Source organism: Lagopus leucura, unplaced genomic scaffold (genome assembly GCF_019238085.1).
Source record: "Lagopus leucura isolate 7727_CA_CO unplaced genomic scaffold, USGS_WTPT01 Super-Scaffold_100157, whole genome shotgun sequence".
NCBI classification, from domain to species: Eukaryota; Metazoa; Chordata; class Aves; order Galliformes; family Phasianidae; genus Lagopus; species Lagopus leucura.
The window spans coordinates 19,800,356-19,872,444 of NW_024962334.1; the positions used below are offsets into that span (position 1 = coordinate 19,800,356).

At 40.3% G+C, this 72,089-nt stretch overlaps 3 protein-coding genes across 4 annotated transcripts; all 3 read left to right on the forward strand.

Annotated features, from left to right (window-relative positions):
- Window positions 1-7,480: 7,480 nt before the first annotated feature.
- Window positions 7,481-9,704, forward strand: NPVF (neuropeptide VF precursor). The gene is made up of 2 exons (XM_042888522.1): window positions 7,481-7,621; window positions 9,321-9,704. Exons 1-2 carry the CDS (start codon window positions 7,481-7,483, stop codon window positions 9,702-9,704), a joined length of 525 nt encoding a protein of 174 aa, XP_042744456.1.
- A 15,736-nt stretch (window positions 9,705-25,440) lies between these two features.
- Window positions 25,441-44,009, forward strand: CUNH7orf31 (chromosome unknown C7orf31 homolog). The gene is made up of 9 exons (XM_042888675.1): window positions 25,441-25,574; window positions 28,993-29,157; window positions 30,984-31,055; window positions 35,308-35,337; window positions 37,687-37,871; window positions 39,477-39,567; window positions 40,724-40,824; window positions 41,043-41,134; window positions 43,335-44,009. The coding sequence occupies exons 1-9, from the start codon at window positions 25,441-25,443 to the stop codon at window positions 44,007-44,009; spliced, it is 1,545 nt and encodes a 514-aa protein (XP_042744609.1).
- A 4,894-nt stretch (window positions 44,010-48,903) lies between these two features.
- LOC122189465 (cytochrome c) lies at window positions 48,904-51,466 on the forward strand. Of its 2 annotated transcripts, none has more exons than XM_042888676.1 (3): window positions 48,904-49,056; window positions 49,905-50,081; window positions 50,245-51,466. In XM_042888676.1, the coding sequence occupies exons 2-3, from the start codon at window positions 49,913-49,915 to the stop codon at window positions 50,391-50,393; spliced, it is 318 nt and encodes a 105-aa protein (XP_042744610.1). In that variant the 5' UTR covers window positions 48,904-49,056; window positions 49,905-49,912; the 3' UTR covers window positions 50,394-51,466. The 2 variants fall into 2 exon arrangements, with proteins under 2 accessions (XP_042744610.1, XP_042744611.1); XM_042888677.1 differs by having other exon boundaries at window positions 48,904-49,031.
- Window positions 51,467-72,089: the final 20,623 nt, after the last annotated feature.

Genomic DNA, 72,089 nt, shown 5'->3' on the forward strand with positions numbered 1-72,089 from the left:
GAAATTAATGTGCAGCAGGGGGGAAGAAAAAGAAATACATGAGTGTGGGAGTCTTACAGCTGTTTGTCCTACCACCATGTGAGATTGGAAGTCATTATGCCTTCCTGTGTCTGGACAAACAGTTGCTAAATTAAACAGTCTTTACACAGACAAAGAGAGGCAGATGATGCAGCTTCGCCCCTTTTAGGAGTACACTGATCCTAAAGAATGACTTCAATTTTTTCTGCAAAAAAAAAAAATAAAAAAAACAAAAAAAAAACATGCAAGAATGTAGAGAACTATATGATAGAATTAGGTGAGTGTTATCAGTATCTCTAGTGATGCACTGCTGCAAATAGAAAAATGAACAGCTCATGACTGTAAAAAATTACAGTGCCGTAAATCCACTCAGGGATTGAAGTGATGTTGTAAACTATAATAGCAAAACTCAAGTGGCCTTATACAGTCACCACAATCCAGCAATGGAATTATAGCCATATAACTCAAAATTTACTCAGTTCTTACACTTTATAAAGCGAGAATCTGTTTTTTTGGATAGATGCCCTGCACAGACTCTCCAAGTTTACAGTTCAGTTCCTGTTCTTTCTGCTTCTGCCTCTTGCTCTGATTCATCCACAGGCATCATAGGCAGTTCTCCCCTCTCCAAGCATTTCCCCTACCATGCAGCACCTGCCATTATCGCTCCTTTGCTACCTCAGCTAAAACTTCCTGATTTTCAGAGAATCATAAAATCATTCGAGTTGGAAGGGACTCTTAAAGGCCATTTAGCCCAACTCCCCTGCAATGAACAGAGACATCTACAGGTAGATCAGACTGTCTCTAAGAAAGATTTGGAGAACTGAGTGGTGATAAGCTGACTTGGAATTTGATAAGGATTTTGAGGAAGAGTGCTTCCTCTAAGAATGTATTTATCTGAGATCCAAGCCAATATATCAAGAATTAAAATGTGACCTCAAGCCATTCTCAGCCTATGACAGGAATATTGGGCACTACTAGTGACTCCAACCAGGATCAATAAATGTTTTTTACTCATAAATTTGGGCACTTTGTGAAATGGTTTGGAAATGCTACAGAACTGACAGTACATGAGCTCCAGCGCCCAACGGAACCTCATTACTTGCAGTCTTCCTATTAGAAACTTAGTGAACCCTTGTTCATACAGAGACCAATGTATCAGACCTTCACAAAGATCTGTCCTCCGTATCTCAGATGAACAGGTATGCCTGGACCATTTGAAAGAAGAATCGAGAGGGAAAGTACTGGAGGAGAGTGGCATTCCCCATCATTTTTTCACAGTGTAAAGAGATGTTGCCAACCTCATGGCTAATGCTCAGCTCATGGTTAACTGATGACACAATCACCTCCTTCACCATTACTTGCAAAGTTCAGTACTTCCCACTGAAATCCTATTTCCTGTTCCAGGATACTGTCTAACATCACTGTCAAAGAAAAAGCAAGGATAAAAAGAACAGATTTTTCTCTTCCACTTCCCTTTGACAAGTGACGTGAAGAAAGAGAGAGAAGCTTGGCCTCAAAAAACAGCCAGACCTTCTTCCTTCTCCAGCTTTGTCAGTAAAATGCATGCAGACTCTTTCTAACTACCGGAAACAAGGTGTTTTCCTTTATTTATTTATTTTTCTTCTTCTTCTAAATTGCCTACATTTTTTTTCTAAATTGAAAATCAGACCCTGCAATCCACACTCAGCTAACAAACTGTGCAATCTTCATGCTCTTCAGTGTTTTTATAGCAGACGCAGGGGAGCCATTAGATGAGCACCATATTTCTAAAAAAAAAAAGTCATTCTGAAAAAGGGAAGAACGGGGAAAAAGACATCAGTATCTACAACAAATATAAGTTCTGAACTGAAAAACAAAAGGGGAAACTTGGAATAATGAATCTGTTAGAAGTCCTTCGTTTAACAGTTAACTTGCATTAAAGTGATGCTAGTGATGTTTTTAAAGATGTGAAAGAGTTTTGAAGACAAAAAATATAATATTGGTTTTTTGCTTTTTTCTTGTGTACTTTCCATCACTGCCTGTTGACCGTAGATTTAATCAGATTTTTCTTTCTTCTCTTATAAGACTTTATGAAGTCTTTTTTGATTTGCAGCCAACCAAAGCACTTTTAATAATGTATGGTAAAGAGGTTTAATTTTTAATTACGAGAATGGGCTAGAGCTGCTACACACTGTATTAGATTGGTAAGTACAGTATTAAACTCTACAGAGCTGTTAGTAAAAAAGAAGAATGCATTTATATCCCAAATGCTATTGAAAACATGTTTATTTCATTACAAACACGAATGTATAATTGAAGAACCTGTCTAACTTTAAATTATTGATCACACCTTTTTTAACAGGAAGATTAAGTCGTTTTCAGACTGTTACCATAATAACTTAAGCCTCTTACTGTTTTCTGTCTCCCATGCTGTTCTGCTGCTCCAAAAGCTCAAGGGAAAAAAGAAACAACATTAAAATGTGAAGTTATATAGATACATCTGGATTTAGCTGATGAAGGCAGCAATATCTTTGGACACTGTAGACTGATTCATAAGGGCTAGCTTTACAATAAGATTATTTAGACCTTGATGTTTGCATGCATTTGTCTTTTGTCTACTTCTGCCCAGCTAATAGGAAAGCTCAAGAGCTACTTGAACATCTGGTTTAAAAGCAAAGGTGTGATTCAGGGGAAGTAGTTTCACCAAGTGGTGGGTTTTTTTCCTTGCCAATCCATCCCACAGAAAGAAGAGTGCCTTCATAGAAGAGTAAATTTCCCAATTTCCTTTCAAAATCACCAAAGCTGATATGATGTCTCATTAATAAAGATAGAAACTCTCACCATGCCCACAGTAATTGAACAGATTTTGAGGCTTTATACCTGTGGTATTTCACCAGAGCCTTTCCTGATTTAGTACTGGTTTCCTAATGAAATGAGGCAGATCTGTTTCTCTGCACAGAAATGTGTGTCTGTCAGTGACCCGTTACAACTTTCAAATCTGCAAGGAAAGTTCAGTTGAATTTGGCATGGTTGAAGTGTCACCGAAATTCTATGTCTTGATAACAACAAGGCAAGAGAGGACAGACATGTTGCTCATGCAAGGATCCTGCAGTAAGGCTAGTCCATAACGTACTTCATAGAATCCACACTGGCATTTACTCTTTGATCATGGGAAAACCAAGCTTCACTGGTTCTACTGATCACTTAAGTATTTATTCTCAGTATGACAGGGAAAGTAGGCCTACACACATTTACAGTGTCGGGGTACTGACTGCAGTGAAGGTATGAATATGCTCAGATCCATATATATTATAGGCAAATGCATCTTGAATTGCATTATCGAAACTGGAGCACAACATAGCAACGGCAGCTCAGTATTGCATTCCATAGGAGAGGTTGAAAAACAAATGGAATTGCTTGCCAGTTGAAAAAAAACTATACATTTTTAAATCTTCTTACTTCAAAATGAGCCATAGAATAGGTCATATAATACATAAAGGCAAAATGAATATATTAGGAATGATTTATCATTATGGAAATGTGCAGATGCTTATTGGTGGCATGAGTCATATAACATGCAATTTTCACAAAATATGTTGTTAATAATATATAAGGGTTTATCGCTATATTATTATAAGAAACAGAAAGAACAATATTAAAACTTGTTGGAATTGGAATCAAATAATTTACTGTACCTTGAGTTGTTTATGAAATTGAGCTACTCAGCCATTACTACTAGTTACATTTTAAGGTCAAATTTTTAAAGTAGATATACATCATGTTATTGTAGTTACTCATCACAAACCAGATTGATCTCACTGTTGTACAGTAAGTTAAAATAAATGCTCTTCCCTATGCCTACCTACACTAAATGGAGAGAAGAAGCAAGCACTTCCTTGTCTTTGTTTCTAACATACATCTGCAAGAAAACTCTTAAAATTGGCTCTGTGAAGCTTACTTCACATGCAGTTGGGTGGGCTCATTCCTATTTAACTGTCTGGGGAATTTTAGAGCATGAGTTCAGTTATGGTCAAGTCCTCTGTATAGCTTGGCTGATGAGTGATGTAAGACAGCGAGACAAAACAAGTCTGGGACAAGAGTCTAGGAACACTAAAGTTGTTTTTAACAGTACTTAAAGACCCCCATACACCTTAATCTGAACTTTGTCAGGATCATGCTGGAGCAGTTCATGTATGGGTAGCCCTCTTCCCCAGCACTGTGCCACCAATGAGTATGTCTTCCCTCCCACAATAAATCATTTTAATAAGTCACCGCAGGATGCTCCCTACATTCCGAGTTGCCTTGGCCAGCTTTTATCACTACTGATGGTCAAAACACAACAGAATTTGCAGTCACATTCTTGTACTTCAGCTCTTGGGTCTGAGGAGTCCTACCACAATTTTCTGTTTTTCGATCTTGCCAATTCCATTTCATTAGAGATCACAACTTTCTACATAGCTAATTGAAAAGCCACTGATCAGGAGAAGTTCATAATCCAGCAGTAACTTAAAGGAAAATCAAAACACGTTCCATAGATATTAGCACAGGAATTGCATTCATTATTGTTTTTATTGTTAGCATAAAGAAAAGGAATTTGGAAAATCCATCTGTTCTCACAGATGGAAGCCGCATGACATGAGGCTCCAGAAGGTCAGAAACTCACACTCAGTCCTCAGTGAAAAGAGGCAACTGCTGCCGCAACCTGCCTCAGCACCAAGAGGACACAGGTTTCTTTTAAGGTCCTCCTTTTAACCCCTTTGTTTTCCAAAGAATTTGGCCTGGCTTCTAGTACTCCCAAATCCCCACTCCACCCCAAGAATATTTATTATTTTCCAAACAAAAGAGTTCACCTATTCTGAGGGAAGGTGATGCCTTTTTACTTCCTGTAAGAGGTTGTGTATGTAAATAAATACCAACAACTATGCTTCATCAATCTTTACTGCTCAAGTATCTTTTCCCTTGCCCATCCACCACATCCCACTCTAAAACCACATCTTGTACAACAGGCTCAGAGGTTGCAAAGCAAAGCATTGCCTCGGTACAGAACTGTGCTTATTTTCCCATAACATTTCATTTTTTCCAACAGTTTTCTGAAGGAAGACTCAGATCTTTGAACCCAGCCTTTTCTGCTGTCAGGCAGGACCAGAAAGCAAACACACAGCAAAGGAACAAAGAGAAAATGAATGCAAATAATGTCTATAGCAACAAGGGAAAGCTGCATACAAAAGGCAGTGACTAATTAAAATGTATTCTTTTCTCACAAGGACTCCTAATTAGCTCTCTAATACCATTCTCATATAATTTATCACTTTGATGCTCTCCTGTCACATAAAAAATGTGCAGAATCTTCCTCACTATCTCCACCTGAGAGAAACTACAACTTTTCCACTTCCAGCACTGAATAGGATTTCTCTGTCTGAGAAAGGGAACACATCCCTACACACTGTATCTGACAGATTCACCTTAGATACTGGTAGCAAGACACGTGGACAGGTCCCCACACATGGCTCACCTCACCCAGCTGTGCTCCCAAGCCTCCTACCTGTTTGACCCTACAGTCTCAGCCCTGCTGGAGGAATGGATGACACAGCAAATGAATGCCTTAGTGTCTGAAAATCTAGTGGTCCTTATCTCAGGGACAGAATTACACGTGATTCCTAAGCTTGAATCCATAATTCAGAGAACTCAAGGGAAGGCATTCAGCACCCCTCTGATGCAGTTACACCATTTATCTGGAACAAGAGCAGGGAGCAGCAGCAGGTGGGCTGGCACTGAAGCTAGGCTAGAAGAGCAGTATTTCTCAGGAATTACCAGGTAAGATGAGACACACAGCCTGTTTAGTCTACTGCTCCTTCAGGGTGACATGCCAAATGCTTCACTAGAACGTAATTACAAAACGTAATTACAAAACTTATGTTTAGTGTTTCCTCTTATGTAGTTACAGGAACTGGGAAATAGTTTCAAGGTAAAAGGGAAATGGTTTCAAACTAGAACAGGGGAAAATTAGATTGGACATAAGAAGAAGTTTTTTTACAGTGGGGTTGGTGAGGTACTGGAACAAGTTGCCCAGAGAAGCAGAGGAAGCTCCATCCCTGGAGACATGCAAGGTCAGGTTGCACGGAGCTCTTAGCAATCTGATCCAGCCATAGGTGTCCCCGTTCATTGCAGGGGTGTTGAAATAGATGATCTTTAAGGGCCTCTTCCAATTCAAATGACTCTATGAGTCTGTCAGAGCAGTTTCCTGCATGTGACTTGTGGTACTCATAAGTCCTGAGGGAGATTTTTTAACTCAAATACAAAGCAGTTTAAAGCCTCCAGGATCTTCATTTCAGAGAAACTAAAGCAGAAATGACTCCACGTGTGCCACACAGCTTTAAACCCATACAAGCAGCCATCTTAATTCTAAAATGAGTTTATTTGCAAATGCATCAGACCTGCAGTGCAGTAAATAATATCAACTTGTCTAGAGTCCAATCTACCAGTCTGAATATCTACCACGAGCAGATTTCTCCTTATGCAGCTGATTTTAAGTATTAACATAAGAGATTTAGGCAATCTTTTTCATAATTTAAATATAACAAGTGGCAGAACACCACACTATGCTTTCATATTGTGAAATGCCATATGCCACAATACGTGGCAACTTGGCTCACTGGCCTACCTAGCAATCAAGTCAGTGTGTGCCTAAAGGTCATGTTTAATATGCAACCTGAATCACCTTCCAGGACAGAGCAAGCACAGGCAGTCCAGTGCTGCCATCACATGCAACAAAGTGGCAGAAGCCTTTTTAAAAATTGCTGTTGGAAATTTGGCCTTAAGAACATAAAAACTAACACAACTTTTGAAATGTCTAAAAATGTAAGTGATGAGCAGGATTTAAAAAACATGTTCCTGTTTCAGTCTGAGTGCAAATTAACATTTACATTTAGAGTATAGACACTGTGTACGTCAATAGATCTCACTGATGAAAAATACCTCTTACGATCCTATCAGTAACCTCAACACACAGCACTTGATTTCAATGGGTCAAATGTCTTCAGTTGCATGCATCCAAAAAAAATCATTGTGTGATCCAAAAGGACTACTAAAGAATTTACATACATGGAAGAAGCTTCCTTAGTGCATCTGAGGACATTGATACAAAAGAAAAAGTACGGTGGTTTCATATACCAATAGTTGCAATGCATTGTGGCTGTTGTATTGTGGCTTTCAAATTTAGTTAATTAAGATACATTTCATTAGAAGAAAATATTTGTAAAGTCAGCTAACAAGAAGCTATGTTGATTAGAAAGGTTCACAAAAGAAATTCCCAACATTCTTCAAACACATTCAAATTACTTCCCTAATTAATATTAAGAACCGAGGCTTTTGAGATTGATGTCATAGGAAACAACATCTTTTTGTTTTCTGATCATATAAAATGATGACAGCTTACTTTTCTGTAGAGATTCTGAGCTTTCTAACTAAGCTTCATTAGAGAGAAATGGAAGTCATTTCAACCCCGAAGTTTATTCTACTTACTTTGGGTACAGTGGTGTTTCTAACACCACATGCTATGTGCCTAGATGAGCTAATGAAATCCAGCCTGGAGAGCAGAGAAGACGCTGATGATAAATATTATGAGGTAAGATTTGTATTACTAAGGTAGCATTTGGGGGAACTGTGGGTCAAATCCTGAGCACTGAATTTATTGATAAAGGCTCTCTAACTTCATTTCACAGAGTATGGAACTACACAGTGCGGTATAAAAAAGTCTTGCGGAGAGAATTTTTAGGAAATTTGGTTGCTCTCATACACAAACCGTGTAAATCAATGCATGTATCAATTTTCTTGCAATCCAGCCTTGCGATAGGAGAGACTTCTTCTGACGTGTTTCTTACTTACACAGTGGGGCCTTAGTTAACATTCCTGTCACGTATTTCATGCACATAATATAACAAATGCATTATTAATCCAAAATTAATAAAGGCATGCTTGTAATATTCAAAGAATAATGATAAACAGAGACCATTATAAATCTAGTGTAGTTAATAGACTTAAAATTCTATTCTGGAAATTGGCTATAAAAATATCTTCACAGGGTTGCACATTTATTATATCTCAGTACATGCCAGATCAAATTTGCACAGTTCATCTATGCACATTTTTTCTTGTCTATCCTGCAAATACTCCCTGGGAAATAAGAGCCAACCTTTCTTTTTGTCTCATCATCATTAGTGTAATAAAGATACTTCAAGCCAAAATACACCTTTAATTACTTTAGTGAAATCTCCTGGTCTTTAGATCTCTCTTTGATATACTTCAGGTGCACAAGTGCAATCAGAGACATCATTTGTTTAACATTTTAATCATAGAATATGAACTAGAATGGTTCATTCTCCTTCTCTCCAATAGCTGGGGAAGCCACAAAACATAGATAGGAAATTGAAATTAGGATTAGTAGAATTCATGTCTTCAGCTGAAGTAAAAAATCATATTTTCTCTGCTAAGGAAGAGAAAACTATTTTTGTGACAAAAAAAAATAAATTAATTAGTAGGAATGATTTTCAATGCACCCAGGGAAGAAACACTAATAAATAGCCAACGGTCACATTGGTATAGTGATTTTTCAGGTAGCAGCTGCATTTGACATCACAAAATGTGTAACATACTGAGGTCAGCTCTTTACCATAGCCACAAAAATTACATTTTGTGTTTCTTGGCTCTGACAGCCCCCAAGCAATCATTGTGTCTTCTGTATTAATGGAGGATCAAAGTAACTTAAAGCTCAGCACAGCTTCTATGCTGCAATGCCAGAAGAGCATTTACAAGGAACTGACTCAAATACTTTCCATTTGTTTTGTTAGCTCATGAGGATGTTGGGTCAAAAGCATCCACCTAATGCCTAGCAAGAAACAAGGTACACTTTCAGATGTTTTGGTCCATCCTCCTATTGGTATCAAGTCATAACTACAGTCAGCATCTTCCCCACAGACAACTTCAAGCAGTGATATTAGCAAATGTGGACCCAATAACTATTCCTGTCCACACAAAGCTGAGGGCAGAGTTACCAACACTAACAAACAGAAATGTTTTCAATTGACTCCATTTGAATAGTTGTGGAAGATGATACGAAGATGTGTTTTGAGGCCAGTGGGCTAAAAAGGTGCACAACAGCTTCAAATGAATCAATCCACACTAGAATGGAGTTCAGCAAATACAGCTAAAAGCATTGGATAATAGAAAAGAATGTGTTATCCAGCAGCTTTCTAAGGAGATATGAAAATAAGTACTTTGTCTGATTGGTAGCTGGAATGACTTTTTTTTCTTTTTTTTTCCTTTAGATTAAAGACAGTATCTTGGAGGAAAAGCAGAGGAGTCTGAATTTTGAAGAAATGAAAGACTGGGGATCAAAAAATTTCATTAAAGTAAACACACCTACAGTAAACAAAGTGCCAAATTCAGTTGCTAATTTACCTCTCAGGTTTGGAAGAAGCAATCCAGAAGAAAGAAGCATTAGGCCGAGTGCTTATTTGCCTCTGAGATTTGGAAGAGCTTTTGGAGAGAGCCTATCTAGGCGTGCTCCAAATTCATCATACAGGCTTGGGAGATCTCCACTTGCTAGAAGTTCTATTCATTCCCTTCTAAATCTGCCACAGAGATTTGGGAAGTCAGTGCCCATTGGTCTATCTCAAGGCGTCCAGGAATCTGAACCAGGTAACACTTAGCAAATGTTCAAGCCATGTATTAAAATGTATATTAAATCATAGCATAGCTATGATCAAACATGGCCAGCCTTCCTCAGGCATATTCCCTAAGCATTTCTGTATGAGGCCAAATTGCCGTAAGAAAGATTTGCAGTTTATGAAATCAAAAGGCCTCTGCAAGATCCAGTGGAGAATCTCTTCATGAAATCTTTGCTGATGAGACGATGTCAAGTAATCAAAGCCAAAAAAGCTTTTATGAAAAGGTTAAATCTAGCAACATTATCTTAGATCAGTTTTCATTCTGGAAAGTTTAAAGCTTTGGTGCAAAACAAACATTCAAATATCCCATTTCAGCTCTATAAAGTTATCTAAAAATTACTTTGTTTTCTAACTGTATGCAAATTAGAGTAGCAGAAATGTCAAAATTCAGAACTTACTTAATTGCAGCATGTTGAAATGGTCAGAAAAAAATAGTTCTTTTCATCATCCAAACCTATTTTTTCCAGACTGTCCTACTGAGGCAATGATTGAGATTTTGATTTTTTATTCCAGTACCAAATGAGAAATCGTTTTGATGTCGCAAAATTTTTTTTAGGATAGAAAAAATATTTTCTGTCCATTTGTAAGAATAATTTAAAATAGTTCTTAAATAACATTTCCTCAATAGCAGTTCTTTTCATATCTGCTGTTTTAAATCTGAACCATCTACTTACTTTCAAACCAACTACCCCAACTTAATTCTGACATAGGCATAAATTGGAAGTTCAAACAGAATAGATTATTGATATTTCAGAAGACAATGTTCTTTCATATTTAATTGGATTTCTTTTATTCCTTTCTCACTGTCTCACCTGACTATAACAGATTTGGTTTTATTTTTCTGATTTTTTAGGGATGTGAATTCTCTCAATCACATTCAAGTTATCAAGTTGTGAAGATGGAAATGGAAAGACTCAGAAAAGATGCAGTGTGTATTCACTACTAAAGATCTTGAGAAGGGAGTGTATATGAGAACTGAAATACAAACCTGTACTATATTAATATTATGTTATAATGTGTGTATTCTGTACAAACCATTGACGTATAAGGCAATGATAACTGTAGAGAGTGTTGTACCAGTTTACTTCAGTGGTGGTGTAGTACAAATTCTATTTACTTCTGTGTGATTTCTGTGTGACTGATACCCTATTGGCTGTAAAACTAATTTAAAAACAATAGCTGTAGAATTGAAAGCATTTTGAGCAAATTTAAAAGAAACAGTGCAAATAAAGAAGCATGATACAAATAAAAAGAAGCCTACTGTGTGACTAACAAACAGAAGTAGAACCAAAATCACTGGTATCTTTGTGTCATATGTAGCTGAAGAAAATCAAGTAAAATGCAGAGAAAGCACTTTTCCTCTAGTTTATGAGTCATGTTAGATATAAATCTGAAAGGCCACTGGTCAGAAAAAAAATCTTGGACACCCATGAGGAATAGTATCTAACCAAAGTCATGCTGTAGTGCAATTATCTTCCCTTATATGTGAGATAATGTCTTCCCTAACATCCTACAAGATTTGCCCTGTGGGAGTCCTAGTTCCTCTGTTAATGTGAACATTACTGCTACTGGATACATGAGCAGAAGGGGCTGTTCCATTGTATGCTCATACTTATATTTCATATTTCTTATTAAAAACATTCCCTTCTAAGTGAAATGTTGTAAGTTCAGGCTTCCTCCAAAATGTCAGTAAATTTCCAGTAAGTTTTTTTAAAAAAGGTGAATTTCTACCTGCTTACTGGAATCCTGCTGTGATGGACTATACCCAAATCTATGGGATTATTCTTTCCAGTCCCCAGAGGTCTCGCTATCCTGATGGCAGATGCAGCCAGTGGTGGCACTGGGCATTTCTAAAAACACACAACACATACATACACGCTATACAGCCACAGCTAACTGCCAACAGACAAGAACAACACATTTGAAGGAACAACATAAGCACCAACAGGACACACACAAGCATAAAATGGACTGATCCTCTTCTCACTCATAGGCCAATCAGATGCAGAGCTTGCTAGCAGATTTTCCTCCCAGACACATGTGAACAGGTCCCTCTAACAGCTGTTTGTGACTTGTGGTCCCTCTAAGCAGCTGACACACAGCCCTGCTCCCTCCAGCCTCCTGACCTATGAACAGCTCCCACATCTCTTATCCTGCTCAGCAGCTAATCCAGCCTTAAGTTCAAATCAAGGTTGTGTGAGCACACACACACACATGGACAAATGGGTCGTTCCATTAACTGGTGCCTTGACAATCATTCTCTTCTCAGACCCATGGATCCAAATGAGACCCAATTTCCATCTCGAGTTGCTGGCACCCAGAATGCTCGACTTACTTCTTCAAGCTAGCTTAGCTTGAAATTTTTCAATGGGTTATACACAAGCACACAAAACAGAGAGCACACTCACATAGGAAAGCACAGAGTTATTAATTAACAAGAAGACAGAGCAAGATAACAGGCACAAGGCATGACCAGACAAACATAGCAACAGCAGATTATCTGGATGCAATGGACTTCTTTTAATCCCAGTCTTCTTCATTTTCCCATAGTTGTTACTCTCTCAACTATGTTGATCCCTTCTTTTGACTGTCTTAGGCCTTCCTCTAAACATCCCCAAATAAGTTTAGCACTTTCCCACATCCCTTTATAATATCCCATATTAAGTTTTATGTTATCCCACAAGCCCTCTCAAATATCCCATCTGAAGTTTGCTCTTTCCCATGGTTACTATGAGATCCGTGACAGTCAGTTACAAAGCTCTGGCTGAGCCTCATTGAGGCGCTAGGTTCTTTATGGCCCTATCAATCAGTGATCTAAGAGTTCTGCTCTTTGTTACTGTCTAGTTATCTCCGATTCCTCAGGGGTTGGGTATCTGACTGTAGAATTTATTACTTCTCCTGTATCTTGGTATTTTATGCTGAATAACAGTAACTTGATATCTCTACATTACACATATCTTTACAGTAACCTCAAAAAATGAAGAAATCACAATCAAATTGATTTTTTTTTTTTTGTGAGATAAATTCGTAGTTGGGAAAGAGTCTGAGATGCCATTCCTCTACGAAGTTAATGAGGCTGCCTGAAAGACAGTGCTAATTAATCAACCTGTGTCTGGTGAATCTACATGTGTCACTCTGAAAGTAACATCTCCTATTTATTTCTATGCAAATTACAATGGATGTAAAGAGGACAATAATACTACTTGATAGAACAAATTCTCAGCTACAAAAGACTATTTTTTAACATAGGCATCACCATTAGCTATGCATTTTTGCAAGCAGTGAATAAGAGTCTGCATGCCGTGCTCAGAAAAGTTTGCAAAAGCACAGGTGACCCACTATTTCACAGCTACTATGACAAATAACATCACTGCTAGGAAAATGTTGCCCACACAGCCCATCTTCATTGGCCCACAGAAGGTGCCAAGTCCAAATTATATGGCAGGTGTGGTAAGACAATCCAGCCAAGACTGGCAACATGCTCCACAGCCTTCAAACTGGGAAGGGGACTGGTGTTATGATGCTGCAAGAGAAAGGCTGTCATCTTTTCTAGCCTGACTCTGACAGCACAAATCTTCCACTCAGTCAGAGCTGAGATGTAATGGTCAGAGTTAACAGTTTCCCTGGAATCCAGAAATCCAGAAGGAACATCCTCTTCCTATCCCAAAAAACAGTGCAAATCTCTTTACCCACTGAAGGCTGATTTTTCTTTGATGGAGAATGTCGCTGCTCCATGGACTGCTGTTCTGACTCTTGTGGCTTGTAGTGGTGACACATCTCATCACCAGTAACAGTATGATCCAGGAAACCGTCATGTTCAGCCTTGTATTGGTTCAATAGGACCTGACAAACTCTCATAGGGCTCTTTCTATTCCCATGAGCATGCATGGGACCCACCTGGTGCAAACTTTGTGATATTCCAACCTTACCACTATCATTTTTAATGCTTTGAAGCCAATATTCAGCTCCATACACAGTTTCCTGATCATGATTTGACAATTTGCATGGATGAGATGACCAAGAGTCTCTTCTTTCTATGGTGTGACAGCTGTGCAGGGCCGACAGAACATGGCTTGTCTTTCACATTGCTGTCACCACTACTGAAATGCACCACCCACCACCTCACTGTGCTCACACCCACTATTTGGTCTCCATGAATGTTCAGCATGCATCAGTGTATGTCAGTGGGTGCCATTTTTTCCACACAGAGGAATTCAGTTCCACTCCTTTGCTTCATACGCACTTCCATGTCAGACATCATTCTGTCAGACTGCCCCTCTGCTGCCAACTGTCTCATGGCTACACAACGTTACGGAATACTGGTGGGAAGGATCAACCTCTACTGCCATACCACAATCTGCCTCTGAAACTGTGGGCCAATATAATGAAATAGGAGGCATTACTTTCAGAGCAGCCATCATAATTCAATCTGAATTAGTAAAACTAAAGTCCTGAGAATGCCTAATCTGTCTGTTCACTCACACTGAAACACCAAAGAGAAACGGACATCAAAAAATATTGTGATGGGACTCAATATTTTGAAAGCACAGTCTAAAACCTATCTATCTCTGAGTTTCAGAAAACGCTTTACCTAATAAGTGCTGGTAACACAGCTCTTGAGCGCTGCTGCTAAGACGATGGTGAAGGATATTGGTCAACACATTGTTTGTATGGGGGAAAGTCCAAATCCCAGCCTATGAAGTAGTTTTGTCGTTGCCTGTCACCAGAACAGGATATTGTTCTTTCTGTAATCAGGAATACTGTGGAATTTTTAGTGATTTATGGTCAAATGAACAGCAGAAGGAAATTCCCTGAACTTCGAATTGTGTTCTGGTCCTGCAAACCCCACTGCAGATCATGTGAACCAAGAGAAAATAAGATTTGTGAGAATCTCTGAGCAGCAATAAGAGCTGCTTTTTTAAGACACATATCACCAAGCTTCACAATTGGGAAGGGGTATACATCAACTGGCATTAATGATGGCTGCTGGGGGAGGAAAGCAGAAGCCCAAACAATGGCCCAGCACCAAGTACAATTAGGTTACCCTCTTATTGCAAGCTCCACAGCACGGACACAGGAGATGGCTGTTGATTTATTTTCCCTCAGCAGAGGAAGAGCTAGGTGAAAAGTACATAAAGGAGGAATTATGCTACGCTGTGCAAATTTTCTGTTTGGTTTGGGAGCACGTGAGCCAAGAAAACAATCATTGGATAGTGCAAAAAGAAGAGAAGGGGCACAACGGGCAACATAGACTGCTACAGCTATTACTCACTGGATTATTTATTATCTGTATATAGATATTATTCATGAATTGAGCAAAAGCAAGGAAAGGACTAAAGTAAATCAAGTGACAGACTATCAAGGCTCACCAGCACAAATTCTAGTAGGATTCAGGAGCTCCCAGCCTTCCCTGCCAAACACGTAATATTTATGTCTATTATTAAAGCCCCGTGCAAAAACAAAACCAGGCTTATTTTAGATTCTGACTTCAGCTCATAGAGAGGACAGCTGACAATCTACTGATTAATTTAAAAGTCCGAGGGCTCATCATGTGGTTGATCACAATACATCATTCAGACAGATTTAGTGGAATGTAAAGAGACACTGTTGTTTTACCCTTAGAAGGAGCTGAAGGCTTGGGCATCTGGCATTTGAAAATTCCCATTTGTCTGTCAGTTTTCCTTCACGGGAGCAGGAAATCAGCCTCTCACACTTCTAAAGACCCAAGGAGTCAGCCAAAGCTGGTCAGTGGAACGGAGACCATTTCTGTCCTTATATTAAGCATCTGGCATGCAGGCACATGGTCAGTTGGCACTGCTCTGACTGCAGGCTCTTGGCAAAAAGATCAGTGCTTCTGCTCTCCAACCTATGACTGTAATACTCCGCCATGTCTCCAGTGCCTGTATTAGCCATCATGAAATGGTAAGGATGGAAAAACCCTAAAAAATCCCCAGTGTTTTGTTTTCAACTGCCTCAGCTTGCACTGCCCTATAATCACTAGTGACAATCTAAAGGAAAGAGGAAGATTGAGTTTAACACAGGCAATTTTTCAATTTTATGTTTGCTTCTGATGCTTTTGCAATTGCAAAAGATGGTAAGTGTGATGGTCTTGGTCCAAGTGCTTCCAAAGCGACAAGCCACTAGAAGTTTCCAATAAGACATTTTAAAAATTGCCCCCTTTTGAAGAGTAACTATTAGCAGGAGTTGAAAATGTTTTCATTAGTGACACCCACTGAATTATGTCTAGCAAAGAAGCCTGGACATCCATAGATATCCAGTACACACTTGTGCAGCTCACCTGAGGACATAAGAAGCAAAGGGGCCTCAGAATATATATGAAAAAAAAATCTTCACCATCAGTAAGGGGGAAAAGAGGCTTGCAGGAGGGTTATGTGTGCTTTATCTCAAATGGACAGTGTACAATATATTTTTTCTTCTTTTCATGGAATCACACAAAATCAGGGGGGTTGGAAGGTACCTTTGGAGATCATCTAGTCCAACCCCTAGCTAAAGCAGGCTCCTTACAGCAGATTACACAGGAAAGTATCTAGGTGTGCTTTGAATATCTCAAGAGGAGACCTCACACGCTCTCTGGGCAGTCTGTTCCAGTGCTCTGTTGCTCTCACGGTAAAGAAGTTCTTCCACATGTTTTTATGGAACTTCCACATGTTCCAATTCGTGCCCATTGGCCTTTGTCCCATCACTACACGCCACTGAAAAGAACGTGGCCCTATCACTTGATGCCTGCTCTTTAGATATTTATAAGCATTGATAAGATTCCCCTCTCAGTCTTCTCTTCCCCAGGCTGAACGGTTCCAGGTCTCTCAGCCTTTCCTCATACAGGAGATGCTCCAGGACCCTAATCACCTTTGTGGCCCTCTGCTGTAATTTTCTCTGGAAGATTCCTGTCTCTCTTGAACTGAGGAGCCCAGAACTGTATTCCAGATGCATCTAACAAGGATAGAGTAGAGGGGGAGAGCCTATGCATGTGGATTCTATGAAGCCAGAAGTTTAGTCCTATGGTCAAAGAATTACAGGAAAATCTATGAAGACTAATAATTCTCAGAGGGCAAAAGAAATTATCAATAGAGGAAATAATAATAAGATATAAAATCATAACTTACACATAGAAGAAGAACAGAAAATTAGTTTTTATTTCTGGTAACACAAGAACAGATGGAATGAAAAAAATGTTGAATGAGAGGCTTTAGCTTAACCTAACAGAAGATCTTTAACAGACAATATGCAAATGATGGATTTCATCACCATGGAACGCTGTGCACTCCCAATATGTGCCACAGGTTTCTACTGGAGACAGGGTGCTTGGTTCAGAGGAACCTTTGCCTTTGCCACTAAGGCCGTTCTGGTTTTGAACACAAGCTAAGAGCATCTCTGAATGAGCTGCTGCCTGAGTTGGAAACTCAAACTAGTCATGTATCCAGTTTTGATGTCATACCCTTTGGCGGACTCTGAGCTTAAACACTGTACTTTCAGTGCATGCTGCTGTTGGGCAGGGGTCTGGGTAAACTCGTAAGAAGTTTTACCTTGTTTAGGTGATAAAACCCTCCCTTACAGAAAGTGATGGAGAAGTACTGAAAGATGGAGATACTAATTGCTTCAGAAGGCTGATCCTACTTGTGTAAAAACATAGAAGGAGTTGTTCTGCAAAATAGTAGAAGGAGGACCTACAGTTCAGACAAACCTGGAGGGCCAATCTTACGTAAATTGCTAGAGATAATCAATAACCAAACGAGATACATCTCAATCCTTTCCATTACAGCTTCACATTCTACCTATTGTAAAACACGCTTTCACTTTTTCCTCAAATATATTTGACATCTCAGATATAATGAATGAAGAAATGGTTAAATATTAGAAACAGAATCTAAACCACACACTCTGTAACATAGCTTAGATGCACAGGCATGAACAGCAAAATACATATATTGTAGGGTATATTAACTTATCACATCTGACTTTGCAAATATCACAGCTGTACATGTACTAAGTAATAGATGATCAGTAGTTCAAAAGCAGAGGCATATCCTAATTCAAAACTCTGCTTGGGTTTTGACCTTTAGTCTCTAAATCCATCCTGCCTCACATCAAAGAGAATATACTAAATTACTTCGCATCACTGAGAATCAAAGTGTGCAGTAGGTCATCTTACATCTCTGAGGGGCTTTTATACCACTTTTTTTCAGTTGAAAACAAATAGATTTACAATTTGGGTAGGTGCTGAACAGAGGCAGCATTTTCCGATGACCCTCATGTACTGTTCACTCCCAGCAGGAATTAGCTGGGCTGTTTGCATGGATTTGTGAGGGAGAACAGAGAGGAACTTTGTAAAATCAGCTGCTTCTCTTTGCTGCTCAACTCTGTGAGTACATAAAGAACATCTGTATCTTGAAGTAATAAAAGTGTTGAGAATTAATTACATTATGGGACCAATATGGAGAAGTTTATTTGTAAAAAAATGGGGATAAACTCTCTCTGAACCCTGCTGTTGAAGAGAGAGGCTCAAGTTTAAAATAAAAGTATATGCTGGGTCCCAAGATCGTCTTTGAGTGTTTAACCCACTTGCATCTATGGACCAGCACCAAGCTCCAAGTTTCCTTTCAAGAGGCATCTCAAACAAAATGGTACGTTTGGATTCTGCAGCTGATGTTTTTGGCAGCCAGGAAGGAGAAGGCAGCAGTTTAATCTAGATGCCTACAAGGAAATTAAATGCCAGGGAATGCACACTGGAGTACCTATTGTGCTGTTATACTGGGATCACATATGGCTTGAAACAGAGCAACATGAATGCAGCTGGTTCTGAATAGCTCTTGAAGTAGAAATGTCAGTTGTATGTGAAAAGAGCAGGTAGGGGGAAAGAGCAGATTGTTGTCAGAACACACTTCCCACACCAGCTCAGCCACTGCTCCTTGCTTGCCCGAGTTCCATCCAGGAAGACATTTCCTTACGTGCCTGCACATATTTATACTGCACATGAGTTTAGAACCTCCAAGGGTTGTCTGGAGGACTGCAGAGTCCACCCCCATCTCAGATTTACAACTATTGGTAAATGCTTTCTGGGTCTTATTTCCCTCTCATGCCAAGTGCAGGTGGTGCACGTTGAAATGGACACAACAGCAGCACAGTCCGTGCTGGTGCAATAGCCCTCAAAGGGAATTTTTCTAATTTCTCCAGATGTCAGAGTGATTGGGGTATGGTAACTTGGACTGGCTGTGGAAAAGCAGGTACGGGGAAGTCTGAAGTAAATATAGAAAATAGTGGCTTTTGTTGTGGTTATTGTTTCCTAATAAATATGTTATTGTAACAGCAAAATACTCTCATCTTACTAGTGCTAACTTGACATACTTGACATTGACAACTTGACAACTTGAATAATCTATTCTGTTCTTGTAAAGGAACTTCACTGGAATCAGTTCATTTATTGATTGATTTAACAAAGAAACTTTGAGTGGAGTTTTTATAACTGAAGAGTCACAGAAGTGAAGGAGCTGCTGTATGCAATGATGCAATGTGTATCATGCAGACAAAAGTGAGGCATAGATCCTTGAACTGAAATGACCTTAGTGACTAAAAAGAAATTATTCTTACCTGCTCCTCCTAAAATGCAAGTCACATCTTTGCATTCTGTGTTATCATATAAAACTAAGAAAATTGTATGTAATGAATTTGACAGTTTAGATAGTCTAATGCTCAGCTAAATTACATAAGTAAATATTTCATGCTTTTGTAAAGTAAAAGCCAGACATTAGGATTAATGAAGTGCAAAGCAAGCGTTTGAAAATCACATCGTGGCAAATCTGCAGCACCGCCGTGTGGCCACCTGAGGGCAGAAAGAACACTGAAAACGCATTGCATTACAGACTGCTGGTGGTCGCCGTGAGAGCCTGACAGAGCAGCCAGGAGCTGGACGGAGCTCTGAGCACACTGATGCAGCTGTAGGTGTCCCTGTTCATTCCAGGGGAGTTAGACTAGATGGCCTTTAAGAGTCCCTTCCAATTGAGACGATTCTACAATCCTATCATATTCCGTGTATTCCATGTGCAAAGGTACTGGTACTGTCTGCAAATCTTCATCCTTTCTGTATTAGTTACTGAAAAGTTTGAAACTGCTCTGATCTGAGAACACGAATATGCAAAACACAAACAGCGATTTTATCTGTGTGTCAGAACTAGTAAGTGACTTTATGCCTTGGGAGCTGAATATTCTGCTTAACAAGGTAGACTACCACCAGTTTATAAACAGCCCTGTTACAAAGCTCCTTCCTCGCTTTGCTCCAGGAAGAGGGATCGCTTTTGTTCACACTTTCCCCAGAGCTGCCCCCAACATGGGGACACCTTTGCCAGTTTGCAGGGTAACGGGAGCAAGCAGTCAATTGGCTACTGGTGAAAGAAGCAAAAAATGTGGGCAATACCTCAAAAAGAGCCTCATACTGATAAAAACAGAAGGAACTGAAAGGAACTTAATATAGAACATACTTGTTATGCATAACTGTCTAGCTTAGTAAAGTTCTCAGCCTTGTAGCTGTCATTTTTAGAATTGGGTTGAGCTCTACTTCTTTTTGGTCTCCTGAATAACCTGAGAAGAATTATAAGCAATCATATATTTCTTAATGTCACCTCATTTCAACTTTTCCTTTCTGATTTCCACAGTGTTTCAGAAATAGATCTGATTGTGACAAATTTATTCTCCACATTCTTGAGGACACAAGATGGGTTGGCAGGAACCTCAAGTAGTTTAACAAGAAGGACGAAGTCCTGCACCTGGGAATGAAAAATCCCAAGTATCATTAATTGCTGGGGGTTATCCAGCTGGAAAGCAGCTTTGCAGATGAAGGCATGAGGGCCATTATGGACCTCCTGTTGAACATAACACAAAGAAGGCCAATAGCTAACATGAACTACATAAGAAAGAATGCTGACAGCAAGTCATCTCTCCTGCGAGGAAAGGCTGAGCTGGGACTGCTTAGCCTAGAGAAAATTCATGGGGAATTTCATCAGTGTATTCAGTACTCTAAAGGGAATCTCTTCTCAAGTGGAGCCCAGTAGCAGAACCGAAGGCAACGGGCACAAACTGGAAAACAGGAGACTCTGAACATCAGGACACTTACTGTGAATATGACTGAGTGCTGGCATAGGCTGCCTAGGCAGGTTCTGGAGTTTCTCTTATTGGAGATACAAATGCCTGGACATGGTCCTGGACAGCCTGCTCTAGGTGACACTGCTTGAGCAGGATTTGGGCAAAAGAACTTAGCAGAGGTCCCTGCCAACCTCAACCATTTTGTGATCTGTGATAAGATTCTGTGATCTTATGACATCCATCTTTCTCTAATTCTTTCATCACATGAGCACAGAACAATCCCTGTAGCCCAGTAAGGGACAATAAAAAGAGGCCTTATGAACTTTAGTCCTCCCAGGCAGTTGTTTCCCAAAGAAAGTCACTAACTTGCAGACACAGGTGGGAGATGATTATATAGCAGAGATAGAACCAACTTCTCAGCAGGCAGTGACAGGCTTACATGCGGGGAGATGTCTTCTGTGTGAAGATTCGGAGGGTACAAGTGATGATCTAAGATATTTTACCCCCAGCACACCCTCCATAAAAACAAATAATGAATGTCATTCCTGTGGTATCTTAAAACCACAACTCTAAATCTCACGTGACATATTTGGAAGGAAATAATAGAGTTTTTTCAACAGTTGAGTAATTTATGAAATTAATGAAGGAAAAGATACTTCCAAGCCTTTCCATACATTCTGGTCTAGACTAAGTTGAAGCATGAGAAAGAAACATTAAAAATATTATTTTTTGGAATATATTGAACTTGTGAACTCTGGGAATTACTGATAGAGCTATCACACTTGTATATAGCAAAGACATTAATGTGCAGTTCCCTTTAATGTGATGGCCAAGCTATCCATGTTAAAAACAAACCAGTGTTCCAAAACCATAATAAACCAATACCAGCTCCACTGGCTGATAACACAACAGTCCATTTAATTGGTATTCAGAAAACCTGTTTATGTATCATCACTTGCCAAATGACTTGCTTCCAACTTTTTTTTCCCACCACTTTTCCATGGAAAGTAGGATCTCCAGCTAATTTTACCCTGCTTGGTGAAAGAAACAGAACAAAAACACTCTCTTCAAACACATCCATTTATTTTGACAGTAATTCAACTCAAACAAAAAACAGATTGAGAGAAAAGAAAAGGTCAGCAGAAGAAAGTAAAACAGATCAAAATCTATCACCATGTCAGTCAAGCACAGGCACGCAGAAACAACCAGCAAACCAACTAACCAGAATCCATATTCCTTTTGGTGCCTATTTTGAAAGATGATGTGAAAATCCCACAAAAGACACAAACAAAGGATATTGGTGTCTCTGGGAATGGAAATAATATGTCGTAACTCATAAATGACGTGATGCCATGCTGCTTGCCTCGTGTGAAATGTTTAGGCTCAGCCAGTTTTTGAAGAATTTAGTTAACATCCCTACGGCTTTATTCAGTCCTTCCCAATTATATCCAATATGGTCAAATTTTCTTAGTGAAATGTATTTTGGCTTGGTTTGTGGCTGTACTTCATTCAGGAGAGGTAAAACCTATCATCAGCTACTTGTATCTCAGACCCATGCTCCCAAGTGTGCTGTGACATCTCCTCATGCTGTAGGCACCCAGCTGCTAACATCACCAGGTGCCTCACTGCAGGCATCACTCCAGAAGATCCCCACCATTCTCTCATGGTGATGTCAAACACTACTAGAACACAGGACAAAGCATACCCACACTGTGTCACACTGAACAAGAAGGTAGGCTTAGCCTGTGCTTTTGCTCTATGTGATTTCCATCTAAGCTTTTCTTCTGAATACAGACAGACATGCTTGGGAAAAGAGGGACTAATCTTCTGCTTTGGAATAAGATCTCTCAGGTGTTTGGTAAATGCTGCATTTAAAAGATTATTACATTCAGAAGTTATTTTTTATAGAGATATTATTCTTCAGATTAGTTTTTCTGTATCTTTCTGCCTTCCTAACTGGCCTTCATAGCTTTTTGTAACCTTAAGGCTCATCGTGAGATGATTTATTATCTCAGCCACGGACTTCTGAAAACTCTGGGTGTGAAATGTGAAGGATTGTGCTTCCTGCTTTGGAAAGACATAATCCTGGAAACTAGTGATTTGCTTTTGAGCTAACCTATGCAAATAATTTTCCCTGGATCAGGAAGGACTTGAGATTTTGGTCCTGACAGTACCTAGCTCCACCTGGCTTATTATTCCACTATCTCTCCTAAAGGTATCCTTTTCCATCTATTGCCAGTCCTTTAGCTTTGGTAGCCTCATTGAGCTATAAGACCTTTGGTTTCTTCTGTGGAAGAGCTAAGCCAGTTTCTCAAGAGCAGAACGAGAGAGAATTGGTTCCTTCCAAACACATTAGACTGTCTAGACTGTGGTGTTTCTAGGTATAGAATAATAAATGCATTGGGTTGGAAGAGACCCTAAATATTATCCAGTTCCAACCCCCAGCCATGCGCAGGGCTGCCATCTACCAGCTCAGGCTGTCCAGAGCCCCATTCAACCTGGTCTTGAACTCCTCCAGGGATGGGGCATCCACAGTTTCTCTGGGCAGCTGTGCCAGGGCCTCACCGCCCTCTGACTAAAAGACTTCTCCCTACCACCTAATCTAAATCTCCTTTCTTTTAGCTTAAAATCATTCTCCCTTATCTATCAGACTGCTTAAAATGTTGGTCTCCCTACTGTTTACAAGTTCCTTCCAAGTACAGTGTGGTCTATCTGAAGCCTGCTCTTCTCCAGGCTGAATAAGTCCAACTCCCTCAGGCTTTCTTCATAAGGCAGGTGCTTCAGCCCTCCAATCATTTTTGCAGCCCTCCTCCGAACGCACTGCAACAGCTCCATATCTTTCCTTAGCTGGGGGCCCCAGGCCTGGATGCAATATTCCAGACAGGGCTTCACAAAAGCAGAATAGAGGGGGACAATCCAAAGAAGATGAGAACTGAGGCACTTCCCCACATTAAAGAGCAAAAGAGCTCAGTTGAAATTCAGTCAGCCAGGAACATATTTCCCAGAAAGAGTAGGAAAGCTGGATGGAGAGGAACTACATCATAGAGCAGAACCACAGTAGTTACATTGAAAGGTAAATACGGCTTCTATTTCTTTAATTGTAACGTCAATTGTGAGTCAGCAGCTCTGAACATTTTTCTCTTTGCAAGGCAGTAGTACTTGAATTTGAGTCAACTGTGTGAGATTCCTATACTGCTCATGTAGATACCACAGCAGACCACACAACGCTTTAGAAACTGCCAACAAAACACAATTCATTTCATTTTTTTCTTTTTAATATATTATAGCAGCTTTTTTTCTTGTGATACAACTGGCCTAAATGCCTGAACATCCTAGAATAGTAATGTTTCAAATATTTACAAATTATTTTCCTGTTTTAGTGAAATCCTTTGCATTTCACTGACGCATGCCTGAAGAGAGCTTAATGAAAATATCAAACTTGTCAAACCTTTGCCAAAGTCAGGATTGCAAACATGCACCAGTGAAATGAACTTAAATTGTTTCTTTCTTCCTGATACTACCCTCAGACTCCTCTTGCCATTAGAAGTTCTGTATCCAAAAACAGTACAGAAGAAGGTTAAAGATGTAAGTCAAAATGTGAGGTGATAAAACAAGGGCATGTCGACATTCTAAATACAACGAGCCATTAGTCATTAATCAAAAGGAGCCTTACCACCACTTGTGGAGAGCAAAGTTCCTTTTGTATCTATAAACTTCTACTAAAATCTACTATATACCTGCCCTGGGTTTGACATAGAGAAAATCTGGAAAATGTAGAATTCTTCCATAAAAAGCAAGGCACAGATACAAGGGAATGTTCTGCTGGCTCCTGTTGGAGGAGAAGGAAAGAGCAGTGCTTCTTCATACACTTTATCTAAGAAGTTGCTGATGTTATTCGGCAGAAGACTCCCAATGCTGTCAACCAGAGCTTTAACAAGTAAAAAGCTCAATACTTTTCTCCCAATACTTTTCTCTTGCACACCAGAGTAGCTCTGAACAGAGGCAGCCTGTTCAGACACAAACACCTGCATGAGGTCCTAGACAGCAGAATGCTGTCTGAACCTGACAGTATGCTTATGCTGACTTGGCATACCACCTACCACTCCTCACACAGAGCTCACTAGATTATGTGCCTTTGTCACCAATGTTGAAATACAAGTGACAGGAGCACTGAAGTACTTCCTCTCAGCACACTGGTAGAATGACAATTGTGACAACTAGAAAAAAAATTCCTATGAGAAATTTTAAAGGAACAGTATCCCCTTTCCCAGAGTGGTACTGGAACTTTACACTGAATCCAAATGATCACAAGTGAGGCATCCTGAGTGCAACTCCAAACTTCCTTCAGCCATTACTTGAAAGTGTTTTCTAGCTCCTGTTCACCAATAACACAAAGCAACTGCATCGCATTTTTTAATTCTGCCTCTCAGTTTTGGTTTGTTCTATAACCGAGTGGAAATGACCAACAGCTGGAGTGAAAGCAACAGTCACTTCCAGTCTACACTTACCCAAAATATGCAGAACTCATGTATGTTCCTTATTTAGCACCTGTATGCATAGGCAAAACCTCTGACTACTTGGTATTTTATCTCTCTATCCTCCCCTAGAACATCAGATATGAAAAATGATGATGTTGCATGACCTGCTCCGCTACCACAGAGAAACAGGAGGGAAAACAATCTTATCGAGAACCTTTCAGTCCAATGAAGTACTGACTCCACTTCAAATTCCTTCACCTCCAACTGTCTTGCAAGACAGGTAAGAACAAAATTCACACAGAAAAATGATTCCATTAGAAGTATTTGATACCCAATTGCTGTTACTAAAAAGTATTTTTCTAAGGGTTGTATTTTTCTGGCATATTCTTTTCTTTCCATTATAGCCTAATGCTATGGTCTGTCAGTTCTCTGGGAAACATGATTATAACTGAAAATATATTATGTTGTGGATTTAAGGTTCAAATATCTCTTGAAATAATTTTCATGAAGAATAAAAATGACATGTATATTGTATTTCCAATTTGGGAAAAAAAAATACATAAGGAGCGTATTTCACAAATGGATCACCAATGTTTATCATATTCTTCTTTGATCTAGTCCTATTTTGAACTTTTTTTCTAGATTACAGATTGACCTAGAATTACTGAGATAAACTTTAAGATTAACATTTAACGACAGGAAGCCTGCAGTTTGCTTTGGTAGTTATTAACATGTAATAAGAAAGTTTTTGGAACCACTGCCTTATTATTTTATGGGCTAGTTAATCTGTTAGCTGGGGGTCAGCATGTGGCAGAATGCCCAGAGCTTTTAAATTTCTGGCAATCTGAATCTTCATGGTGCTCAGTACTAATGCCAAAATTATTCTGGGATCTGCATTTCTATTTTTTTAGATAGGCAACAATTCAAGGGTTAGATTCAAGTCAGTGTTCTTTGACACGAGATTTTATCTTTGTTGTTAGAATATTTAGTTCTGAGTTTTCATGTAACATACAGAGTTCTGTTTTACTACTGCTGCTGACTTCTACTATTTTTTATGCTCTGAGAAAATTGAATTTCAGGTGCTGTTTAGTTTAGATTACCTCTAGTACGACTCCAGGGACTGAGCACTGCATTATACTCCTGCTGCATTCCTGTAGCACATCTTCCAGTTAATTTCATCCAGAATGAACCCACTTCACGCCTCCAAGCCAAGGCACTGCAAAATAGAGACCATCACAAGATTCATGTCAGAAGTGCACTCCTGATGCAAATTAAAAGGCCTGTGCCAATGGATCCTATGTAAGCTCACACAGAATTGAGTCCAATTCTATTGCTCTAAGAAAACACTTTCCACAGATCTGGAAGCTGTTGGCAACACACTTTCAGTTGTGTTGGCTTCATTTGCTGATCAAATCATTTACTGGCTTTACAGGCTCACAACACTTTATTCATACACTTTGGTTTGAGCTTCATACAACAACAAGAAATTTGAAGGCAAAAATGCAACCTTTCTAAAATAAAAAGGTGCCTGCAAATAGATATTTTGATACCAGAACATTAACTTCTTTTTCTTTCTTCTGCCAGAACAAAAGAGCTAGAAAGCTATAAGTTGTCTGGCAGCATTCAGAATACATCTAGAATCATGGATTTCAGAAACAGAAAACCTGTATTAAGTCATTGGCTATATTGCTGAGATGCTGAATGAGCAGCACTTTGTTCACAGTATCTTCTATAAAAGTCAATCCATCTGAGGCTCCAATTGATATTTTCTGGGCAGAGACACTGTTTCTCTATGTCCTCAAAATCTTTAATATCACTGGATCAATATCAACTATAAATATTTCTTTATGAGAATGAGACTTGGAGACATTTTAAGCTTAACAGAGCCTTGTTTGGGCTGAATGAGCATCAGGCTCGGGGATCTGTATGTGCAGTGCTTCATCCTACTGCTTACATAAAATGGCTGTTATGCTAATTAGTAACCTAGAGATAGCAGCCAACAGGGATGATTTATTAATGTTTCCAATGAGAGTGGTTTAATGAATACAAATACCACAGCCATGCAGATGGGACAGCGTCTGCCTGACTACTCTGAGAAAGTGAAAAGGAAGGTTTAGGAACAATGTAAGAAATGGATGCTGAAGTTCCTTCAGAAATTTAAGCTTTCTGATAATCCTCAGAACATCAGCTTTTTATTTTGGTTCATACTACAACACAAATGTATTGTCCCTTGCATAATGGCAGAATCATAGAATCACAGAATCATTAAGGTTGGAAAAGACCGCTAAAGTCATCTAATCCAAACACCAACCCATCCCCACCATGCCCACTGACCATGTTCCTCAGTGCCACATCTGTACTGTTCTCAAACATCTCCAGGACAGTGACTCCACCACCTCCTTGGGCAGCCTATTCCAATGCATCACCACTCTTTCTGACAAGGACTTTTTCCTGATGTCCAACCTGAACCTTCCCTGGCACAAAAGAGAAGCACTGGGTGGCAGCAGCATGGTGCTAACATCCAAGGATGAAACCAAATGACAGGATGGCACTGCTCTGCCAGATTACAGAGAACAAATCACCACACAACAGCAGCAGTGTCCATATCTCATATGTCACCATCTCTCCCCTAGAGTTACCTCAGATCTGTTTCAATACACAGGATTCTGCCAGGAAAATGCTGGGATCTAAATGCACTTGGAGAAGTTTGTTTGTTTGCTTGTTTTTGTAGCTATTTCTTTTTTCCTTCTTAAAAGTCAAAACTCACAACAAAAGTCAGGATTGTAAAGCTTGTTGAAATACAGCCACATAATAATGCGTCGATTTCTCTTTATATTTTAAAACATGCAGACTCGAGGTTATTATTCTACCTTTGAATCAATATAAGACTAGTCACACTTAGGAGAAACACCTGAAAAACACTGTAAGCCTGAATCCAGCCAGTACATGTAGAGTGGTGCTTCTCCCAGGTATAATTTAATCCAAACATTCGCCCCATCTGATTCCAAATTAATGATCAATATTCCCAAGGATTAATAAGATCTCTGCTTCTTTAGCTGATATACCCTGTTCCATCAGAAATTGTACCCATGCACTTTGATCCGTGCCATACTTTGGAGCACATGGTAGAGAAGTTCAAGCTGGTTGGGAGCAAGTTGCAATATCTGTATGGTTCACCACATCCTGATTCACCATGTCCTGTGCTGTGGTAGCAGAGCAGTGGCTACCCCACAGGCAACAAATGTTTCCTGTCTGCAACCATATCCAAATGCTTCACTCACCCCTCTCTAGGGACTGAGATGTAAGACTCTCAAAAGCACAAACAGCAAGTTCTGAAATCAGTGGGAATTAAATGTTAAAGCTTCCATCTGTGTCCCTGTATATGTTCACTGTCTATATGCCACTCTGTAGTGCTTACTCATGGGACAGTGTAGGAATCTACATGCTGGAAGCTAAGGTTTTGTCAGATGTACATGCTGCATGTATCAGCTTCTTTCTCTTACTGATCAAAACATAATAGACTTGATTCAACCTTTATTGACAATTGCCAGTCATCACTGTACTTCTAGTGCCAGTTCATCACCCAAAATAAGACTGAGTAACTCAGAACCAAGAAAATAAAACCACTTTTTTATTGTTGGAGCAACCATCACCATTGCTTCTGTAAAAGGATTATTTTGGGGTGTTCTTTCCTTCAGATATGAAGAGTTCAGGGAATCCCTTCATCACTGCAAGCTTTCTGGGGGAACAGAAAGGGAGCATGGAGGAATTGTTCTGCCTGTATTGCCAAAAGACCACAGATCACCATGCACACTTGTGAGAGGACATCCTCATTTTGGTAGTGATGTATTCCCTTGCCCAAGGTAAGCTCAACAAATACTTTTCACAGTCAAAATGTTGAAATAAAGGGATTTTAACAAGAATAGACACTTAACGGTTTAGAGAGCAATGTAGACTGAAATATGCAAATATGTGAATTCCAGAAAAAGAGCGTTTTAAATTTTCACCTTTTTCACAAAGCCTGAAATATTGATGTGTGAATATACTGGCACCCACATTATCTCTGCAGAGTATTGTGCTGAAAAACTTAGAATTCCACATTTCCATAATTCCTTTGTTTTGTTTTGCCCATCTGTTGATAATGATTTACTCTTGACTGCTGTCCCAGACACCCTTCCTGACATTGAAAGTGTCTAGTGGCCTAATTTACACTAAAGTTCAGCATCCACAAATCCCATAGGCATAAAAAATAACAAGTAGATGCACAGCTTTTTCAGAAAGTGATCTGTCTTCATTAGACAACAGCTGAGGGGTTGAGCTCTGGGGTTTGTTTTCTGACTCAAGGTTCCTTGTTGAACTCTTAGCACACTTTGCTCTTTTGGTACTAAACGATACAGCTTAGACTGAAAGCTGCCATTCACCCATCGTGATGCAGTCAGACCCCATTCAGCAGTGTAGCATCCCCTCTGTGCTGCCATGGCCCAGGATCAGATGATTTCAGGGCCTCTGAGTTCTGAGTTCTGCCTCCTCTAGCCTTGCTCTGTCCAGGCCCTGTCCTTGACTCAAGGGCAGAACAGTAAACCTGATTTTTGCACAGAGGTTTCAGTGGAGATTATATTAGTACCTGTGGGTTGTGGCTTCTGGACTCATTGGACTACTCATTGGCTTCTGGACTTTGGACTTCACCTGGCACATAAAGAGCCTACTAGCTTAGGGCTGGCAGAAAATGAAAACACATAGTAGCACTTTCCACACCAAGTCATAAACCCCACTCTTCCCTACCAGATCAGACCCCAACCCAGTGCTTTCTGCCTACACTTCAGCTTAGACACAGGGCCCTGTTGACACCACACCTACACATACTCACAGTCTCTTTGGTCCCAAATGGAATTTGAGTCTAGCTCTTCCTTTCTCTCTTCCTGACCTCAGCCTTAGCCTTAGCCCAGAAATCTCTGTTGATAAGTCAGATAAGCTGACTATTGCATCTGTCTGGGAAAAAATGTTAACAGGCACTCCAAGGGGCCCAGCCTCAAATGCAGTTCATCACCTTGTCAGCCAAATTCCAATCCCAGCTCTGGCCCTAACCCAGCGTACCTGCTAGCAAATGTAAAATAACCAGCTGGTCTTTACTTGAGTCAGGCCTTCAGCACTACCTGGTAACCCAACTGTAAGTTAGGGTCATTGTCCCTTACGATCTTTAAGCCCACTTGTATCCTAGATAACCCTGTCTAGACCTCTAAAAAGCCTCTAGCTAGAAGGAAGAACAGTTTCTTGATACAATATATGATTCAATGCTCTCACAGCTGAAATTCTGTTTCTCTTTGAGATAGACACACAGTGTATCTTTGCTTCTTCTTCAAGGGGTTCAGAATACATCAGTGTAAAACCAGATCCCACAGCTCCTACTGAGTGTTGGGGTACATGGTCAGGGACTGTAAGAGCCAAGCTTTCAGAGCTGGAAATACTTAGATTCTCAGGAACTTCAGAGTCAAGCATAGGTGCTCAACACCACTCAAAATCTATGCCTGCAGTACTTGGATTTTGAAACCATCAGAGGATTTCTAAACAGGTAGCATCTATGAGTTTTGATATTCTCTGAGGAATCTAGACAAATCCAGATCAGTTGTTTCGGATATTTAGAAGAATATAGGGAATAAGCATTTTGCATTTACATTTTCTCTTTTCACAGAGGCTTTCCTATTGAGCAGTACTATGATGTCACCCTGCTGAGAAAAAGTGATGTGCGTATGAATGATGATCTGTAAGTTTAAACTGTGCTACTCAGCTTGTGAATTTAGTGTACATAACAGCAAATTGAATATTCATTCCACTCTGCTGATACACACATGTGATATGAAATACACATATAAGACATGAAAACTAAAAGGACACATTCTGTAAAAAGGGACTAGCTTGCAACAAGGAGAGCAGCTGGAACAGAAATTCAGAAGGCAGCATTGGGCCCCTTCTTTTTAGCTCTCTTCAACAAGGGTCTCTGAATTTGTTTTACATGTTGGCCATATTTATCAACCTGTAACACTCAAAAATACCAGCCTTTCTGCTAGCTGGAATTCAGATTAAACTGAATTAACTGCAGTAACCATGACGCTGTGTGTATATATAGACACATAGTAGATATGGAGCTGGACTTCTGCAATACAACATTTTGCCACTTGATGGCACCAGCAAAACATATAAATTTGATCAAACAACTGCAATTTTAGATTAAACTAATTTAAAAATGTAAACTTATCAAAAGCAGATAATGAAAAATGTTACACCTCTCACATCGATGTTAGTAGGTGAGCATAACAGAAACCTGAAAATAATTCTGCAATGATTTTTCTCAGTTATCTTTCCAGGGCTGTGAGGGGTATTGTTTGACCCTGTTTAGCCTCCCTGCACACGAGTTACCTGCTGCCCATTTTGTGCAGACTTAAAACACCCCAAAAAAGCAGGAGAGCTTACTGTGAACAGGCCACAGAGCTACACAAGGAAAGCTGCCACCCTGCCCTTGTAGCTCACTGCTGTCTGCAAGCTCCTCTTTTTATTGCCCCATTACAGGACAAGAAGAGGTGAACTCGGTTACCACAGGAGTGCACTGCTTTTTACTGGGACAGAATATGGGCTTTTGCCAGCACTGTGCACATTAACTATATCAGCTGTGCTGCTTTTGCATAATTTGATTACAGCCACAAGGAAGCAGCAAGCTTTCCTGCACACTTCTTCCTACACGTCACCTGGGAACTAAATAGCAAGAACTGGCCAATGCACTTCTGTGACATAATGGAGTATTTAAAAGCTTTTTTTGAAACCAACCAATCTTGTAGAAAGTTAGCAGAGCTCAGTCCATATACATGCTGTGCACACATCTCAAGTTTGAGATGTACAATTGATGCTGAACCAGGATCACCCACTCTTTAACACCAATCACTTCCACAGATTTCTGCTTCTCTTATGTTGCATAGTCAAGGCAGTTGATTCGGTTTTATTTCCTGATGCGTCCCCAAGAAAACTCCCATCAACTGCAATGGAATAATACCAGGAAACAATGAGCCAATGATGACCTGCTGGTCTTGCTATGTGACATCTGTATTGGTGTCCCTGAAACAGCAGAAGCACTGGTAGGTTACAGAGAACAATTAAAAATTGTCCTCTGGGTAAGGTGGGAGTGTTTTCAGTATTTCCAAGGCTGGCCAGTCTGAAGTACACGTTGGTAAATGATGCCCAGGGACTCAGGAATTTGTTCACTTCACAGCAAGAGATGTCCTCATATCAGTTCCTCACCACAGTGGATCATCCACATATTCAGGCTAAGACAGAGATCATGGCACATTTCTGGGCATTTGCTTCCTTCAGAGAAAGTAATCAGGGACTGCTCTGACTGTATGGCCTCGTGCTGTCTACATAACGAGGAAGGAGGTGGTAAATAAGCATGCATTAGACTCTGCCCCCACGCATACTGGAATGTGCATAACCTTGGATACAACCTTATTTGATCATTAGCACTGATGTACTTTCTCCACTATTTTGAACCCACATCTTCATCTGAAACATGCCAGATCTCTAAGAATATGTTACAGTTTACACTTTGTCCTAGTTAGAGCAGTTTTTTTTCCTTTAAGGTTATATTCTCTCTGTCTTTTAAAGACTTAATACATCCTTTAAAATGAAAAATGAAACATACGCCAAACAATTCTACCATGTTCAAAGTTCAAGGTCTTTCAGAGCAAACAGTCTTTCTACTGTCAGAGACTATTAAGCAGTGACAGCCATATGGAATGTTTCCTGAAAAATGCTCACTGAGTGCTGCTCTGCAGGTCTACCTGGGAGCTGTTAATACACAGTTTATTTACCTTATAGCCCTGTGAGGGCTCCTCTGAGCCATTAATGTCTTTTGTGGAAAATGAATTACTAGGCATCTGCAGTAACTCTGTACAATTTCATGAGAGGACTCTGCCTTTGCCTTAAGTTCGCACACTGCAGATCCTTGTACAGTTTTGTATTAGAATGAATCACTTTGTATAGATGTATTTGTTGCAAGTGCATTAGCTCCTGTGCCCTCACAGACAAATGTAATGGAGAACAGTAGCTGCCTCCTTCCACCTAAAGGTGTTCGTAATCCTCAAGTTTACATCAAATGCCCGGAAAGGCCTTGAAAAACAGCCTTGAGCCATTGCTAAGAACCTTAGTAACACACACGCACACACACACACGGACTGTGGATTGAATATACAGGAACAGATAACACATTAGGGGACAACAACATCTTGTGCAACACCGGTGGATTTTGGTCTACTAGAAGTCAAGTGGAAGCCTCTCAGACTCAAGTCTGGAAAAATTACTATAACATTCTTCCTTTCCTGTTGGAGCTCCACCTTTCTATATCACCATTCAGGATGAGTGGTTCCAGACCTGATAATCCAGTTTGAAAATTAAAAATATAAGGAACACTCTAAAATATTTCCCACCTTTGAATGTGTAAAGCCTTCCTTGATGCTACAACAAAGCTTCTCTACATCACGGTACACATGGAATTGCAGCTATCCTTATTTTATTGTTCTTCCTTATGTTCAGATATTACAATGAAGTGTTCTACAAAGGAATTTAAATATTTGTGCAGTGATGAAGCCCACAGCAGATTTGTTCTCCTTACACAGTGAATGCAACGAAGAACGTAACAATTCACACCGTAACATAACATGAATGGAGAATAAACACTAACAATTTTCCTCCATGCCTAAAGCACCAAACAATTTTGTTCTAATTGTAGAAATGGAAAACTAATTATTTGTGGAAACATCTAAGGATTGCTTTTCTGTAAGGGTGGCTATTTTTGTAAAGGCTTTCATGTACCAAGACAGGTCATTATAACAGTATACGAATGGTTTTCAAAATCCAACACTTTGTGAAAGTGCTGCTGCCTTCATAGGATCACACATGAAAAGGAAAGCAGATCTTTCATTCAACTTAGCTGAGGCGTGAGTTATGCTGGTATGGTAATTTCTGAGACATAATACATCATGGTCAGTCCCACAGAATCCCAGAACAGATTTTGCAGTGCAGCACGAATGCTGCACACTGCATCAGAATAACACATGAATAAAACTGATACAGCACTTGGAAGTTTATTTTCACAGTAACCATTACAGAGAGGGGAAAAACTGAGCAAGGGTCTGTATTTAACATCTTTAGGCAATAGTGTGTTTCCTCTTTGTTCCTGTGCAACATCTCTTTTTATGGAGATTAGATCAGGGATGAAGCTATCACCTCCTGCTTGGGAATGAGTCCAAGACATCTCCCCACTGAGAAACACGAGGGGGTTTGGCCAATTTTTGAGCTTCCGGTGAACCATTTTTATTTTTTACTAGTTGATCTGTCAGGTAATGTTCTTTCAGACATTTTCCTATGTTTCTGTTATATCAAACAGTACTATTAAGCAAATTAATTATTTTTTTAACCTTAGCCATTTTTCTGGCTTGGTACAATCACCAAAAGACTCCTCGCTAGACTCAGTGATTAAATTCTTGCCCTTAAAATTTAATGTTTTCCTTTAATTAGATTTTAAAAAATTATTTGAAGCATAAAATAAAGTCTCCAAGGTAAAATATAAGTAGTTTATCAGTATGGAATTAATAAGTGCCTTCCCTGCAAATATAAAAGGATAAGTTTTCTGATTAGCATTACCGATTTGGTTTTACTGATACTGCTTTCGGTCGTTAGTTAATAAAGGATTTATTATGCAGGAGTGTAAATATGTTACGCAGGTTTTTTTCCTCACTTCTTTTAAAAAGACATTTTTCAGACCACTTGTCCCAGGCACCATTTCTAACTCCCAGCAATACCAGGCATTTATCATGGAATAAGTGATATCAGTAAGAATATTGTATGCACTGCTTACACATAGTTCTGTCTTTAATATATATTGTTTGCACAGATCCAGATAAAATGTGGAAGGTGCAAATGAACATGAGTCATTTCAACTAACTCATTATTTTTCTTTTTTTACACAGACTTTGTAAGCCACCGAGCAGTTTGGCTAAGTAAGTATATTTCAGCTATTCTGCACCTTGTCTCTTCCTTAATGAAATAAAAAGGCCTTTCTGCCATAATTATGCAGTGAAAGTCCCTTGGCAGGAAAGCTACTCAACAACAAGCTCTCTTTCAAATGAAGCATTTAGCGATGCATTCAGCAGGTTAGCTGTGTTTGCCAGGCACACCCACTCTGCTAACAATACCTGTCTTGCTGACTAGCCTATGGTCTAATTGGGTTTTCTTGGCTGTGCTGTTCATGGCCTTTTTACCTGATGTGATGTAAGGAGTTTGAGAGCATCTACCACGAACATTTAAAGGTCTAAGGTATGTATAAAGTGAATTCGTGAGAGAGAAGCCTACGAAGAGCTCAACTTTATAAGACAATTTGTTACTTCATGATACATAGTCTGGGCAATGAATTTTGCTCCCATCTGAGATCAGGTCTTTGCTTTCAGCAGCAACTGGGAGATGGCATTTGCTCTCAGTGAGCTGCTGCATGCAGTTGTGGTAGAGCTTAGAAGAATCCAAATGGGGTGCTAGTCTCTCCTACTGGAATAAAGTACAGCTTTCATTTTCCTCAGAAGATTCCTATTATTTCAGGATTTAAAATACTTTTTGACTAGTCTATCATGAAAAACTGAAAGCTGAAAAGAACAGCCACAGCAGCATGGGAACTCTGTGAAGTCTTGGTTCTCAGAATCTCATAAAACTCTCCAGCTCAGCTTCATCTTTCTTACTACCAGAAATAAGTGCCTGCTTATATATGAATTTTGACTTCATACACACAAACTCAGTTACTATTAATTTCAATTTCAGCTCTGTGAGAATCAGAAGTTCACATTCCCTTCCCTTAAGCCACATAAAAGTAAATATGACTTGGTATGACTGATTATAAACAAAAGCTGTGGTTCTTTTCTTGCTAAGGAAAGATACAGGCAATAGAAAAGATACTTCTCATTTCTACTTTCTTCAAGCGACTAATGGGAATGTTCTTCGTGCAACACTATATTAAAAGCAAGATTTGCAAGAACCACTGTTTGTATTTGATTTTTTAATGCTAATAAATAGTTGGCTACCAGAGCCACAGAGGTTAGCTGCAGATCTAGCAATGGAACAAAGTGTCCCGGTTTTACATCAATAGCAACCAGGATACCTGGTCCATTAATAACAAGAAATCCTTCTGTAAATATTAATTTATGTCAGTCCCTCTCGTCTTCTTCAGGACAGGTATCTTCCAGTATCAAAGCACTAGCACTGGAGCTCTTTTTCACTGAGCCCCAGGTTTACTTAGAGTAACTACACATGAAGGGCTGAATAAAACCCCAAGCACAGAGAACAGAGTTACTGCCACAGGAAACCACACCCACAGTTAATCATGTCTAGAGGTACAATAGTCTCCTGTACAGCATGGAAGTGTAAAGAATTGAATTCACTGAGTTTTGTCCTCTCTTTCTTCTGCTTTGTATCTTGGCCTCTTTTACAGCTCTGTGTGAACAAGTGGCATGAACGTTTGCTTTAGATACTGCAATTGCATCTGAAATCCTTCCCTGTTCCCTTCTAAGGTCAAAATTTCTCAGTCAAGGTTGCACTTGTGAATGGCAGATGAGATTGCTTCTGTTGTGTTGAGTGTTCTTCACTTGTTGCTCCCCCACTTCTCTTCACACTGCTCCTCTGGAAAACCTTGCTTTACTTAACCCTTTCACCTTTTGGAGCCTGCAGGAAATCCTTTTCTTCTCACAAGTTCTTAGGTCATTTCAAATGTTCCTAGTGGGCACCTGTCTCTGCAGAGCAGTCCTGCCCTGCATCCCATTGAGACCAAAGTAAATTCCCAAATTTTACGATATTCAATACTGTTTGTGATAGACTCACGAGAATTGTTATGTCTGAGAAATTTATTTGTAGATAACTGTAGCTAATAAGAAGGCTATGGTGAAAGAAGCAAATATTTTATTTGCATTTGGGGTCTGACAGAGGCATCCCAGTTGACTGGGTTCCATCTTTAAGCATCAGAAAGAAACTGCTGAAAACAGTAGATACTACACTTCAACATTGGACAACTGTGCTTTGGGCTGAGGAGTGATGGTAGTCCATGTACCCAGTTCTGCAAGTTGCAAAGACAGATTGAATGGCTCTCTTTTATAACAGCAGACAACATAGGAGCAAGGCAAAGGAATGATCACTGTGAAATCATTATAGGGTACAAGCATGGGGGTATTAAAGAACAAAGACGTCACCTCTGCTTTTTTACTTCTCTCCTAGTTCTTGCAAGCTGCTATATTTAATGCTAAAACTCTGTGAAATGTGAAATAAGAATTCTTTCTTTCTGTTCTTCTCCTGCCAACTGAAACCAATTCAAGACCGCTGAGCCTGCCGTTTCCCACCTCTCATCCCTACCAGACACACATCTCTAGGTATGCCATGTTCCCGGACTTCAAATCACCTGAGGATCGAGACACTGGAACTGATGCAAGCCGTCGCCAGCCTTTTCATTCTGATATCTCCTGCAAGGCTTTTGATGTGATTGTTCTAAGGAGTACCAGAGGTAAGACGGTTTTGTGTTGGTTGATCACATATTCAAGAATCTTATTTAGAACTCTGCTTAAGTCTCATGACTCTTTTCTAATGAAGCTTAACGGAGCCAGGATCTGAGAACACAGGTGGTCAAGTTGAGTTTCTTGTGTGCTGATGCAGTCTCCTCAGCTCTGAGAGTGATGAGTTAACCTCTGTTTCATGTAAAGACTTTGTAGCCTCAGAAGCTAACAGAACCATTAAAATTAATGTTAATCTCCATGAAAGCAAGACGTATCATCCAGCATATCTGATGGCTTTTGGTAGGTAAATAGTTCTTCACGGTCTGAGGGAACAGCAGATGGAAACAGATGGAAAAAATCCATCAGAGGGTTCAAAAACTAGCAATTTCTGGGCAAAAGCCATGCCTGTGCCATATCTTGGCTGAGGACAATGAGTACTAAATGATTAAAATCTTTTATCGCTACAGAAATGATACAATGAAGACTAGAATGCCAAAGTAACTTATTGTTTAAGGAACACAGTGTAAGCCATCATGATGTGCCAGCATTTTGTCCTGAAAGTGGTTTAAATAATACATTGGATGAAAAGGGAAAGATAACCTTGCTCTTGTTCTGCTGCTTTGTGTTTTTTTTTTTCTTTTTTTTTCTGGGGGCAGCCTACTACATCAGGACTTTGACAGGTACTTTCTTTCGGATGACTTCCCAGACTACTTGAATGAACTGATGAGCAATACTTGGCAGCTGTTGACCACACAGACTCAGGGGAAAGATGGGACAGAAGAAAGCCACCATCTCTCTGTTCTATGGCTCTCTGGAATGGTTTTGGCAATAGCTGTGTGAAACAGAAGCAGCACACACTGGCATGGATAAGAAGCTTTTCTATACAGTAAAGGCTGATAATATTAAGTAACAGGTCAATTTGCATTAATTAGTTGCCATTCCCAGTCATTGAACTGTACACTGAACTGAACTGGGAACTGCCATTCCCAGAACTGTACACTTACGTATATTATTGTGTATACCTTTTTTTTTGGGGGGGGAGTAGGGGGGGAGAGAGGGGCAGAGCCATGCTTATTTATCCAAATCAAAAATTTCTCCATAGAATATTAATGCCAGGAGTGGCTTTTATTAGTCACTTTTCACTGATCATTGTTCAGTTTTAGAAATGCTAATCGCACATGTGGAGGTGGACTTAACAAAGTCTATTTATGCGCAACAGGAGGATCATTGGAGGCCAAGATCTATTTCCAGAAAAGCTAAGTAGGTTCAGAATTACTAGCTAAGGGAACAGGTACTGCTGGCACCTAAGAAACACTTTAATTTCATTTGCTGTTCCCCCCATTTGATATGACTTTCTCTCACATCAGAATGCAAGTGAGAGTTTGATAACGTCCAGAAAGACAGCTCATTAAATACATGAGCTGATCTAACCCTGCTACAGAAAAGAGGTTCTGTCTGCAAATCCGTGAAGTCTCTCTATCTAGGTAGAAAAGACATTAGAGGTGGCTCCAGAAAAAACATCTGCAATCAGCACAACTGTCTACAGTGTGAGCAAACATCTACAGATTAAAATGCAGATCCATCTGTCATTCTGACCAATGGTGTTACTATTGCAGGTAACCCATACAGGCACGAAGTTGTCAGCATTCCCTTTGATTCCCTGAAGGAGGCTTTGTGCTGTAGAAGACAGCACGCATGCTTGCAAGTATGTCATTCATAGAGCAAAGAGAAAAATGTCTTTTTCTTTTTCCCTTTTAAATCAAATTTCCATATATCCTTCATGAAGGAAGAAATGTTACATAGGGAGGTACAGTACTGTTCCAAATACTTTCAGGTCATTAACTGAGCATCACAATGAGGAAGAGCGCAAGGCTTTCACCCACCTCAGCAACATATAAAGATCAGCAGCTAGCTGGTTGTCTTGTGACTGAAGTCCTTCAAGTGTTGACTAATTCTCATAGGTTCTAGCTTTACAGAACCTAGCGTTACAGCTTTGGAGATAAGAACAAGATCTAATAGTAGCTGATGATGATGCATTCAGGGTTGCAGGAGGTGGGGGGAGCCTTTGGATCAGAGAATAAGATTACACTTTGCAGTCCTTAAGAGAAATAGGTCTGAGCAGTAGTTTTTGTTCCTCCATACCTTTACAAAAGTCCTGTCAGCATACTGACAGGGTGTTATACAGACTCTATTTTCACGTCCTGAAGGACGTGACATCTTTTTTTGAATGGACTCCAATCTTGCTTTCCTCAGCTATAATGATGGGGACTATCCTGATCCATGAAACAGAAGAGTGAAATTCTTTGTGAATGATTGTGTTTCTACTATTCTTCAGCCCGGTTAAACAGTGGTTCTCTTCCTAGAGGGATGTAGCCTGAAGTTTGTTAACAGATAAAAGTCATGATGAATGTAGAAAAAGGTAGTGGTAAACAATGAAAGCTGTAGACAAGGTCTTTGTAGACACAGTCTTAGGGATGCAAAGGGGGAAATTCAAAGTGGCAGTCCATTTTCAGGCAGGCTGTTATTGTGACTACTAAATAAAGCTCATATGGCTTGCAATGTTCTGCCTTCGTGTGAGTTGAAGAGAAGTTGATTCCAAGTTCTTTGAACAGAATTCAGCTGAGTCATGTGTCTGTTAAATGTTCCCACTTCAGTCATAATACTGGAAAAAAGATTTGCTTTAGAATTTCTAAACAGGTTATGTTGGGGCGGGTGGGATATTTTAAAGCTTTAAAACATTTTATCCACACTTTTGGTATATACCTTACCTATTTCTTCTTATCCTTTAGCTTCCTAAATTCTCTGAAGAAAAGGATCAAATATACTATCCAAATCCATCAAAAATTGTGGCCCCTAATTCCACTTTTAGAGAGTTAGAACATAAGGTCTCTACAAGAACAACCAATATACTACAAAACATTGAAAGAGCTCAGTGGATCACAACATACAATCGAAACTTCACAGGTAAGCATTTTGTTGTTGTTGCTAATTTACTTGGGATAGCAATTAAAGGCCACAAGATGTTATCCCCTAGTTCTCTCAAAGATACTCACTTTTTGTAATTTAGCAACCAAGGTCACATAAACTGTAAATGATCTGATGTTTTTCAGAGAGACTGAGCACTAATTCTCATTTTCCTAACTAATAAAAAATGCATGACAGTAAAATATGTCTCCATTAAGGAAGAGGTCCTATGAATCCCCTTATCCTGGATGATTACTACATGAAAGCAGTTGGCAGATTAACTGGAGAACTCGGTACAGATGTGGAACTTGTAAGTACAGCATTTACTAAGAATCAGATGCTTTCCCCACTATTAATATCGACAAGAGTATTATCAGATCCAACTGTAAGAACAAAGCATTCCCTTTCACACCACTTAAATGCAAGGCAAGACTCATTCTAAAAGAAAGGCAGAAGTTCAGTATACAAAATCCTTCCTGACATAGCTGCTTGTTAGAACATTTGTGACAGGTTAGTGACTTGCTCAGGGCTTGGGGTGCTGGTGTTGGGTTATTGTGATCATCTGCTTATTTTTTATCTTATCATTTAAAGTTGCTACCAACTCAAAAGGCTTTTGCTTGGGAAATACAAGTAACAGCCTACATAAAAGGAGTTGGCAGCTCTCTAAATGGTGCGGTCTTGCAAAAACTGAAATACACTTGCTAGACATTAAGCTGGTGTTAATCAGCACAGCTGCACTGAACTCATCAGCTTAATGACTTTATTGCCCGTTGCTTTATTTGGTAAGTGATCTACTACCATTGCAGACTGTTGTGTCCTTGCTAATTATACCAGTTTAAGTCTGGAAGAGTTTCTATGATTCATCCTCCTTCACTTATGCAAGTGGTTTGCCCTTCTTCCCTAATGGTGCATCCGTAATATTACCAAATTGCATTTTAATGCAAATACTTACTTTAAAGAATATACAAGCTCAACTGGAAAATTCTATCCTTATTACCTTCAACAGTGTTTGTATTTAGTGTGACCTGTAGGAAAGTAAAAAGACACTGCAAACAAAGCATGACATGATACATAGGAGGAGTAAATCAAGTTGAGCTGCTTCTTGCTAATGCATCCTTACCTGTAATGGCTTAAGCCGTGTCAGTGACACCTGCACACTGTCATGCCCAGTACATACACAGGTGTAATTGATTGGAAGTGACTAAGCAAGCCTGCAGATAGAACAGGTTCCTGCTCACACTTTCACAGTATTGCTGGTTTTACAGCACTTGCAGTTTCAGACTTCTCTGCCTGTAATGCCTGCAGACATGACTGCACAGTTACACAAGAAGTAAAGAAGTCAAATGCAGTGGGTTTTTTTTTTTTTTTTTTTTTTTTTTTACTTATAGTCCAAAAATGGTCCCGGGTAGAAAGACCCCAAACTGTCATGCTTTTTACTACTGGATTTTCTATTTATTTATTTCTTTTTTTTTAATCCAAGAAATGAAATCTCCTTCAAAAGGGTATTTACCAGTTGTTGATAACTGAATCACTGCATCTGAAATGGAAACACCATCTGGCTTTTTCTCTAACATGATGAAGAAACAAATGTTTTGTTTTGTGACTATGAACACTTCAAAGAACCATTTCAATAGCTCATCTCTGGAAATGAAAATCCAAAGTCGCAGCTTACATCAATTCAAAACAGAGCAGTTTTATTGCCCTCTGTCTTCCAAAGTGTGATTGGTAGAAACCTACCTTGTGCCATGCTGATTTATCTAAAAAACATTATCCTATTTCAAAGATGCATACACTAAATATCAAACACTCAGAATGTTCAGCATGGAAACTGCTGATGTCCACTCCCTGGGAACATGACACAAAGGTGTTTTGTTATACAATGTGGCTTTGAGTTCGTTACTATCTGAAGCTTCAACACAATAAATGACAAATACACGGTAACAGTATTCAAGCAGTGGGTCAAACTGTGGTTGAGAGAGCTAGAAAGCTGCCTGCCAGCCAACATCCTCAGTCCCACTACCAACACTTCCCCCAGAAAGTTAAAAATGTGCTACTGCAAGTCACTGTTCATGTTACAGAACTACTTACAAAACCAAAAATTGGAAGACAATTGCTTATAGAGAAACAGAGATGAAGGCACAAGACCTTTATAACCCTTTGTTAAAGGGGTTAAGGGGTGTTAAAGCAGAATATTTTGTCTTTTCCAAAGCAAAAAGACCAACTCCAACCCACCTAAGCAGCAGGGCCGTTACAAATGCTTGGGCTGCTTCCCTTTGTCAGCATGTGTTTTGCATAGTCAGAGTGAAGAAGTGGCCAAGAGTGCTGTGGCCCTCACAGCAGGCATGTTACAGCAAGCCCCCTGTTACAGGCATCACGCTTCCCTCATGTCCCACAGTGTGGGGCGGGAAAGACAGACCCTGAAATAATTTCACTAGTCACAGACAGCGGTTACACCAATTGCTGCTAAAATGCTCAGATTACAGTGTTAATTCTGTTCCTTCTTTCCTTAGAAAGAAACATTCATGTCTAGTCTCTCACAAGTGAGGCCGCTTAGAGGGCGCACGGCGCGTTTACTGCAAGGCCGACATCGCTGTGAATCTGTTCTGCAGGAACAGCACTGCTGCCACAAGCGGGCCAAACTGCCTCAGGTAACCCACCAAAAAAACCACCATCTGGATGCAGGGCTGCCAATAAGCACATTTCAGAACATCATTAATAGAAAGCAAGCGGAAGCACTGTACCAGGGGCAGTTTTCAGGAAGGCCGGAACTTCAGTCCCTTCCAGAGTCTGCGCATTCTCTTTCCTGTGAAGATTTAAAGCCCAAACATTTGGACCAACATACAATATGGGCAAACCCACTTAGTAAGACAGTCTTGCCACAGGATGGAAACAGGGAGGAAAACAAAATTGTATTGCACAAGCTCTGGAACCAAGAAGCAAGTGAGCATGCATGGAGACCAGAGGACAGACTAGGAGAGGTGGCACTGCCAGAGTGGGTCCCTGGCTCTGAGGTTGCTCGGCGCCAAACAGTGCTGCTGGAGCTGCAGGATTCCTTCTCAAAGACAGCAGCACAAAAATGTTTTCATGATTCTATCAACAGAGAGACAAAAGACCTCAGAGATAACATTAATAAGGGAAGGAGACATGAATTCTATGGTTTCAATGCTTTTTATTTCCATAACTGACACATTCACTGGTATTTTAAAAATAGTAACAAATAAAGAAGCACTTCAATACAACCTGCCTATTCTTTTGTGCTGCTTGTGGCAAAGATGGAGTTTATTTTCTTCATAGTGCCTTGTATGGTGCTATGCTTTGGATTTGTGATGAGAACAGTGTTGACAATGTGCCAGTGTTTTAGCTGTTTCTGTGTAGTGCTTAGACGGAATCAAGGACATTTCTGCAAGTGAGCAAGCTGGCAATGTGCAAGTTGATGGGAGGAGACACGGCCAGCACAGCTACCCCTAATGGACCAAGGGAATATTCCACACCATGTGTCATCATGTTCAGCAATAACAGCTTGGGGGAAAAGGAGGAAAGGGGTACATTCAGACTTGTGCTGTGTCTTCCCAACAAACCACTATACGTGATGAAGTTCTGCTCTCATGGAAATGGCTGAACATCTGCCTATTGGTGGAAAATAGTGAATTAATTTTGCTTTGCTTGCTTGTGCAGCTTTTGTTTGACCTATTAAATAGTATTTGTCTCAACCCATGAGTTTTTTCACTATTGCCTTTCTGAAAGTGAATGAGCAGCTGTGTTGCTTGGCTGTCTACCAGGGTTAAATCACAACACTTCATTTTGGTGCCCAGAACAAGGGTCAAAGGGTTCAAGATAATGACAGATTGCAGTATGCTAGACTAAATGTATAGCTCTTATAGCTATTTATCTGCTAATTGGCAGGCTCCTGTGCTGGACACAGGGCCTGCTTACCAGAAGGAATCAGATTCTCAGACAACGCTCAAGGATATTTTATTCTTCTTTTAACTGTAGCTTTCCAGTAAACTGTATCAGACTCCACAACAGCATGAGACTAAGATTAAACTTTCAGTCCTTTGTACACCTGAAACTTCTCATAGCAGGATAGCCTTTCTCTCTCCCTTAGTGCCACACAACTGCATCAACAGCTCTACAAAATTCACAAAATAGGAAGAGTAGATACAAAAAGAGATTTAAGTTCTGCTTTATCTGCTGAGATCAAATCCTTCAATAGCTACTTTGCACCCTTGGGTACATAAAATACTTTTATGTACATACCCAAACGTTATCTTCATAGCTTAGGTATATGATAATACAGCAACAATTCTTTTTAATATCTTTACTCTTTAATATCTTCATCAGTGACAATGACAGTGGGGTCCAGTGCATCCTCGGCACGTTTGCAGATAACACCAAACTGTGAGGTGTGGCTGACACACCAGAGGGACAGGATGCCATCCAGAGAGACCTAGACAGGCTTGAGCAGTGGGCCCAGGTGAACCTCATGATGTTCAACAAACCCAACTGCAAGGTCTTGTACCTGGGCCAAGGCAACCCCCACTACCAATACCAATACAAGCTGTGTGATGAAAGGATTGAGTGCAGCCCTACAGAAAAAAGACCTGAGGGTAACGGTGGATGGCATCTGGACATGAGCCAGCAGTGTGACTTTGCAGCCCAGATGGCCAACTGTATCCTGGGCTGCATCAAATGGGCATGGCGAGCAGGGTGAGAGAGGAGATCATATCTGTCTGCTCTGTGCTGGTGAGACCTCACCTGGAGTACTGTGTTCAGATGTGGAGCTCTTAGTACAAGAGAAACATAGATCTGTTGGAGCATGTCCAGACAAGGGCCACAAAACCGATCCAAGGGATGGAACACCTCCCCTACGAGGACAGGCTGAAAAAGCTGGGGCTGTTCAGCCTTCAGAAGAGAAGGCTCCAAGATGACATGATAGTGGCCTTTCAGTATCTGAAGAGGAGCTACAGGAAAAAAGGGGACAGACTCTTCAGCAGTGTTTGTGGTGACAGAACGAGGGGAAATGGTTTCAAGCTTAAAGAGGGGAGATTAAAGTTAGATACAAGGAAAAAGTCTTCTATACTGAGGGTAGTGAGGCACTGGCACAAGGTGCCCAGAGAGGTGGTGGATGCCCCACCCCTGGAGAGTTTCAAGAAAAGGCTGGATCAGGACCTGAGCAACCTGATCTAGCTGTGGTGTCCCTGCTCACTGTGAGGGACCAAAATGGCCTTTAAAGGTCCCTTCCAACCCCTAAGGATTGATGATTCTACAATGCTTTTTATCTTGACAAAAGCTTTTATCTTTTCAATAATGGAAAAATATACATTGAGTGCAATCCAGATATTCGTTTTAATAACACATTTTTCATTTGAAAATGGATATTTTTTCAAGACAACACAAGATATATATCACAAAACTGAGAAATAAATCATGATCTCCTGAATTCCAGCTTAGTCCCAAGAAGGTGATCTTTCCTCTTTCATCTGCAGTGTACCTCTGAAGAGAACTGGTTGGATGTTTTATGTTTCCTCTAAGCTGTACTTTGGTATATATTTGTTTTATTTTCCCTTCTTTCAGAACAAAATTACATTGCAATAAGCATAAATAAGCTGCAAAATAATCATTCCAGTTTGAAATAATCTGAGTTAATAAAAAGATGAAGTTGTTTAAGGTACAACCACTGTGAATAACTGAAAGCTTAAAACACAGTTGTTCCAGGCAAACCACATGAAAGTAAATATCCCAATTAATTTTATTACATCTAGAAAACAGTGCACTGAAAATGTGTTGAGTAATTTCAGTTTACTTCTGCAATGCAAACACATAAAGACACAAAAGCCCTGACTTTGCCTTCTGCACAGCCTCCAGAAATTCCACCTATTCTGTGCTATTGAGGAAGTCATAAAACTTATGCAGGATCCATGCAAATTATACACTACAAATCCTGTGTCTAGCACAGAAGGGCAACATTTCATTACTAATCTGTCCTACTGCAGAATGTTTCCAAAAACAAAACACTGGGCACCTTGAACAACCACCCCCTTCTTGCACCTTCTGCTGCATAGCACACTAGTTCTTCCCACTGTCACACACACTCACACTCAGTTAAAGCAAAGTAGGCTTAAACAAATCAGGTTCTCCCCATCTGACATGCCAGTCCTTACTAGTGAAAATACATCTACTTTGCCCCGGTACTCAGCTCTGGTGAGGCTACACCTCAAGTACTATGTTCAGTTTTTGGCCCCTCACTCCCAGCAAGGCATTGAGGCCCTGGAGTGTGTCCAGAGAAGGGCAGTGAAATTGGTGAGGGGTCTGGAGCACAAGCCTTATGAGGAGTGGCTGAAGGAGCTGGGACTGCTTAGTCTGGAGAAGAGGACGCTCAGGCTCAGGGGAGACCTTATTGCATTCTACAACTTCCTGAAGGGAGGTTGCGATGAGGAGAGGTTTAGCCAGGACCTGAGGAAATGGCCACAAGTTTGCCAGGGGAGATTTAGATTAGACATAAGGAAAAACTTTTTCTCTCAGAGAGTGGCCAGGCACTGGAATGGCCTGCCCAGGGAGGTGATGGAGTTGCTGTCCCTGGCGTGTTCAAGAGGCATCTGGATGAGGAGCTACAAGATATGGTTTAGTAACTTGTGGCAGTAATGGTGAAGAGAGGACAGCTGGATTAAGATGATCCTGTAGGTCCTTTCCAACCTTGCAACTCTGTGACTCTACTGAACTACTATATTTTTATGCCCAGAGAGGTGGTGGGTGCCCTATCCCTGGAGACATTCATGGTCAGGTGGGACAGGGCTTTGAGCACCTGATCTAGCTGCAGATGTCCCTGTTCACTGCCCTCGAGCTGGTCTGGATGGCCTTTAAGAGTCCCTTTCAGCTCAGATGGGTCTATGACTCCCTCAGAAATGGAATGAACATTGCTACAGTGTCCTTCCACCTGGATCAGAAGCGGTAACTGTGAGGCTCAAGAAGGCTCAAGACACAATGCTTAGTTCAGAGCATACACATTTAGACACCAAAACCCAATCAAAATGGTGAATCACACATCCTTCAAGTCTGCCTGCAGCGAAGAACAGACCTTTTGAGTGGATGTCAGCAGGCACCAGTGCTCACCAAGTCCTCCAAGCAGCCTGCATCAGCCCTCATTGAGTGCTTAAAGAAGCTTAAGAGTTTACACTCCTGTCAGTTCTTAAGGCAGCTTAAAAGGCACCTACTGCTCTGTGATGGAAGACTTACCATGAGCCTCAGGATCCTGTTACATACACCCAATGCCAAGAAGCATTGCAGACACGGAGGCCTTATTAAAAAAACAACCAAACACCAAACTAAACACAATGTCTTTAGTTTTTAATCTTCCAGCCATAGTTCTGGGAGTCTTGAGACTGGAATTCAGCAACGGCAGAAGTCAAGGTGACCCTTTCAGTCAGCTCCCTTGGACCTCACTGACATACATTTAACAACACATCATAAGCAAAATAGCTTTATTTTAGTAACTTTACAGTTGGCGACGGCGTTATGTGATTCTGTTAATCATTAACGCTTCACAGCAGGCAGATACTGCACGTCCACCACGTGAGGAAATACCTTAGCATCACTTTCACCAACTGTGAAGCTTCCTCCACCCTTTACTCCCTTCGGAAGCCACACAGAACTCGCCCCAAACAGTGCAGCGTCCTCACGGAAACCCAACTCTCCCCCCACACTCCCGCTTCCCGCTCTCCCCCCACCCGAAAGCCGCCGAGAGGGGCTGACGTCACGGTCACGGTAACGGCCCGGGCCCCACCCACCGCCACGCCACCACCAGCTGAGGTCAGAGCGTGATCGGAGAGCCGCGCGACACTTGCCTCACCTTCCGTTGTGCGCATGCGTTGCAGGCGTCCCGCGCTTCGCGTCTGCCTTTACATAGAGGAGTTCCGCTAGTCGTTTTCCGCCGGAAGTAGTAGGAGAGAGAGCTCGGCGCTCGCCGTCGCAACCTACCCCGCTACACGCAAGCGTCGTGACGTCATCCCTGAAGGACAGGTCGTTTAACCAATCAGAAGTCCAGCTGGCTGCATTTGATTGCCTACCGAGCCAGAGTGGGCGGGGGGGGTGCCGGCGCGGTTTGGCTGCAGCGACACCGGCTTACATAGAGCGGAGTCCGGCGTGTCCTTGGGCGTAGAAGTCGGACGGTGTGGGGCAGCTGGACTTGTAGTCACCGCCGTGGGCGCAGCGTAAGCGGAGCGGCAGGCTAGGCAGGTGCGGGCGGCGTCAGGCGAGGCCTGCGGGCGATCAGGCTCTGACCTCCAAGTGGTGGTGTCCGAGTCTGGTGCCACTACGCGGCCTGGCGGGACCGTTAGGCGGGAAAGGTGTGATGAGGGACGGGGCCGGGTGGTTCTGCCGCCTGCCTGGACGGCGGCTCGCGAGGATCCCGGAGGCGCGGCCTCAGCTGGCAGCGGAAGGTCACGGCTGGGCCTAGCGCCTCTCGGGGCGCCGCATCCTGGGGGGCCTGGGGAGGTGCGCGGGGCCTCGCTGTAGGCGAAGCTGCTGGGCCGGCCCTCGTCCCATCGTGAGGTGACCGCTCCGGGCGAGCCGCTCGCCTCAAGGTCATCCTGGGCTGGGCTAGCAGTTGGGCGCTGTGCGGTGGTGCCGCTCTCGGCGCTTCTGAGGCGGCGCGCTGCCCTGCGGGAGTGGGAACGGGAGCGGTTCTGTCCTTTACGCGAGGCTGTTGGTGACTGGGATGCCCCGCGGTTGTTGTTGCTCAAGCTATACCTAGAACTTGTGCTCAATTTGCACTTCAAAAGTCACTGCCGTGCTTCTTAAATGCTGTGGGGCATACTTGAGCTGAGGCATGGTTTTGGTTTGTTTTTTTTTTTTCCTGTTCTTCAGGCATAAAGTCTGTGACCCTAGTACCTTTTACATAGTCTAATGGTTCTATGCAAATCTTCAAAGAGCTATAACTCGTGTCTGGAAGGCATTCGGGAGTGTTACCAGATTGATGGACTGTAGCTGCAGATTTGTAAACCAATGTGAACCTTTTTAATGTTTCTGATGAGTAGTTGACCTTGATATTGTGATTTTGACCTCTGTATGTGTTCCTGGTCTAGTACTGACAATGGGAGATATTGAGAAGGGCAAGAAGATTTTTGTCCAGAAATGTTCCCAGTGCCATACAGTTGAAAAAGGAGGCAAGCACAAGACTGGACCCAATCTCCATGGCCTGTTTGGACGCAAAACAGGACAAGCTGAGGGCTTCTCTTACACAGATGCTAATAAGAACAAAGGTAAATGTAAAACAGCTCCCCTGAGCTACTGGTGGTTCTTGATGATAGTCAGAAGTACTGAAACCTGCAGAAAGCAAAATAATGGGAATGACCAGAAAAAAAAATGTGTTCATTTCACTTTCAAGTCACTTGTTTTTTTCTTATTTCTTCATTTTTTTGCCAGGTATCACTTGGGGTGAGGATACTCTGATGGAGTATTTGGAAAATCCAAAGAAGTACATCCCAGGAACAAAGATGATTTTCGCGGGTATCAAGAAGAAGTCTGAGAGAGTAGACTTAATAGCATATCTCAAAGATGCCACTTCAAAATAAAAGTTATCTGCTGCCTTATTTATTTCACAAAGGAGATGGCAATGGAAATGTCTGTGACAAGATTGGTTTTTAAACTTTCTATTTTTATGTATACCATGTCTAACCTTAAAATCAGTTTTGCCCATCACATAATGTCACTCATGGTGGGTTACTGATGAACACACTTGGCAGCCGTTAACTTATGGAAGCTATGTAACTGGGTTGATTTAAATGAGTATAATGTTCAGTTGTTCTTAATCATGAAATTAAAAAAAAAAAATAAATTCCTGCCTCTTCATTGTTTAAAACAACAACAAAAAAAAGTATCTAACAAGTAACTGTCAAAAGTATAATAGCTTTGATAACCCAACTCTTCAAGTTTTAAAAAAAAAAAAAAAAAAAAAGAAAAAAAAGCAGAGTGGGTCTTGGCATCTTCCACCATAAGTCTTCTGTAAAGATTTAAAAGTAAACAAAGACTTAAAAATATTTTTCTGAACTGATCAGTTGTAGGTGTTGTGGTGCATATTAATCTATCTAAAGCTTGGGGTAAGAATGCATCTCAAGTGCTACTTGTAAAATGACACTTGTGCCCAGCTCCTTCAGTCTAGGAGAAACATGTTACTTGATTTATCTGGACTTTCACAGTTGCATGCACCAGTAGACTAGAGTTCTCCAGTGTCATTTTTACATCTTTTTGAATGTTATTGAAACTCTGTGTTCAGTAGATCTCCAGAGAAGAAATATTTGTAGTATAGTGAATGAAAGAAGAAACATTTCTTCTGGAAAGGTAACTACAAAAGGCTGAGCTGAGAGTTGATAAATCTTATTTCAGCAGTAGCATTAACCTAAAATCTACTGTTACACACAACTGCTGATTGAGACGCACAGCAATAAATGCACTGGTAGGCTATTAGGAAACGGTCTTCTGTGCCTGACTGTCATCAACAGTGTTAAGTAGTATGTTAGTGTTTTAATTGCTTTTTCTTTTTTTTCAGACTAAGCAAATTGTTCAGATGAGTGTATTTACTGTGTATCAACAGTAAGGCACAACTAAGAGCGATCAATCTTGTAAATTAAAAGAATTCAAAGTCTTATTTGCTGTATGTGTCTGAAACAGAAATGGTGGGGTTGTACAGGCTTTATGTCACTAAAGGACAAGCAAAAGCTCAGCTTGAAAAAAGTAAACACTAATAGTGTGGTGGGAATGCTGGTGTGAAAAGCACTTGGAAATGTGGCACAGTTAGAAAGTATTTTGAACTAGAACCAGCAAAGCTAGGCTCTTCTTCCAGTGTTGCCTTTGCTGTGCTTCTTTAATTGGATAAAACTGGAAACTCAAAATATCTTGAAGCTGTGCTGTAAATTTGGTGGAATTCTCAAGTTATGTCAGAACAGAATGTTTAGCAACTGAGTTGGAAAGGGCTGTTGTTCACAATAAGTGGAAGAAAGACCGCTGAGAAGTCTGGATGGTTGCTTTGTGATGTTTTGTGATTATTTTTTTCTTAATTTTTTTTCAAACTGAATGTGCAAGTAGTGTTTCATGCAAATAGGAAGGAAGACTTGATATTAAGCATGTTGAACAAACAAAAAACAAACAGAACTTCAGATATACCTTCAAGCTGTAGTTGTTAGACACTGCACAGTCTTTGGAAGTGATGTTTTTATTGCACCTCTGTGGCTATGCAGAACTTGTTCGTTTTTCACTGTCAGAACCCTGATAGAACAGCCCTAGATGCAGAACATAACCTTACCCAGCTCTACAGTCTTTTTAAGATGGATTATAAAAGAGTACTGTGGAACTGTTCCATTGGCACCTTTATGAAACTGCAACACTTAGAAAGCTGTTGTTCTTTTCTGCTAAGGGTGAAGAAGAAACATATTCTGAGGAGGATTTTGCAGTTAGACAGCATTTAAGTCTGCACAAATGAGATTATGTCCCATCAGAAAAAAAACTCCAGGAAAAGGCAGAATGATCCTTTGTCCTAAGGTAGTAGTACACTTAGTTGCTTTTATCCGTATCTTACAGCCTTTTTACAGGAGTGAAGTTCATGCTAATGCATACTGTTGAAAGGGGAGAAAGACCTCACTGTTAAAATGTCATTTTTCTATGCATACAGTGCTGGATAGCAACAGTTCACGAGATTTGTTGTACTAAATAGCTAGCTTCCATTCTACTTGACACCACTGGGCAAGCGTGCTACCACAGCATTGCTGCAAGTGGCTCAGCAAGGTAGGAATACTGAAATGGAAAAATGTAAAATTGTCACTTATTGAGGCTGGCATGAATGCAAGTACCTGGGTGGTACTTTTTGGTTGGTTTCTTGGTTGGGTTTTTGTTTTGTTTTTGGGAGGGGGTGGGAGTAGGGAAGGAATTGACTGTATAGTCAGTATTTTGTTCCTTGGTTTCAAGTTTTACTGAACAGAAAGCTTATGTTTTATGAAGCAGCAAGTGCAATGTTTTCAGTCCAAAAACATATGTGGAATTTCAGTAAATTATAGTTACAAATTAAGGAATCGAGGCACCAAACATTGCACAATCCCATAAAGATGGGATTTTAATGGGACTATGCCATCAAATGTACACCTTTTCAAAGTATTACTTTTCAAAACCAGAATGAAACAGGAGAATTTTGAAATCATGGAAGTTATTAGTTATGCATCCTGGTGAAATTTAATGATACAGAAGCTCCATCTTAGAGTGAGATTCATGTGATCTCACTGCAAACAGCTGCATTTGGGGAATCTGCATTTGTAGCAACTCACACCATTGTAGATAGACACTTTGGCTGAAGGTTTTTTTTTATTTTTGTTATAAAATATAGTATCAGTTGTCCAAAACAAATGTGATATGTTAGGCTTCTCTTATGGGAAGGCAAGGAGATTGAACTTGTAAAGGAATTATCAGATATTCTAGTCTTATCATATATATCAAAGGTCATTAAAGTGCACACATTTACTTCAATTAAGCTGGGTCATTTGCCTTTAAAATGCATTCAAAAAACTCTTCCAGGACCTAAACCAACCAAATTCTTTATGTTGCTGCATATAGGATGAGTAGAACAGTTTAAAACTGATACCCTCAAAACCAGGTTATTCTGAAAGGAGAGCAGCCCAGTGCTAGCAAGAGAACCTGTATACAGTCTTGTCCTTTTCCAGCAGTCACGTCTGAATTGGGACTGAGATGGCTACATCCATCTGCTCGTGATTCACTGCTTGCGTGTAAGTACTTGCATGGATTATTTTTCCCACAATTATTTTGCTCTGAAACAGAGAAAATATAATGGTTGCCTTTCAAATAATTAGTTTCTGATTAGAGGTTTCACCAGAGGTGAGAGACTTGGATTACACGTTTGTATTGGTGACAGGATGCCAACTGACATCCCTGAATTCCTAGAATACTGTTTTAAACATCAAGGTGAACGCGCGCTACAACAAAAATGTTCTCTGCTTCTTTTGGTGCTGTCTTTATGCCAAAGCAGAACTGGAAAAAAAAACAAGTAATGGGACCTACCTGTAGCACAGTGTTCAAAACACATACCTTGGAGCAGGAAAGAAGTTGTGTGCTTTCCAGATTGTTTATGCATTTAATTTTAAACATGTATAAAAATAAACTTGGCAGTGGAGATCAGAAATCAATACTCAAGGCATTCTATATCTCATTAATAGTTTTCACTGCAGCTTTCTGCTGTGGGCCAGTGTTTGTTTGATGAGGCAATGTGAACCCCTGCTCTCTTACCATTAGAATCACCCACTTTCTCGATGTGTTTTCTTCCTCCTGGTCATCCAGGTCTTGAAACATACTTTTGTATGTTAGACTGTGCTGCCCTCAAGTTGCCATACCAATTGCATGCCATTGGGTCTTAAGCACCCAAAAGCTGTTGAACAGAAGAATGTTCTCATCTTTATGGTACCCTACAGAAATTTACCGCTTGTGTCCTCAGTCAGCTGTGACTGATGACAATTTCTTTTAACGTCTGATGATTTTTAGTTGGTCTTCCATTGACTTTTTCTGATCTTCTTTAACTCTCAGTTTTCATTAGGGCTAACAAGCAGGTAGAGTTTTACATGGCTTTTAGAGTCAGGTCTTATTTAAGGTGAGCTGCAACGTGACAGCTGAGCAATAATTTGGGTCCACTTTACCTGATACGTAGTGCTTCCAGACAAATAAGAAGAATGCACTACATATGGTAAATTTAAAAAATATCATTGATGTCACCTCAGCATTGCAGCCATGTGCTGACGCTGACTGGAACCAGCCTTTCCCTGACAGCTTTTCTTGCGTTTTTCATTCTACTGCTGATTTGTTGCTCAAAGAGCAGAAGGAAATGGAAATCAGACTTCTTCATGCTGTAACATGTTCCTTATGGGACTCTGACATTTTAACTCCAATTATGTTGTCAGCTTACCTTCTATTGATATTAAGCCTGAAGATTTTGCCAGTGCTATTTTTAAAGGAAAGGTACCACATTTTCAATTCTACAGACTTTTGCCATAGTCACTAATGTTAAATTCTGTTTCTCGTTTAGAAGTATTGATTAGTTAGTTTACCTACTAGGTCTTTTCTTATTTCATGCTAATTCTATAATTTATTCTTATATATTATATATAGATATATATATAATATAGATATATTCTGTTTTGGCTGAACTGCAGGTACTTCAGTGCTCAAATGAACTCTCTAATTTCAATGTCTCTTAATTCTGTAGTGGACTTTTTTCCAGTTTCTGAAAAATCATTTAACTTGGAAATGCTAATTTAATTGTCTTTTTCATCATTTAAAATACGATTTTTTTAAATTCATTGGAGGGTTTGCTTTTTAACAACCCTTCATGCAATTGCATTTTAGTTGATTCCTCTGTGTATATCACTCTTTTTGACCCAGGTGTTCTTATATATTGAAGAGTGATTGTATCCTTCATTAGGATACCTGGAAATAATCTTTTCTGTAAGCTTTTGGAACCTGTTTCCAAAAAGAATCACATTAGGTGCTGGCAACCAACTAACAACTGATCACTTTGTTGTTTACACCAAATGAACAGAAGAGGGAGCCAATGTACTAAAAAGCAGAAGAAATTCGTAACAGGTACTTGAAAGCAATTTTGAACAAGCCTTCAACCGTTTGAAAGGCAACATTCATCTGTACAAAAAGCACTTTTACTGGAAGTGCTCAGCAAAAAGTGCTGGAGATTATTAATACAGCTGAATGCATGGAAATGTCTTCTGAATTCTTAAGCCTGATACGTGTTTCATATTTCATCAGGCTAACTCAAGTTCGAGGTAGCTTATATTAAATTTCAACGTATTCGTATTGTAAAAGATTCTTTCAGTTAGAAGGGATAATGTTACTTTCTGACTGTTAAGAGATTCTTAATCAAAAGTGGGGACCTCCAATGCATACTTTGGCTTTGTTCCTGCTGTGGAGCTCCCCCCGATGTTGTCTTTAAAGAATCATGCCTGAAAAGGATATACAGATTTTAGTAGTTTCTTCACTAGATTTTAGGTAGGAACACATCAATCTTTGTTAAAAATAAGCTTTGTCCTGTTTTTAATACATAAATAATATTTGATGATAGGCTCCAACTGCTCAGAAAACCATGATATATCATATAATATGAGTAGATACTAGCATTGTTGCAATTTAAGGTCCTAGGGAAACAGACACTTAAAATCTTGAGTGCAAACCTTAATTAGCTAGAATACGTAGCTGGGTGGTCAACCATCTGAGTTGCTTTTCTGGCACATACCTAAATATAAGGCATTTGCAGCATCAAGATCATGTTATTTTTCATGTCAAATCATACTGATTACAACCCAAAATAAAATGTTGAATATGAGTGCTAGTTGGGAATCCCATCTCCAGCTATTTTCTAAAAAAAAAAAATAATAATAAAAAAGGGCAGCTTTGCAATACTCAAGGCCTTGAGCCTTTGTGGGTGTTCAAATCTTGTATTAGGTCTAAGCTTGTATTTCAGTGCCTATTAGAAGACGTGTGAGCAGACATTAAAATTTTAGTTTGTATGTGTATGTGCTGCCACTCTGAGTTGTCAGAAAGATGACACATCTTTGTACACCAGCATGCTGATGACACATCTGAAACAACTCCCTGTAGAACGAAGCAAAGGTTCATAGAACAATCCAAAGGTTGGGTTTTGCAGTTGAGAGATTCTTCCATATCAGAAAATCTATCAAGGATAGAGAGAAGTCTTCAACAACAGAACAGGGTCATAGGATAGAAATCAAGATGACACAAATGAAGGAAAAAAAGGGGAAACAAAGTGGAAATGAAACAAGGTTAGTAAAGGATGAGATATTACATATTCTCATTACATGTTCAGCATTTATCAGGATTAGCACTGTGCCTATGCTTTAGCCTAATTAGTAGTGCCAGGTACTCCAGTCTGAAAGGAGAAGCAGTGGAAGCCTAGAAACAGTAAGAAATAAACTCACCTACCTGCAACTGAAAGTTTGGCAACTCCCTGTGTTCAGTAAATTTCCCTTTGGCTGGTTGCATTCAATTTTGCTTCAGCTGGTGAAATCACCCAGATGAGGTTACCTGTCTCCAGCAGTCTGTATTTTGCTGTCACTTATTTTAGGGTAATATGTTCCACGTTAGCAAATCAGCCAGCTGAGGCATGGTGTGATATTTACTCAGTCCACGTATCAAATGATATTTTGCAGAGCTGCAAGCTCTGATCCTTCTTCTGCAACACCGGAGCCCAATGTCTCCACTTACACAATGTGCTTGAGTTACACTACAGTTGATGATGTAACTTCAAGTTTCAAATCCTACCTTAAAAGTACAAGGCAGTAATCTGCACTAGCTATTGTTAGCAGAATATGGGTAAAAGGGCAACAAAGAAGGACTCAAGAACACTGGAAACAGTAGAATCAGCACTAAAAACAACCTCTGTTTCTTAGCTAGAATTTTATTTTTTTTTTTTTTTAAGCATTGATGTGGAGGGGAGTATGGCCTAAATTATATTTACATCTCAGGCTTTTTCAATTATTGTTATTTATGGAAGCTAATTCTCTGAGCCGCTCTGTGCCTGTACAGAAATCACTTTTAAGTCCTGTAATCAACAAAGATAAAAAGCCACAAAGCCCAGTGAATTTGCACTGGCTACAGTGAGGTCTGCTTCTTAGCTGACTTAATCAGTTATTTTTCTTTTCCTAGACCAAGTATCCCAAAGCTATGGTTGATCAGATTAGCCAAATTTCTGTTTTGGTCTCAGGAAATGATTTCCAACTTTTCTTTATTACAAGATTTTGTGAAACTTCTTAGCTTGGTAAAGAAGTTGCTTTTACTTTCCTCCTATCAATCAAAATTCACAGTGACTGTAACTATCTCTTTGTTCATATCTGCCATTAAGACTCTGTAATCATTCTGGAAAAGAAAAATGAAGGAAAGATGCATACTTCACAGGTAGATACCTAGAAATAGGATGCATTTTTTTGTTCCATCTTCTCCAGCTCTCCTGAGACCAAGCAATAGATGGATGGGTATACATTTGTAAGCTTTCTTCCTTTTCAGAGTCTGAGAACACAAGCAGGTACATTCCAAGCTTACATGCTTAGGCATAATACCTTGACACAATGGTTTCTCCCTTCTCCAATTTCCCTCTGAACGGGGAAGAGAGAAACGTTTTGATTCTGTCTGTTCAGGAATAGAGAAGAGATGGGTGTATGGTAGATTGCTTGCTGGGGGAGAATTAAAAAGCCCTTCTTAGAAAAGGATTTCTTAGTGTAAATCAGTGCTGTGTACAGCACTGGTATTCCCAGAAGGAAAAATGGCCACAACCACCTTAGCTGAAGCTGTTAGCAATTGGTGCACTGTGATGCGAGGGTTATGCCTGGGAGCGTTTCCAGTTTGGGCTGGTATGCTGGGAGATGTTTTGCCACCCAGAGCAATCTTTGATTTTGATCTTCCCACTGCCCATTAGCATTAGCGTCTCCACTGCCCCTCTGTCTCCTCTCACTGCATCTCTTCTTCTGCTTGGCTGAGCAGGAATTCTACCAGCTCTTGGGCATGTTTGGCTCCTTCCAAAAGGAAGAAGAGAGTCTCCACTGATATTCCTGCTGGGCGCGATTTTCTTTCTACTGCATTACAATTTCCTTTCTATCTAGTTTTAGGTTTCTAGGTTACAGATTTTGGTTGTTACTTTTAAGAGCAATATGGGACATTCTCTGGAGCAATGATTTCTCCTGCCTAGTCTTTGATTTCTCCAGGTCTTTCTTGGGCAATCCAATCACTCGTTTGTTTTACTGGAATAATTGGGCTCATTATATTCTGTAACATCATCCAAGTTTGAGAAGTGGTTTGAGTGGTTTTTATGGTAGATTGGGTGAATTTTTTTTGTTTTGTCTTTTTGTAAGAACAAATGTCTCCATGTCTCCAGCAGTCCCTTCATTGTGGGAGAAAAATATGATAATATAATGACAAGGAATTTGTATTTCTTCCCATTTATCTTACTGGAAAGTGACTCAGGGACTTCAACTATCGGTAATTATTAGGTAATAAATTCTTATTACTTTACTGCGGAAGTTCTGCTTCTTGGCACATATCAAAGACTCACTTTCTCTTCATTTCTGGACACGTCATTCTAGAGCTTATAAGTTTACTGAAAATAGTAGCAAATATCAAGCATGTGATTTATGACAGCATTCAAAATTAAAAGGTTTCTAATACATATTTCCTAACTTTCAGTAAAGCAGATGCAGAAATCTAAGCAAAAGCTTTATTCTAGCACAATGAAATTCTATAATATGAGAGTTTCATTTTATGGCTACATATCCACAGAAAAACAAATATATTGCTGTACTGATTGCTAAACCTAGCTAGCAGCTAGCAAATGCTTATTTCAAGCTATTTTTAGCAGAGCTCCTGCATGAACACTATAGCTTGTTCTTTTTTTATTATTATTATTTTGATTTAACCAAGGCCCTTTTCTCTCTCACACACGCCAGTGTGGAAGCGGGAAAAGTGCTCATAAACTCTGACCACTGTATAATGCACTTTCCCATAACTGTGCTCACAGTACAAATGGTGGGAGTTTCTGTTTCCCATGACTTGTTCATGCAGTTACTTTCCATCCACAGAGGAGGAAACATTCTTCCTTTTTGTGAAGTCACCTGTTAAAGGAAAGCCTGGTGTTTTGTTGCTTCAGCCCATCTTTTCCAGTAATACTTATTCAGTAGGTGGAATGAGGCTGAGTCTGTGCAGTCTTGTGCCAGTCTGTGAAATTTTCTTTTCAAGAGGTGCAGGGATTTCATTTGATAAATAGGAGATTTCATTTCTCCCAGGATGGTGTCCACTTTCAACTGTAAAATTAAATACTTTTAACTTTCTAACTGCAGACAAATATAATGTGTTTGTTTAATATTTGGAAGTGGGTGGAGTTCTATCTTCCCAGGCTTAGCAGCAACTACATAGTAATACAAATAATTTGTAAGTATTTAATGCATTTTGGTCAATTAAAAAAAATACTATGTGTTTCCTTATGCTTTACTGGATATATGAAACTGTGAACCTGCCAATATATGTTTAATCATGGAAAATGCAAATGCCAGTAATTTCACGAAGTTTATACAAAATATGTTAAAGTTGTGTTCTCAGCTGTTTATTTCTTGTCAGTCTTAAGAAATCCTAAAAAATGTTAGATGCCAACTGGAAATTTTTGTGTTCATGTAGACATATCTCAAACATGGCTGCTATACTCACACTTCAATGGTAAAGATTTACTCCGAGTTGACCTTGGTTAGTGTTAGTTCTCTGTTACCAAGACCAAAATGAGAGCTATCTTCCCAAGCATTGTATTGGCTGGGAAAGCTGGGTGTAGATCATGGCATCAGGGTGCTCAGTATGGGCTTGCAAAGCTGATGTATGCATATCAGGCCTGAAGGCTTAGCATTTAGTTTTTCAACTTTTATAGCTACTTCCTGGTACGTCCTTTTCAAGGTTATTTTCCTTATAGTTTCAAAGTTTGCCCTGGAAAAACTCAGACATCAGTATTTCTATTCCTTGTTTGAATTCTGTTTTAGGGAAGACACAGCAGAGGTAGTGCAATACTTTAATTGAAGTTAACATTTCACTGCTGTTGTCTTGAGTCTCTGATAGCCAGAAAATCTAATTTAATAACTAAACTTTGTTGAAAGACATTCTTTACCTGGAATCCCAGCTTTCTGTTCTAGAGAGATCAGTGCTTCATCCTTCCTTTATCCAACATTAAACAGTCAATTCAGAAAGAACTTGCCTACTGTGAATGGGTAACAGACTTCTTCCTCCAGCTCCTTCTGAAACAGTGGTTTGTCTACTTTTTCTGGATGAAATCTTGTCTTTGTATGGCTCTGCTATTTGCTCACTGATTGCTATCTCAAATACAGTTATATTCTATTGCTGCCTCAGTGTTTGTACTAGTGAATAAAAACCTGCACGATGTAAGTTACTATGATAATAACTTCAGGCTTGCTGCACTGATTTTTTTTTAATATATATTTTTAAAGTAATGACTTAAAGTAATGACTCCTGGTAGATCAGAACTGATAAATAGGATGTTGGATAAAGATACCCAGCTCAGGACTATGTTTTCAGAAATCCTGTTTTTGCAGCTCCATTTTTACTTTTCATATGTATCATTTTATCAATGTAGATGAAGCTCAAGTGGAAAATAATCAGCTTTTGTGGGATTTAGAGCTTGCAGCGCTTCCCCATTTCTAAGCATTCAAGTAATAAAGGCTTTGGTAATCATCTCCAGCATACAGCTTTACTGTCTTTCCTGTCTTTGCTGTTAAGCTTAATGGCTACTCTGCAACTTAGGAGCAGCTATGAGTATCAAAAAGGATGACACCACAGCTATAGACTGAAATCCAGAAAGCTATGGTTCCTGCTCCAAGAGAATTATTGAATGCATTAGCAGAACATGACTTCATTAACAGCATTAAAAGTTAGCATTTACGGGAAGGCAGGCTCTACTTTGGCTTGTATTTCATTAAATGACAACAACTTTTTGAATATTTAAACTAACATGCACCGACAGCTCGTTTAGGGCACAGGTCTAAAAGCATTTGAGACTACAGCAATGCTCTTTAAAACAATATGAAGAATTGTTATTGCATTCATATTTTTTTGAATTTTAAAAAGGAATTTTCCAGAACATTTAGTATTTACTGGTGTTCATATATAATTAAAACCACAGCCAAGATCACAAGTCTCTGAGCTAATTTTGTTGCCCAGCATCTTTCTAAAAAAATTGTCTTTTGTTCTCTTATTTTTACTTCACTGTAGAAAAAAAAAAGCAGATTCTAAATTTTCTTCCTTTGTGGCTTTTATAGCTTTGCTTAGGGATGGCTCAGTTTGGAAACGATGGGATTGGATTGTGTCCTTCTGGTTCTTCTCTATCCTCATCTTTATACCACAGACTGGATTGAGTGAAGATTTCTTATTTCCATCTGGACAGCAGAGTCCTCTCCTAAGTAGTTGTCATAGCTGCTTTTACCATGAGATTCAGCTTTTGTGACATTATCCTTTCCGGGAACAGTGAGACAGATCCCATGCAAGCCACCTAAATGAATAATACTACTGAACTAACTAGCTGAATAACACTGCTCTCTAAGACTATTGTTGTTTTCTGAGACAGCAAAACAATAGCGATCATATTTCTTAGCTGTGTTGATGATATTTTTTTGCTCTTCAGCCTTGTGATTGTTACATGAATAATTGCTACAACTTTTATTGAAGACAGCATCATTCGATGTTTCAGAAAATAAGGATCAATTTCAATTAGGCTTTTCCAATTACCTTTTACTTATAAAAAAAAAAAATCAAAGTGGGTAAGAATGCTATTGCGTCTGTGGGGACTTCATGCTTACAGTTGTAAGACTTGATTCTCTTATCTTCTACAGTCATATATACTAGGCATAAATGTAAGGCATAATGTAAATGTATGCTGATGTAAAAGCAGAGAGGAAAGAATTTGGCTGCATAAAGTGCATCTTTGAAGCAGAGGTGGCAAAGACAGGAGGTCCATTAAGCTTGAAGTGGTGCAGAAATTGGAACTCAAATCCTGCAGAGAAGCACTAGAGGTAACTGGTTTGGTGTCCCTGCCAACTCTCTCCTCAGTTGTACATTTTTGGGAACAGATCTTTGGACAAGAAAACATACAGATAGGCCACTTGCAGACAGAAAGGGAAGATAACCATCTGCACAAGCCTTCCCTGCGCTTTTAGGGACTATGAGAGGAAAGGGAGGGCCGATTGGCTGCCCCTGTGTCCTGCCTGGGGCTGAGTGGCCACAGACCAAGCACATCTCACTGTGACATAGAGAACCCAGAGGATCTGAAACCTAGGAGTACCTCTCAGCAGCTGAGGTGCCCAAGGCGCTGCAGATCTGCAAGGAGCTTCCTTTGCCACGCCTGGATCTGGAGCAGATGATGGAAAGCAGACCTTTCCTAGGCAGTTAGAGAAGTTGCACAAGTGTCACTTGCTGCCACCGCATCCTAACAGAGGCAGAGGTCTCATCTGTAAGGGAGATGAGCACTGTCACTGCCATACTAAAACGGATGAAAGATGAAGTTTAAAGAAATATGAGAAGAAAACAGGAGAATAAATAATGCCGGGAGTCAAGATAAGAGCAAGCCTGTCCTTCTGCTATTGCAGTGAAGGAGTGGAGACAATAAATCAGCAAGACCTAGTCAGAGGACAGAGTACTGTATCAGTTAACAGCAGAAACTGAAGATGTATGTTTGTGTCTCAAATATTCACCTTGTTACTCACATTTAATTTTCTACCAGTGCTTTCAGTAATAATGGCCATTAAACAATACCATGCGTATACACCATGGGGGGAAGAGTCAGTACAAATTGTGGGGGTACCAGGAAGGTTATGGGTAAGCTGCTTATCCAGTGCCTTCTTGATGGAGAAATGCAGAGACACTGGAATAAAAGGGTGAAAACTGAAGGGAGGAAAGGAGCAAGGGAAACAAGAAAGTGGTGAAGGGAAGGCTAAGAGATTTCATGGAGAAAGAATGTCCACAAGAGTCCGTTTCTCAGGAAGAAAAGGAGAAAAGGATGAGGTAGTGAGAGGGAAGAACAGATATTGAAGTGATCATATAGAAATTTGAGAGGCAGACCTGACAACATCTATTGAGAGACAGAACTGAAGGGATATCGAGAACAAAAGCAGAAGATTTTAGGAAAGGGGAGTGGGGAAAGCAAATGAAATTTGAAAAGACCAGACTTCTTGAAAAAGTGTGAGAAAGGCAACAAAAAATTCACCCAGACATAAAACAGTCAAAGAAGAAAGGAAGAATCATAGCAGGAGTAGGACATTTGGCCTATCCAGCATATTGCCCCATGAGTGAATGGGTAATGGTGTGCTTCCTTCCCTACACTGTTTGTTTGAATACAGTCAGCAGTTTTCAGTGAGTCACTCTTGCACTTAATATCCACGTTACACTAGACAATGCTGTTGTTAAGCTGTACTTAGTGGAGATGGTCTGCAAACACCACTCTATGTAACGTTTGTTCTAACCTTCATGAATCTCTTGTGGCATGAGTGTGTTTGTAAGGTCAAGGTTGATGACCTGGGTGAAAGTGTGCTGGGTTAGGACAGTCCTCTAGATTCTGATTCATGCAAAATTAGTAAAGAAGTTTTCCTTTGCCTTTTCTCCTTTGCATTCCCTCCTTTCCCCCTTCCCCTTTTCCCTCCCTTCCTTCCTTTCTTCGTTCCTTCCTTTTCCTTCCTTCCTTTTCCTTCCTCCCTTCCTTCCTCCCCTCCTCGCTTCCTCCCTTCCTCACTTCTTTTCCTTCCTTCTTTCCTTTTTCTTCCTTCTTCCCTTCTCCATTCTCTTCTTTCCTTCCTGCCCCCTTGTCTGCATGTTCCTAGCTAAGTCTGCCAATTGGCAATTCATGCACAGTGGCCTCAGCAGCTTTAAAGGACTTTATCACTCACAGTGAGATCAGGAGATCTTCACACCTTTGTTTCCCGACCAAGCTTCTCCATGAGAGGCCAGGCTGGTGGGCGGCAGTGGCTGCCCTGCAGCACCAATATAGCATTGATTCGGTTCTTCCTCCATCCTGAGCACAGCAGGGCTCTGTTCCTTCATTCCAAGTGAAGCAGCAGAGCAGGCCTGGGGCAGAGCAGTGTGTCAGGGAATGCCTGGGGAACTCTGTAGGCATCATAGTCTGTGCTGCAATGCTGTGCTATTGAGTTTTCTCCACTCTTGTCACCATGCTGCATTAAGTCTCAGTTCTCTTAAAAGCTACATTAGAAGGACTATGGTAGAAGATCCACTGCACCTCCACATGTTGTTCAGAAAGCTTTCAGGATTAGATAGGCCTAATGTGGTGAGATAGAATATAAACCTTCTCAGTGATGGCTGAAAATCTTTTTTGTTATGCCAGGCTTTGCCTGTCCTGAGAGAAAAAGAGTATTGTGCCAAATTCCATCCTGAGTGCAGCTCCATAAATCATTGTTAATGCTTAGCTTATTAGAGCTATGGGCAAGTAAGAATAGCCTAAATGAGCAATAGTGTATATCTAACTATGCATGAGGTATGATTTACACAACACAAGGGCTGTGTGTTGGATGTGCTATCCATAAATGCAGTAATGAAGCTGTTTCCTCGGGAACACTCACTTTCTTCTAGCCAAATGACAAGAAATCCTTTTTGGCACTGTATGGTAATGATACTGCAAGTATTGAAGTGCAGAAATAAACTTGAAAATCAAATCTAAAACTGAACAGTATCTTGCTGATCACAGACCATGTAATTTATTTTGAGGTAAATCACTTCTATCTAGACAACAGTAATTAATGCCTAGATTCAGAGGTATAATGGGCAGTTGAGAAGACAGCAATATCTTCTTCCCCGTGTCTCCTAAACTCAATGACCAGAATAAGGGCTGACTGCCCTTATTTACTGTCACACAGAAAGCTGACTGCTCAAGCCCCACACATTCATCTCTGACATTAGCCCAGCTCTAGCCATGGGAACATTCTTCACTTATAAGCCATTATGTAGGCAGATGAGAACACTGTTGGAATTCTTATGCCTGTATCTCAATGACCAGAATATTGCTTAACCTTCAATAATGTCCTTTGAAGAACACATTGCAAATGTTCTGGACATTTGCTTCTTAAAGGACAACTAAAATGAAAATGGCCATGATTTATTCTTGCTGTTGTTTGTTACGAGATCCTGACCAAGATTCAGCCCTCCTTAGGGCAGCTTTGCACCGCACTCTGGGCAGGATGCTCTTGACAAGGGCATAGCTGGTGTTCTGTCTGTGGACTATACTGCAAGGGGTCTCATACAGCAAAAGTGACTCTGCTTACTCTGTGATCTTTTTTTATGTAAGTCAGAAAAAGCTAAGGGCAGAAAAACCCACAAAATTTAATCTGTAAAGAATATGCTGCCTACAGCCTATGTTAAAATAATGTTTGGCAAACAAATCCAACAAGATATCAAATTTACTCCTGCTAAAAATTCCCAATCAGGCCTTAATATTGAAGAAAATCAGTGAGGGGATCAACCATTCTAGCTAGCACCCTTTGAGTTTGCTGTTTGGTACTGATGCTAGAAGTCCAAGTTGGCACTCAGAATTTAGTCTGACAAGCATTACCCTAGTTTTACCTTTTCCTGAAATGTATTGTAATATAACTGGGCTCTCATCTACTTTTTCCTGAGTAATGAGCTTCTATCATCCTAATTCTGCTAAGAAAAAGAAAGGAGACAAAATCATGTCACTGGATTTAGTTTATACCTGAAACTTACCGTTCTTTCTCCAGCCTGTCCTTTCTGCATTGTCCTTCCTTACATTCCATTTTCATTTCTGTTATTCTTCCTTCTCCCTCTCCCTCTTCTTGAGCAGGTAAGACTGTTTCCTCCATGACACCTGGATTAGAAAGCTTTAAAGAGGCTGAATGCTAATACCATCTCACTTAGTTCTGCAGGCTGTGGATTTAACCTAGCTGCAAAGGTGCTTTCTCTCTGCTGGATGTACTTTGCTTTGTCTTTGCAGAAAGATAACTGATTTCTCAACAGCTAAAGTGAAAGGTCATGCTGTCTGCTCTTCTCTTCAAAAAACTCTTCCCTGATCAGAGAAGTGCAACAAGAAGGGTTCCTGTCTCAATGCTGTCAGGCCAGCATGATCCATCTTGATGCAGGGAAAATCAGATTTGTATCCCCTCTGTTTCTTACAGTCACAATTGTGCATGATTCTTATTTCAAATTCTTATACAAATTTCTTACCTGTCCTTTCCAATGTACTGGGCCTGATTGCCACACCAGCACACTATAGCACAGAGGAAGCAGGTTCTCCTTTCCTGTATGCTTAGATCTGTCCACTGACATCCCACAACATGAAAGAGAGTCAAGATCCAAAAGAGCCCCTGCAGTCTGCTTTTGTGTCTGACAAGCTGCACTATACATTGAGACTATCAGCAGATGCTGCATTCCCCCACCTGTAACCAACCTGCTCCTGTCCTAGCACTGAGCAGACCTGGTTGGACCCATCACTCCAAACTGCCCTTATTTACTGTCACACAGAAAGCTGACTGCTCAAGCCCCACATATTCATCTCTGACATTAGCCCAGCTCTAGCCATGGGAACATTCTTCACTTATAAGCCATTATGTAGGCAGATGAGAACACTGTTGGAATTCTTATGCCTGTATCTGCTGGAGGAGGCAGCTGATCTGCAGAGCCTGGGGCCTAATTCTTCAGCATGAGTGAAGCTGGGATGGAAATATCTCCCACACACTTCAGGTCATGCAGAAGCCAGAACGGAGAAAACATTTGCTGCAACTGATAGCAGAAGTAGACTGTACTCAATCTCAAACTGCAAGTAAGTACACGTTATGAGACTAGGTTAGCATATCAAAATATTCAAAGACTGATGCAAACTGTATGGTTTCTAGAAGAGTCTGAGTTTCAGCTTTCCTCATTAGAAATACAAGTTTCTGTATCTTCATCAATGGTGAAGTTTAAAACAAGAGTGAAGCAGGTGTCAGGAGCAATCTCCATACTCTCCCTGCTGCCAGTGTGGAAGCCACAATGGATTTGATATTTTCTTCCTTTACTTATGTCAATTTTCATTTTCTGGCTGTCCATAAGGAAGCTAGTAACCTGGAACAGCTGCTGGAGCCATGTAAAATGAACTCCAGCCATGCCTAAGCTCCAGCAGACGGGTACTGCTCTGCACTGCTGATGCATCTGATGCTGACATCCCGTCCTGAAGCTAAGTGCAGAAGACTGAAAGCTGGATATGCCCTGAAGATCAGTTTGTCCTGTCTTCTTTGGGGTTTATCTTCTTAGGCCTTGCAGAGATGGATTTATCGGAGGAAGTCAGGAGAAATGTAATTCTCTCCATCTGTAAGTACCATAGTGTATTTTGCATCATGAGAGAGGGAAGTGATCATAACACTGATTTCCTTCCCAAAGCACCATATTCATAACCACTTTATAACTAACCCAGAGCTATGGATGTGTATATACAGTGCCTCTGGAAAATCCTACCTACCTTCTATTCCCCACTTTCCACCCCAGAGAACATGGGGCAATTTCTTGAAAGAAGGCAAATCTGCCCTGGCTGGAAAATGTCACCCCAGCTAAAACAGAGGGTGATCCCTATGTCAGCAGAGGCAGTTTACCCTAAGAACAGTAGTGTGTGTGCTGCTCTAGGCTTCTGCCTTGGAATTTTTATCTCAGGGCATATTTGGTCAGTGTTTCTGCTCTGCTTTTACCTGTTCTCTGAGTGATATTATGTGACCTCCAGTACTTCCAGTGCAGCATGTGGCTGGAATTTGCCCAAGACTCCTTCTGTCCTGTCACTCTAAATGATCTTTACTTAAATTGAGGCTGTGTTTCAAGGGGGAAAATCAGCAGTGCTATGGTGAGTCAAACAGAAGCATGAAATCAGCTGGCATAACTTAACAAGGGAGAAACTTGTATGTTGAAAATTTCATCCTGCAAAATGTGTTTGGTTCAATTTAGGGCACTCTTTCACCAAGGACTAAGACCCTCAGGATAAGGACCACTTTAGTCACATCAGGACCACTTTAATCCTTAATGAAAACATCCATTTGGGGCTCTACTACACTTGGCTTCCCATGGTCAGGTGAATTGTCTTAACTTACCGAGCAACCCCTTGCAGACAAACCCTAAGCTTCTTTTGTTTTGCATTTTTGCAGTGTCCTACAGCAAAGGACTGCTGCATCACACCTGCTACCCCACGTGTCTAAAATCCTCTTTCCTTTCCTAAGTCACTGACTCATCCCTCTCATCAACTCTTGACTCTCTTTGCAAAGTTTGTAGGCTGCAAGCTATATAAGGAAACAAATAATGCTACACTGTATTAGCAAGAAGCCTGGAGGGATTTTTTGTTTTCTTTTTATTTTTTTTTTTCCATGCAGCATCAGAAAACAATTCGCCCAAATCTTCAAAATTTCTGAAACATTTGACTCACATTCCTGATTTATCAGGACTACTTTGTGCCTTGAAATTACTGCACATGCCAATACTTCACTCTTTCGTTCACTGCCTTCTTTATTCAGTCGATGACTTTTTCAGAAATAATGCAGATGATGTTGCAATTAGATTATTTCACATAGAACAGTCACATCCATCTACTCTCTCACTGTAATTAGAGAGAAAAGTTTCACATCTGAAAATAAATAACCTAAGCATGAGGTGTTTTTTTTTGTGGAACAATACAGAACAAGTGGGAGGACAGGAATGCAAAAACAGAGCCAGGACTGAGTGGCAAAAATTGGCTCATCTCCATTAGCTTGCAAGAGCTACAATAGGTTGAACTCTCACAGTTGGCTATAGAATGATTAAAAATGCATAGAATAAGGAGAAATGTATCCTTTTAAGCTGTTCTTTCAGTGGAGCTCTACTGGCAACAACAGTTTCAGAAACTGAGGTTTCTTCAGTTGCACTTCTGGCTGCAACTCATAGGGGCTTACAGCAGAACAGAACCAGGGCCTCGGTGACAGCTGGAGTGTGGATATATACAGGAGGTAAGTGAAAAGACTTTTCCCCATTGGAGTGATCCGAGTGACATGGAGGAATGATTACTCAGATTGACAATTCATGACTTGTAATTTATGTCACCAGGTAGTGAAGAGAGAAAAATATGGTAAAAAAATCCTTGAATTTTCTCCTCTTCTTACTAGCACAGCTGTTTCTTATCCTCAGTTAGATTCTGGAATAGTCTCTTCAAAAATGCCTACATTTCCTTAAAAAATCTGGGATATGAGTTCCAAATTCAAGGTGCTGTTAGAAGTTGTATTCCCATCCTGCCAGTCATCGCTAACTTGAAATCACCATCCTCCCACGGCACAGCTTCTGATTAGTTTCTCACAAGTAGATTTCTAGTTCTTGTAAATTGGTTGGCCTTCTTTGGCATCTTCCAGATCATGGACAGTGCTCAATAAACAACCAAGCACCTAAAATCTTTTCCAGTAATAATTTTGTTAGCACTAGGAGGAGAAAAGCAGATCTTTGTGATCCAGATTTCTAGTGTAGTACCTGTGCTAGAAATGTGTCTTGAAGCAAGAGCTTATTGACTTGTTTGGTGCTGCTTAAGGAAACCAGGACATTAAATCCAGTTATTCATACTGATCTTTACTTGAGAATTTTGTCTTCTTTATTTTCCTATAAGCCAAAAGATTTTATGACAGCCAGCATATCCTTAGAAAGACTTCACAACTGCTGTGATGTTTATCAGTCAGAAGTCTGCCAAAGCCTTTTCTCTTTGTGACTCTCCAAAAATATTCCTGTACCCTTTCATTTATTTCCTGCTATTGGCTGACAGCAGCTCTTCAATCTGCTTGATACAGCATGTAAATATCATGACTTTGCAACTTATAGAGCATCAAAGGAGAGAAGTACATCTTACTATGTCCTTTGTCGTTTCTCAGGCTAATTTAAAATGCTGTATGCTTCTGATGTTGAATTGGAAACAAATTGTTGTTTCATGGTTTGTTGTTGTTGTTGTTTGATTTAGGTTATGTTTAAAAGGTACTCATATACCTACATGGGAAGCAAGAATCATCCTTATTGCCCTTTCTTCCTCCATGATGTTAGCAGTAGGGATAGCAATCTCTTCCAGCAAGGATGTTTTGTGTGCTGTTCCATTCCCTGACATATGTCTGACAGCTGAGACTGAGACCAGTACTTGGTTTTCGGAGCTGACAGCTGAGTTTCACACTTACATGACTCCTGTCCTGGAATCTGCAGGACACAAATATTTGTGCAGAACTCTGCTAAAGTATTAAGGACTATTATTAGGACATTGTTGTGAAGAAAGAAATTTCTATCCATTGTATATTTAGCCACACAAGTGACCCAGGTGTTTATGTAAACAGCTCATTATTATTATTATTACTACTGAATGAAGTATGTTAACATGATTATTTATTTGCTGAGGTTCCCTACAATGAGCAATCCATCAGCCACTGGTGTTGCTGCTGTTCATGCAGAGACCACGAGAACACTGCTAAGGACAAGAAGTTGCTTAAAATTGTTTATTGGTGATAAGGTTGAGGTGCCTGTGACATTTCAGACAATACCTGCAATTTGGGGGAGGCTGGGTTGGGAAGAATCAGAATTGAGACTGAGAACTTGCATGGTGCTTCAGCCACAAGAGGCCATTTGGACTCAGTGCCCAGGGAGTGCATTAGGGACTGCTGGCATCACTTATCTGCAGGCAGAAGGGAATGAGTAATGCTTTGGATGTCACCCTGCACCTCTCCTGCTGAGGAGTGGTGCTGTTGCTGCAGAGGAGCCACCGTCACACTCTGGGTTCCAGGGTGGCAGCAGGAATACTGTCCCACTCAGTTCTGCCTCAGACAAACCCTTGGCATAAGTGACACTATGGCCTTGTTAAGAAGAAAAAAAGAGCTGAGCCTGAGAATATTTTCCCTACATTTGGGGTGATGTTTTTTTTTTATTTGGAGCACCATGCCCCTCCAACCCTTCTACAGGTTCTCACTTCCATAGGTTCTCACTGTCCAGTGTTTAAGGATGCTAAGTTTGCACGCTCTTCTCAATGGTTTATTCCTATTAGAGAAAGAGAAGAAGGGAGAATGCAGTGTGTTTGTTTTTTTTTTTTTTTTTTCTTCCTGGTGTTTATTTGTTTGTGTAGTTTGGCTTGTTTTGTTGTTTTTTGTTTGGTTTGGTTGTTTTTTCACTTTCATATATTCAGGAAATAAAGTCTTCTAGAGCTGTGCATCTGTTACCCAGTGTCAGCCAAGAGCAATGTTTGGGCAGAGATCTCAGAAGTGTGAAGGTCTGTCAGCTGACTGGATGGGGGCAGAAGCCTGCAGGCTGTAAGCAGGGAACATAAGTAGAGCTTTGGATGTTGTATGAACAGATGAAAGGACTGTAAGAGGAGTTTAAGGAGTGAAGGATTTAGGGCAAAGATTGGGAGCATAATGGCAATATTAGAAGAAACAGCTGAGAGTTGGGTTACATGTACAGATTAGTGCTCAGGACAATGAAAATATATTTGTGTGGCATCAGGCTTAATTTGCTTTATTGCCAGTGGAGTAAGTTATTTTTCCCTTTAGTCCCAATTGCTGTTGCTTTTTTTTTTTTTTTTGTATTGGTTCCCTCATCAGCAGTGACCTGAGAGGCAGACACAATCTTTCACAGACACTTGAGATTTTAGGCTGGCAAAAAATAGCATTTCCTAGCAAGGGAACAGCTCCCTGACAGCT

Excerpts from the sequence above, each read along its gene's own strand:
- LOC122189465 (XM_042888676.1), top strand. The coding sequence starts at position 49,913 with ATGGGAGATATTGAGAAGGGCAAGAAGATTTTTGTCCAGAAATGTTCC. Across the intron at positions 50,082-50,244 it reads AGATGCTAATAAGAACAAAG|GTATCACTTGGGGTGAGGAT; the intron begins GTAAATGTAAAA and ends TTTTTTTGCCAG.
- NPVF (XM_042888522.1), top strand. The coding sequence starts at position 7,481 with ATGGAAGTCATTTCAACCCCGAAGTTTATTCTACTTACTTTGGGTACA. Across the intron at positions 7,622-9,320 it reads CTGATGATAAATATTATGAG|ATTAAAGACAGTATCTTGGA; the intron begins GTAAGATTTGTA and ends TTTTTCCTTTAG.
- CUNH7orf31 (XM_042888675.1), top strand. The coding sequence starts at position 25,441 with ATGATGATGTTGCATGACCTGCTCCGCTACCACAGAGAAACAGGAGGG. Across the intron at positions 37,872-39,476 it reads TGTTCTAAGGAGTACCAGAG|GTAACCCATACAGGCACGAA; the intron begins GTAAGACGGTTT and ends TTACTATTGCAG. Across the intron at positions 41,135-43,334 it reads TCGGTACAGATGTGGAACTT|AAAGAAACATTCATGTCTAG; the intron begins GTAAGTACAGCA and ends TTCTTTCCTTAG.